We start from the raw sequence: 66,354 nt of genomic DNA on the forward strand, positions 1-66,354 counted from the left end.
CCAGTCTACCATTGTGTACAGTGCTGTCACCTGCTGGGTTTTTTTTTCAAAAATGTCCTCCGACAAGAAAGCCTCATTTTTGCTGTTCGAAGTTATTTAAGCTTTTACACATTACAAAACGCTCAGCTGTGTCTCTAATCAAACCTCTGTAACTTTGCTTCATTTCAGCAGCATCAGGTAATCTTCAGATGTTGATTCATGGTTTTCTTCAATTTTGGTTCTACTGCAGAATATTTTTAAAGTTATCTGCTATAAAAAGCCAGAACAGGAAAATCTCCTTCATGTTGTTCTGTTTTATCCTCAGTTACTTTGACACAAAGGCATCTGTGATGTTTACACCTCTGATGAAATCGCATAAGTGTCAGCTTTCTTTTTATACACAGACATAAAAATATGGATCTGTACTGATAAATGATCAGAATTATAATATTTCTGTCTAAGTCAAAATGGAATCAGTCATAGGAATCAGCACCTCATATCACACCCAAAATATAAATGACAACAGTGATAATAAAGGTCCTGTTTTTTAACCTGAACATGATTTTAAAACATATGCAACCTAACCTGACCTAAACTTTTCTTCACCGGATGCTCCTGCAGATAACTGTGTCAACCATAAACAAGTAAAATATAAGAATAGTAATATAGCAATCGTTTTTAATGTCCAGCATAGGATGAATAAGCATAACAGATCTTCCTCAAAGAAGACCTTTTCTCATTAACTGACATGGTAAACTAACAAAATAAAGACCAGCAGGTGAGCATATATTTAATTAGCAAGTAAAATCAATTTTGTCTTTTCACACAACAATTTTTCCATAAAAAAATAAATAAAAAAATCATTCCAATAACATTTTACTCCTTCACTTATACACAGACCTACTCGAAGGATTATTTGGGATTAGACAGTTGCTCTGTGTACACCTCAGAGCAGTGGAGGGTCACATGTCAAACCCCACCAGGGACCATATATGGGAATCAGAACACAAGCTATGATCAAAAACTTAGCAAGTAGGGAGAGAAAAACAACTCCCTTTAAACAAGAAGAAACCAAGTATGGGCGTAGAACAGCCTTAGGTTACTTTTTGGATTTTACATGCAATAAAGGAAAAATCATAAGTGAGAAATATCTCTTGCTAGTACCTGTCAGTACTCTTGTATCAGTGGGAGGCTTTTAACTCCTGGGACATCCAGAGAGTAACTGTAACTGTAACACATAGTATCTGCAGTTAAGTGTGTGCACGTCATACCAAGGACCTGGATAAAATGATTTCTTGGCTACTATTACTTGGACAGAGGAAATATTCACAGGGAACAGCTACAGAACCCAGGAGAGTGTGGGGGTTTTACACTGAGAAAACATGGTTTAATTGATCCGAATGTGCTGCTTCAGTAAATTCTTTGTAAATGAAGGTCATTGTTATTTAAGGACATTTCGCCTATTAACAAGACAAATATGACTTATAGGGTCTGATGTATAATGAAACTGAACAGAACTGCACTGGCATTTTAAGCACCGCAGAAGACTGTAGACTACAAGCTACATTTAGTTCTTCACACACATGCACTTAAGTACTTTATCTACCTTGCATTCACACTTATGGTAAATTTAGAACTGACAAGTAACCTAAGAGCCATGTCTCTGGACTGTGGGAGCAGGCTGAAGAAGAACCCCAAAGAAAATCTTTCCTAGATGGGTATCACATGTTCACAAAAACCACTTATACAGAGTTTTACATAATTTCCTTAGAGATTATTAAAGTGTTCTGATTCTGATGATTTATAAAGCACATGATGCCTTTAATGTTACTATGTCCCACACAGGCAGCACAGCACTAGGATGCCAAAGCACACCAGAGACACCCAGGCAGGGGTGTGTGAAACAGGGCTGTACGATGATGAGTGGGTGTGCCCCACTGTAAAATCTAATTAGTTCCCAGAACTTAAAAAAAAATTGTAAAAAGGTGTTAATGTACAAGATGACTATGACTGCTGTTAAAATTGGGGCAGTGGAGGGAGCGACACAAAATGAACCAGGTGAGTTGTAGAAAAAGGCAAATGTGAAGTCATCGAAGAAAAGATCGATGGCTACGTGAGGAAAACTATAACAAAAGAAACTGTTGCAAAGCTTGATTAGTTATGCAAGAAACAGATATAAAAAACCCACGTTGATTAACTGATCAGGGACTGGTTGGGAAAAATAATAAAGACAAGAAGAAAACTAAGGAATAAACAAGACACACACACACACACACACACACAGTGTTGGGATCCCAGTCAACAGCTGTCCACCCTCTCTTCTGGCTCCTTCCGGCAGGCATGTTTTTGACTCATTAGTCTGACTCCCTTCTGATTCCAGGCAAACACAAAAGAGGACAGAAGAGTAAATCATCACTGTGTGTGCAATGACTCAGCAGGGATAATTAACATTGCACAAAAAATATTAATAATTATTTGACAGCAATACAGCCTCACTGCATTGTTGTCTTTTCTTTACATAAATAAAGATATTTCCACCATAAACTGATGCAGAAAAGGTGCCAAATGTTGATATTTATAATCTCCTAAAACATCTCTACAGCCAGGGCGACTCTGGAGGTCATCTACTCATCATAGAGGTTGGTGGGTTTTTGTTTTGTTTCTTGTTTATTTCTGTAATATATTTTAATCTGCATATTTCCTGCGGTAAGTGGCAGTCTTTATTTTCTTTGCAGTGTTGTTTGAATACACAGCATTTGGTGTCACGCTGCCTGGCCATATAGGCTTATGTCACATTAATAAAACTCACAATCCTGGATGTAATATTTGTAGCAACTTGATATGTAGTGTTTGGATTATGTACTTATTAAAGTGATAATAGCCTCCAAAAAATTAATTAACAAGCAAACAATAGGAGCAAAAGGCACAGCAGAATACCAGATCGAATCCAGCGTTTGTCAAAGAGAGCTGAGATAGAGAGCTTGCAAAGAAAGCCCACCTGGCTAAATGAATAGGCAATGTTGTCAGGGTTTAGAGGAGTCAGTCGGCTGTGAGGCTGCCATATAATACAGCAGCTGTCAGCGCTGACAAGTCTCAGAAACACACACCTCTAATCTCAACACCCCACCCTTCCCCCCGATTTCTTCTCCCCCTCAACCATAAAAAATGACACACTCCGCAAATATTAAACATCTTCCAAGGCCTATTCCAACATCATCTTTTCTTTAACACAGTCCCCCTCCTGCTCCATCCTTCCTGCTCCCTCTCCCTCTCCCCCTCCACATCTCTCTCTCTCCCATCTTGTCTTGTCCTTGTCTCCTCAGAAGCCCTGGCAGCCGGATCATCTCCGTCTCTTAGTGTCAATTAAAAGTGAAATATCTGCATTTGTCAACATATCATTTGTGCTGGGCCCGTGATGCACTGCTGATTTGTCGGCCGATTCCTGACACTGGGGAGGGAATGCCGAGGCGGCAATCTCCCTCATTAGACCTGGAGCTGGCACCATGATGGCTGACACTGCCGGGAGGCTTCGCTCCCCACCGACATGATACTAACCCAAGAACAGGCCTCGTCTGTCAGTCTTGTCACTTGCCAGCCAGCCATCCAGTCAGGGAGAGCGAGGGGCAGATGGGTAGAGGAGGAGGTGAGCGAGGGTGGGAAGAAGCTCCATGCACACTTCTGTGGGGGCCAGGCAAGGAGAGAGCTTATAATGAAGTTTATTTGTTTAGCACAATGTCAATAAATGTCATATTGTTTGAAAGATGTGTTCACAAGGGTTGACAAATTGTAAACAGTTCTAATAACCTCGTAACATCCACCAGGTCACCAGTGACCTGTTTAGCATTAGGGTTGGGTTTTCTTTTAGCTCCTCACTAAGATTAAGGTAATGTAAGGTATGATATTTGCATTTTATAGCTGAAGGTTTGTTTGTTTTTTATCAGAATTAAGTTTAACACATGAAACATATTTTAGATACGCACAGAAAACAGTAATCAGTTGATTTTTGAGCACGTAAACAGGGTAAAAGGGAATCCAGATTATTATTTCCTCTTAAATGTTCTTTTTAAGTACCACCAGTGCTGTTTAAATTAAATGAAGTCATTTAATCTTTGTCCTTAGATAGAAGGAGGTGTTGGATTGATTGTCACACATCCAACAACATATCCATAAAGTCAGACCTGCTCGGGAGCAGGTTTATAACCTTTAATCCACATACAAAGAACAGGTCCTGGAAGTCTAAAGCTCCACAGCAAATGCTCTTGCACTTCAAATTTAAAATGAATTTTTTCCTCCTGGATGCAAGAATCTCTTCAGTAAATTTTAGCATCATATGCCCATTTTTGCTTAGCAACATGCTGCAGCTCACAATCTTTATACAACCTGATCCAGCTCATTACCAACATTTAATGCAATAACCTCAAGAAGTTCACCTGCCTCCACCTCCCTAGATCCAAACTACCATCTGTTTGATGGAAACAGGCCCAATACACCTGGTTCTGACTCTGTATCCTACTGGACCAAAGAAAATTGGTCCACAGGTCCTGTGTTCATACCTGCGATGGACAGAGCTGTTTTCAGTAAAGCTAGGTGGACCTGCACAATTATAAGCAGCTGTCTTTAATCAGTCCTACTTCTGCTGTTTTTGGACTGTGTGAACTGTTGTGTGGCTCATCCTGTGAAAGTCACAAAGGACACTAAAGGGGAAAAAACACAATAAAAATAAAACCGAATCAATTGGGTGGCAATGACCTACTTAAACAGGGTCTAAGCAAGTCGTTAGACCAAATATATTATAACTATACTTTTTCTTCTGTCAGGAAATACCATGACAGGACTGGACCAAACCCCCAGACCTCAAACAACAAGCCAAAAATAGATGTATTTTTATTCTTATTTCTTGTTTAATCAAGAAGCACAGTCAAAAACATCTCAGACAGCAAATGTGCATGCGACACTAGGTCTAATGATGCCTCCTGCTCATCCCAGGTTAAACCATCTATTTAGCCAAATTGCACATTTTGTAAAAGTTGCAAGAAAAGGCAGAAAGTGAAGACAGAATTAAGAAAACACATCCTGGTTAGTCAGTTAGTACATTTAAATAGAAAAGAGAAGCTTGGAAGCAGGTTAGCAGAACAATTAGGAATTGGGCAAAAAGAATAAAAGAGCAGTCAGGAGGTAAGACGATACACATGCGTGAGGCAAACTGACAAGGAACAAAGGCAAGACAGCAGGTGAAATATACAGCAGCTAATTGGAGAATAGAACGGGTGAGGTTTGTCTGTGCATATATGAATCAGGTAATTGGGAGCAAGTCAGAGGACATCTGCTGGGTGGAGCAAGTGTGACAAGCTGCAGAGCAAGAAAAAACGATATCAAGAGAAACTGCTAAAGCAAACAAATATTTTATGACTTTTTTACCACCTTTCTCTAGTGTTCTGACAGTTTGTTGGTTTTTAAATATTATTTTTGTCCTAATTTCATATATCTGCCTCTGATATTTGCACCAACTCAACATAATGGATACCTAATAAGTTTGTGGTGCTTAATTCATTTTTTAAAAAGTCTCCATGTTGTGGTGACAGAAAAAATTGATACATCAACTTTCTAATGGCTTATATTTCAGTGAAAGAATAGCTTTGCAAGCTGCCTGCTGAAGTGACTGAGACATACGTGATACCTTAGTTTTTACTTTGGATTGTCACAGCCGAGCTAGACTTTAATTCTGGAATTCCTGGCTCCTCGGCCCCCACGCTGCAGGAGCAGGGAGGAGGAGGATGCTTGCCCTGCTTAACTTGCCATCATTATGAGGAAAAGTACTGACCAAGCTAACAGCTACCCTAGGTAGGAGTCACTCAGAGACACAAAGGAATGCACTATTATAGCTTCAAAGAGTAGGGGGGAGAGGAATGGGGGAGGAAAATGTGAGAAGGCTGAGCAGCGCATAGTGGGAAAAGAAGATGTTTTTTTTTTTTAAAAAGGAGTAGGACTGTGGACGTGGTTCAGTAGTCATATTTAATATATATTTTTAAATATACCATATTTAATAGTAATGTATTTTTACCACGATATAATTCATTTCAATTCAATTTATTTATACAGCATCAAATTGCAAAAACAGCCGCCTGAAGGTGCTTTATACTGTAAGGTAGAGCCTACAATAATACCTCCAGAGAACAATCATATGACCCCCTATGAGCAGCACTTTGACGACAGTGGGAACAAAACCTCTCTTTAAACAGGAAGAAACCTCCAGCAGAACCAGGCTCAGGGAGGGGCGGGGCCATGGGTCCATATTCCTGCAGACCGCCGTGTTACTGGGAGATTCAGTGTTGCAGCATTTTTTTTATGTCCCCTTCCCTGGATCTGTGCCTCCATGCAAACCTATCTCCAAGGTCCACACACAGTTCTTTGGGTTTCATGGCTTGGTTCGTGCTCTGACATGAACTGTCAACTATGGGACCTTATAATAAGTGTGTGCCTTTCATATAAGTTCAATCAACTGAAGTTACCACGGGTGGAGTCCAATCAGTTTGTAGAAACATCTGACAGATCATCTGAGCTCAATTCTGAGTGTCATGGCAAAAGCTGTGAATAAATATGTACATGTTCTGTTTTTGCCCTGCGACAGACTGGCGACCTGTCCAGGGTGTACCCCGCCTCTCGTCCTATGATAGCTGGGATAGGCTCCAGCGCCCCCCGCAACCCTGAAAAGGATGTTCTGTTTTTGTTTTTTACCTTCAAAGTGTATTCACTTGGTCATTATTTCGAGGTGAGAAATGTATGTAATTCAATATTGAATAATGCTGTAACACGACAAAATGTTGACTCAGTGAAGTGCTGTAAGCACTCTCCAGATGCTCTGTACTGAGAATGTGTTTAGCATTTAGATGAAATGCACCTGAAGCCTGACATGGTGGATCTTCAAATGTAAAATACACATCACTGACGTCACAGAGAAAAAAAGATCATCCATGTTATACATTTTGTGTTTTATTTTTACTTTAACACTGATTAAGACACATTTCAAAATAACCTGATCCCATATCCAGCCTCGTTTCTCTTATATACATAAACAAACACTGTAACCAGAAACATTGATGGGAAATATACATTTAGCTTCACACACACGAGCTTTGTAAGACCGTTACAGTCTCAGTGTGCTGACCCATTCATTTCACTCATAAACCAAATAACATTTCTAAACAACAAAACCAAACTGTCAGTGCTCTCTGAACAGACTGTAATCTTTTGGAGTCGGGTGCCTCGTGCACAGATCTAACATGGCACAGTTTCAGTAAAAACACCACCAGTGTAAAAATAATTATTATCATCATTCTGTACGTAGTTGAGATATTTACCTACCCTGTGCATATTCTGTTAAAAGACATTGTGTAATACTGTATGTATACTTTAATCAACATGTGATTAAAGTATTATATGTCATCTCTAAGATGCAAAACACCTAAACAGCTACAAATAACACAGGATCCTATGAAGGCACGTACCTCTACATTCACTTTAAAGGGGCCAATTAAGGATTTCAGGCTGTTATGAAACACTATGGGAGCCCTGCAGAAATATAAACAAGCCTGACTAATAATTACAACACAGTATGATTATTTCCACAGAAAACTTCATGAATAACCACATTTATCTCACCAGCATAGTCCAGCCAACACTTACATATTAAAGGGCATCCAGGTTGCAAGACTTGCAAATAAAGCCTCTGAATTTACAGTAAATAGTGCAGGAATATTTTTATTCTGTTAAATTTGCCTTGATGATTGGGATGTTTGCTTGGGGTGTCTATTTCTGCATTTACGATTAAACTCTGTGCATACAGAGGACACAAGGTAAACTGTAACTTAAACTCTAATGTTTTAAATCTTCAAAAAATATACAGATAATGAGCAGAATTATGTGGATATAACACTGCTTAAGATAATAAGAAAAACTCTGAGCATTAATGTGTAGGTGTAAAAGCTTCCCTCCCCGTAGTCCTCATTGTCCAGCTGATGTTTATCAACAGCATTTCATATTCAGGTCGAAGTTTTGGCTTCCACTTCCTTCCAAATGTGCTGTATGGGCGTGAGTTCTTCCACAAATCAATTAAGAACATTTATGTTTGGAATTAACATACAATGACATGTAAAACAGAGATTTATAAGCACATAACTGAACTGAAATGTTCCTTTAGCAAAAGAAAAGACCAAACCAAGAACAAGTGTAAGAGTTGTCGGAGCACCAAAACATCTGAACTATAACACAGTCTGCCAGCACGTTTCTCTTCTACACATCCTATGCAAAATAAAACTAAGCTATGATATATAACCATCACTTGGGTTGGTTCATCGTGTTTATTGTAACCTCACAATCGGAATAACCTTCCTTAAGAACTGTCTCGAGTAGAACAGCAGCTTTGCTCCTCAGTGGAAATCCGGCACCTCACTAACCCAATAAAACAGAAACGGATATGAATATACTTTTGGCCACCGATCTGTATTAGGGCAGATGTAATTGGCTGGATGAAACAAAATCAATGTAAACTTCAAACATGAAACATTCACGATATTCAGCTGTCACTTGTTTGTGTTTTTCCATGATTTTTAAAGTTTTACATGAGTGTATGACCTCTGCACCATCCATTAACTGTAAAGGTCAGCAGCACTGGTGAATACAGAGTAAAAGGCAAGCGAGCAGGTGAACAGGACTACAAATGCACAGACTTTCCAACTTTCAAATTTTCCTGTAAATGTTAACTTGAATGAGGAATTCTTTACATTACTCTCAAAGTCAAATTCAGTCTGATCAGTATTTATGAAACAATATAAAACAACAGGCTGAAATTAAGCGAAATGATTGGTCGTTGGCCACAGTGGATAAACACTGGAAGGTATAAACATGTAATAATGGTATGTGTGTGTTTCCTTTGTGTATTCACGTCCACAAATACAGGTGTGACCTCCTCGGACTACAGCAGTAACATTTCTACAACAAAACGCTCTGACACGAAAAATACATCAAAATAAACAAACATAAAAACAAATTCAGTGGTTTCAACTTTTGCAGCAAAGTAAACACAGCAAACAACAATGACATTATAATTACTCAATAATAAAGAATGGTGTGGTTGACTGTGTGGAGTCATACAGTGCACATTGACAATATAATACAGCAGTTAGTTTTTTTTCTCCTACTTAGGCCACAGCGACGTCTCGCCACAGCGACGTCTCGCCAAACGCTCCGTTTAGAGTTCTGATCTCATTTTCCATCACACAAACTTTCCAGAGATTCTCATTCCCAACGCGTAACAGACCGACAATCTGTCACGGACCGAGGTGTCTCAATGTAGCGTGAAATGAGACGCTCCGGATTCTTGAATCCAACAGAATGACGCTCGCGGCGCTAACACACGCTTAGAGCAGAGGATCTAACCCAGGGGTGGGCAATCTCAGTCCACGAGGGCCGGTGTCCCTGCAGGTTCTAGATGTGTCCTCGAACCAACACAGCTGGTTTAAATGGCTAAATTATTTCCTCAACATGTCCTGAAGTTCTCCAGAGGCCTGGTAACGAACTAATCATGTGATTCAGGTGTGTTGACCCAGGGTGAGATCTAAAACCTGCAGGACACCGGCCCTCGTGGACTGAGATTGCCCACCCCTGCTCTAAGTCTAACCCTATCAGACAGTGTTTTCTAAAGTGATTCATGGTCAGAATGTAAAACACATTGACATGTAGAGATTCATTCCAAACGGCTCTCATGCCTCTGAACATGCCGAGGATTTGTCACGTAGCGTCGGTATGTTACGTGTTGGAACTTTCTGTACTGTTTTATTCACACAAACCCGAGCCAGATGTGCTCCGTGAGTAATACTGCATTGTACTTTAACCTCTTAACATCCACCAGGTCACCAGCAACACAACTAAGGTGAGGGTTAGAGTTATGTTTGGGTTTTGTTTTCTGAAAAACTACGACGAAGTCTGATCAAATCCTTTGGCATTGCAGTTTTTGTTTGTTTGTTTGTTAATAGCGTTTTCATTATTTTTAAATTGGAAAAGTTGCATAAAAAGGTGAGCATATATATCAACTTAGCCAATACCCAACGCCTGACTGTAGTTGAGTCGCTCGTAACCTGACTGATTTTAAAACGTTAACAATGCTCTTTTCCAGTGGGACATCGTTTATATTAGGCAAGTGGAATCCCTGGCAGCATTCTTGAATTAGAAATTTAACATCAAGGTAATTTAATTCAAAATGCATTCTTTCAGACAAAAAAGCTTCACTGTGGAAGGAAAGAAAGGAAAACCCAATATGGCAAAAGAGATGACGGATATAAAAATGACGTCTGGCTCCAGAAAAATCTAAAACTTCAGTGTGTAACTACAACTACCACAAATAGTGGGGAACAAAGTAGTGCGCAACATGCACGCATCAGCCACAGCGTGAAAACCTAACGTTGGCTCTCTCAGTTAAAACATGGGGTCTGTCACTGGGACGAGCAGCAGACATTTTGGTCCGTTTAGCTTCTGATCACATCCCATAAAAGCTCAGACTCGATCTGGACCTGAGCACTTTGGAGTTCAGCTCCACGTGTTGGGCTCCGTGGTGCTCTCGCTCTACTCCCGAGCCCTTGTTGTGGTGCAGTTTTTTTCGTCTTTCCTTTTTATTTATGCAAAACAGATTTAGTGTGAAAAGCAACGCCCAACGAGAGCTAAACATCGAATGACCAAACTCTTTCTACCAGCACAGTCTGAGTTTGCCTCTGTCAGCATCCACGTTGAAGTCTTCACCTATAAGTTGTGAATGTCACAAGTTTTTCTAGAGAGAAAATGTGATACTGATTATTTTGTTACCTCTTTCCTTGTGTAAAGGATAACACTGAGGACTATTTGATCTCTCGCCCTTAATATGCATCCTTTGGATGTAAGTCTGTGAGGAAAGGCTTCAAGCCTTAGATAAGCCTCTCTTCTGGAGGCACTTTGAGGACGCTGCCCATTTCCAGTCTGGCCCCAGCTACCTCCTGTGAGCTGGGGCTGTATGTGCCCTCTGATTGACGCTTCTTTCGTGCTGTCATGATGAGAAAAAACACCACCAGGATGGCCAGTAAGACACATAGAGTGGTCAAAGGAATGGCCACTGCCAACCATGGAACTCGCTCTGTTTGTTCCTCTTTCTGCAAGAGAACAGCACAGACCAGCTTAGTTTGAAGTGTGGATAAAGACTGAAGCACAATTTCAAGCACTGCTCTGGAGGTTTAATCATTTTCTCTTGTAGCTAAAGGAAACCTGACTCAAATAAAGGCATTTCAAACTGCAAACCCATTGAGGAGAACTAAGCACATTAACTTACAACTAGTTTTGGTGAATGGAGTTGTGTGTCACTTACATTGCTATCGCAAAGCGTGCCAGTGTATCCTGACACACACACACACTGGAAGTGGTTGAGTCTGTCCAGACAGGTGGCACCATTGAGACAAGGGCTGGACTCACACTCATCTATTTCTGTCTCACACCTGAAACACATCAACAAGGTTTTAGCACAATACTGACTGACAGAGCAGCAGCTCACATGTGCCCTTCTGACCTTTCTACTTAGATGTGGTTCAGATGTACTTTTAAAAGTACAGGGTGTGGAAGAGGAGAGTGTGCAGTGTCGTACTCCTACCTGTCTCCAGCATATCCTGGCTTGCAGGTACAGTTGCCCCCAGAGTCACCTCCAATACAAACTCCTCCATTAAGACACTCAGTGTTCGCATTGCATGCCACAGGAGGAAAACGCCATCTATTAGACACACAAACACATTTTCTCAAGGAGGCTTTCGACAGCAGAGCTTCAGCTAATGATTATTTTTAGTAGCTGAAGCTCATCAGCTCTTCCGGTTATTGGATATTTTGTTCCGTAAAACACAGGACTGGAAAAACAGACTGGAAGAACAAGTCTTTCAAAAGCTGGAACCATCAAATGTTTGGCATTTCTGTTTGTTTCAGATGACACTGGCAGATTATTCATGTTGATCACCTAGTTTACTAATTGTTAATTTTTTATAGAGTGTTTAATTCTAGTAAAAAATAATAGTTTTCAGGGCACATGTATATTGAAAAAAGGATAAAACACAACGTTAAATGGTAAGTGTTACCTGAAGCGAGCTTCAGTTATAACATGAGGCCAAATTTATGCAGCAACGAGAAAAAAAATCACACAGCTGTGGGTGAAAATGAAGAATAGCTGTGAAGAGAAGCAACTTCTTTACAGTTGACAGAGAAAGTCCAGGCGCAAAAAGGAATGTAAACGATGGCCAGCAGGGCAGAGCACTTACACTGATGGTAGCTAACTCTAGCTTGTGTGCTAATGCAATTGGTAGATAACAGATGTAGCAATGTACTGAATGGCTAATAAAAGCTGATTCATCAAAACATCTTGGGTTTATCTTGCTTGCCTTTACTTGATAGGTGCTTTAGACAGTAAGGTTCTAAAAAAAAAAAGAAACAATGCCCGCTTTGTGCTACTTAAAGTACAGCGAGCTAGCTGCTTTACTATCTTAATATTTTCAGACATGAAATATTGGTTCATACATTAGACCAGCGGTTCCCAAAGTGGGGGGCGCAGAGCCATTGTAGGGGGGGGGGGGGGGGGGGGGGGGGGGGGGCAAAGTATGACTAAAAAGAAAAGACTGCTTGGACAATGCTAGCATAATGGACACGTTATTGACGGGGCTCCCACACAAACATGAGATTTTCTTATAAAACAAAGGGGGGCCTAGCAAAAAAAGTTTGGGAACCACTGCATTATACAATAAATGCTATAACAAACAAAAGCAACTGACAAACCGATCTGAAATAAATCTCTGCATAACGTTCAGGCAGCCTGTAATCATCCTTTGAAAGAATAATTTTAAATTCTTTAAGAATATAAATAAAAAAGTAACAACTGCAGGAGAAATTTCAATATAGAACCAGGCAAAGTTTTACCTGGTGCAGTTTTGCACATTTAACCCTGAGATGCACACGCGGGGTCGTTTTTGACCCCACGTGTTTTGATTCTTCAAAATCTTTAAAATGAAAAGTTGTAATATATTCATATTCCAGGTATTCTTCATAAAACATGTTTGGGACATGAGGCCATTTGCATTTGTATTTACTTTTTCATTATTTTTTAAAAATTGCAGTTCTTGTATCACTACCCCACTCTTCCACAAGTGGCGTCAAAAATGAGCCCAAGCAGTTCCTATGAAATCTTCTATGAGCTTTTCATTTTTAGCAACTCCGACCGTCCCACTTACACTTCTGATGTCAGCAGTCTCACCACCGAGATCATTTTTACACAGCAACATATACAGTATGTAAGTATTATCTCCATTTATGAACTTGTTTTTCATTGTACCGTCCATGTGTTTTTGGGAGTCCTCTGCATAACCCATTGTAAAAGGAAACTATGTCAATTTGAAGATATTTGCCATTTCTTGCGCTTTGATGACAAGAGGACCAGAGCCAACCGACTGAAACAGACCACATGGCAGCTTCCTGCTACATATGGGACCTGTTCCTGATCAACTGCAGGTAGGAATTCATCCCCAGTGATTGTGTCACAGTGGATGAACAACTTGTGCCTTTCAGAGGTATGACCCAGCTTCTACAGTAAACCGAGTAAGCCCACCAAGTATGGCATAAAAACCTTCTGGGTTTGTGATGCACGCATCCCATATGCAATTGATGGGATTGTGTACCAAGGCAGACAACCAGGGGATGACACCCAGAAGAATCTGGGGGAAAACACTGACAGTCAGTTGTGCAGTGGATTCAGACACACAGGCCACAACATCACCACTGACAACTTCTTCACCATCTTGCAGAGCATCTCCTTGAGAAGGTTCTGACTATTGTGGAAACTTTGCGACAGAACAAGCCAGACATTCTTCCAGTCATGAAGGCTTCCAGGTCCAGAGATGTCCACAACCTACATCACTGATGCAACGGGAAGGTGTGGAGTGAAAAAAGAACAGCTGCAATCCAGCCACAGGAAAGAAGCACACAGGGCCAGCAGAAGAAGAAGAGGTGCCAGTTGTGTCCAAGAAACAAAGATCGCAAAGCCACTGATTGCTGTTTGAAATGCAATACCCCTGTGTGCAATGATCACAGCCAGAAGCAAGTAGTTTGTGACAGCTGCACGCAGTGAGAGGAGATAAGATGTTTTTGTTGTGTTATGGTCTCCGGACCTCTTTTCGTCCTCCAGACATAGGGACAAACATGTTTTGACACCTGATTGATTGACTGATTGTTCAGTGCTAAAATGTAAATGAAAAGTAAACAATGTACATGTCAAAAATGAAATTTCTCTTTTGTTTGAACAAAATATATAATCTTAATCAAAATTAGAGAAATGTCTTTCTCGTGGCTCAAGAGTTGGGAGTTCGCCTTGTAATCGGAAGGTTGCCGGTTCGAGCCCTGGCTTGGACAGTCTCTGTCGTTGTGTCCTTGGGCAAGACACTTCACCCGTTGCCTACTAGTGGTGGTCAGAGGGCCCGGTGGCGCCAGTGTCCGGCAGCCTCGCCTCTGTCAGTGCGCCCCAGGGTGGCTGTGGCTACAATGTAGCTCCATCACCAGTGTGTGAATGTGTAAAGCGCTTCGGGGTCCTTAGGGACTAGTAAAGCGCTATATAAATACAGGCCATTTACCATTGCAAAAGCGCTTTGATTTTGTGGAGGGGGTAGTGATACAAAAACTGCAATTTCTTAAAATTAATGAAAAAATAATTAAAAATGCAGTTTTATGAGGAATACCTGGAATAAGAAAATGTTACAACTCTTCATTTTAAAGATTTTGAAGAAAAACAACCCAGTTTATTGCAAAAACGCTTTGTTTTTATTTGGGGTCATTTTTGACCCCACTCGTGGAAGAATGTGGGTATTGGTAGGTTGTGCATCCAAGGGTTAAAAGAATGCGCTGTAGAGAAGCTGAAGGCTATACTCACTGGCAACGCTTTCCAATGTAGCCAGGAGGACACGAACAGGTGTGAGTTTCCTGTGTTTCCACACAGTCTCCTCCATTCTCACACTTGAACTCCAGACAGTTATCCACCTCTGCCCCACAGTCTTTCCCTTTGTATCCAGGCTCACATTCACACTGGAAGTCTGCCAGGAGGTCTTTACATGTCCCGTAGACACAAGGCGTTGAAGAACACTCATTTATCTCTGTTTCACACAGCTCCCCCTCCCATCCAGGTGTGCAGCTGCAGTTAAACTCATTAAACTGGTCCTGACACACACCCTGGTTGAGACAGGGCTGCGAATCACAAATAGGTGCACCTCGGCACCCAATGCTTGGCTCGTGGCCACCCACTCTGGTGAATCGGCTCATCTGAGGTGGATCTGCTACCTTTATGAGCGGTAGGTAGACCCCACCCAGCCTCACCTCTCCTAAACATCCTGTGTATTTTTCTGCCAGCCAGATTTTGGTGTCATTGAGAAAGTTGAGGTTGCCAGTTGTTCCAAAGCTGACACCAGCTCTCTGTCCATCTACGGTGAGGCGCCAGCGCGACTCTGACTGTGTTGGGTCAACCATGGTGAGCTGAATGTGATGCCATGCCCCATCAGCGATTGTCCTGTCGCTCGTGAAGGCCTGCAGCTCTGCACCATCCCCACTGTCCAGTTTGACCAGCAGGCTGGAGTTGAGCAGGCCCAGGCAGAAGACCTCGGTTGTGTTGACAGAACGCAGCAAGATCCCGTTCTCATCCCGTGTTCGTACGTTCATGGTGATGTTGGTTATGGAGCTCAGCAGGGAGCTTTGGGCAACGTACTGGAGAGAATTGTCCTGGAAAATGGCTTCAGTTAAACCTGTGAGGGGAAAACGTCATGAGAGTTACTGGCACTAACAAACAGGAATATTAGGAAACAATTTTTGAAAAAATAAATGCTGCTGGTTCAGAGACATCACGTTAATTTTCACCTCCACCAAGGAGGTTATTGTTTGATTTGTCTGTTGGTCTTTCCTGAAGGATATGGCTGAAAGTTTGATCAGAGTTGAGACTTCGCCCACCTTAGACGTCTTTTAGAGTCGAATCTTGACTCAGGAAGTATTGAATAACACTGTAAGACTGAAATAAGAAAACTTGGAAGACAGTGGCATCATGCTAAGAAAATAACTAATCCAGGCCCAGATATCCTTCTGGATCAAGGGACCTGCTTTATTCAGCAAGTCTTCTGTGGCAAACACTTTGTAAAAATGGGAGGAAAGAATTACTTTTAGAATTAGATGAGCACTAAAAATGATTCCTGCTAATTGATTAAGTCTCAATCAGTCACACACACTCTTAAAGTGCTTTTATCTAACTTTCACAGACTCGGGGTTCAAGTATTTTGTCCAAAGAGACTTGGACACATGGACTGGAGGATCCGGGGATCAATCCACTGACCTTCTGACTGATGTACCATCTGCTCTACCTAGTCTATCATATTTGATACATCAGATTTTTAGTCTTCTACATCAGCAGTGTGATTTCTTGCTTTCCCTCCAAAAAACCTAAATAAATTGCAAAATTCATTTTTAAGCACAAAAAGAACCAGAAATATCAAAGATTATATAAATTCATATCCAGATTATTTTGATTTTTTAAAGAGCTAAATGATTAGCTGTAGCACCAACAAAGTAAAGAGTAACACTTGATAACTAAACAATATAGTTCTGTAGAACCATTGTCATGTTGCTCTCTGTGCCACTTCAATGCTGCTACACAGTAAAAGCCATCTTTCAGGTCCAGATGACCTACAGTGTGACAGATTGGGTGTGATACAACCATTCCAACCTGCACCTCTGGCTAACCAGCATGCCTGTCGCCATGACCTAGCAAAGAAGCGCCTGAAAAGTGTTTCAGTAAGGCCTTCTAGCTATCCGCTGGGCTCTCCTTGTGTAATGACTCGAAAAACATCTGGCTGTCACTCGAGACACTATTTTGAGGGAATTGAGCCAACCCCATTCAGTGTTTTGGACCCATCGAAAAGGTCTTGGCAGATTTGGGAGGCTATGCCTAACCGTTATTATGGTGCATGGTAAGTGATATGTTTAAAAGTTGGGTAGGACGTTCTGTGACAAACCACTGGTTTGTATTTATGGGAGGGGGTGTTACGGCCCTAGCTGGGCCTCCTGAAACTGCCCTTGTGTGGGCGTGGTGTTTTTCTCCGCCTCCTCCTCTCTTGCCACGCCTACCCCCTCTGTTTCTCTCACTCTCCTCTCTCCCCAGGACACAGCTGCTCTTAGTTAGCCTCGTTTGCCACCTGAATCCAGTCAGCAATCACCTCTGAGGCTATTTAAGCTGGGGATGAGCTGTGAGCAGCGTGGTTTTTTCTCTGGTGTTCTCACATTGGGTGTTGAAGTTGTTGGGAGAGATCCTATAGTGTGGAAGCAGTGTGCAGTGTAACTGCTTCACGTGAGTAGTGTGGGCTTGTGGGCCTCGGCAGCAGTAAAGCTAGCTGCTGCTAGTGACAGGGTGAGCTTGTGGGCCCCTGGAAGTGCCTCCTCGTGGTGTGTTTTTGTTTGGTTGTTGTGTTCTTTGTTGTTGCAACCTTTTTTCCTTTTTCCAAGTGTTATTGGTAAAACGGCGTTGCCGGCTCTTTATGTTAAGATTATCTAAAATAAAGACTATTTTATTTACTAAAAGCCTCTGTCTGTTTTCCTTTCATTCTGTTCTGGACTCATTTCTTACTGGTCCCCTCACTCGCATGCCTAGACCCCTTCGGGGGGAACGTAACAAAGCCATAAAAAACTACTTCAATATGATGCAAAATAATGTTTATGCACCTGCTACAGAGCTGTTAAGGTCACCGAGTCTCTCTGTCAATCTCATGAGAGGTCCTCCTAAAAATCTAATGTTAAAAACTTTAATACAAGATTCCTGATTTAAAAGAAAAAGAGCAGAAACAAATAAACCTGAATCTCTCTGGTTTGAAAAAACACAGTGCCAATCACTGCTCAGGGATTACTCACACTCATAACCATCCTGCAGCTCCATGCAGCGCACTCCCTCGGGGCAGGGCTTTTCGACGCACCACAAGCGAGTCTCGCATAGCTGACCCCGGTAGTTGGTGGAGCAGTTGCATCTGAAGTCATTCCAGGTTACCTGACACTGTCCACCATTGAAACACGGTTCATCCTGTGCACAGACAAACACAGATGGATGGATTAGACCATCGCTTGTAAAATCTCTCACCTGATGCGACCGCATAGGTTAAGGCTACTAAGAGGATTGAGCGCTAACTTACAGATCAGCAGGATTCTCAACCAGATGAATGATAATAGGGTTATCACAACCAAGCTATTAGACAGTCCTGCAATTGCCATGAGATACAAGAGCCATATATTTTCCCATAAATCAACTTTGCAGCGTATATTAATCTCTCTCATTTCATTTTCATTTTGTCTGTAGTCAAATAGAAATGTTTCCAAACAGGAAACCTCACTGTGAGGGGACTGTACTTACCAATCCATCACCATAATAAATGATTATAAATAAAACTGTAAATCATGAGAAATTAAACAGGGATGCACCGCATCCTTTACCTTGCACGTATCATCACTTTGGCATCCTGGCAGCAGGTTATCCTCGGTGCTTGCCTGGTAAACCTCCATCCCCTCTGGATAACCTTCAGCAACCAGATGCTTGTGATCCAGTCGAATGTCCTGCAGACAGCCCTTGAAGTTTCCACCCCAGGCATTCGTGCTCTTGCCTGCAGGGAGCCCTCCAACATATGCCACATCCCCGGCTTCTACACTCACATTTCCTAAGGCACGATTATTGCCCGCTTTGGGAAAAACCACATGGCCACAATGTACCTTTACAATCACCAAATTATTTTTCCCATCAGTAACTGATCTCGCTTCTGAGAGAAGCGTGGTGTGAGGACTGTAGAGAGCAACAGTGCCTTCTTTCAGGTAGATAGTCAGGTAGGCGTCTCCTTCTCGATGGAACTGCAGGAGCATGCCACTGTGTTTGAGAGAGCGCATAAAAAACGAAACGCTAAAGTTGTCACCGTGAGTTTCTGATATGTTGAACATAGAATAGCTGGTGCTGTTTTCATGTCCAAAGGTCCAGGAAGGGTACTCTGAAGTAGGGGGAAGAAGGACAGAGCTTTAGTATTTTATCTCATGAACTATTAGATTTTATTATATTTATTATGCAAATGTGTTAGTTTTTATTTTCATATTAAGATTTTAAGTACTAAACAAATGACGAGCACTGTGACATGTATGAATCAGGCTGACTGCAGAGGTTGGTTAGTGAGCTCTTCAGTAGCATCAGTAGCATTTACTATTACATTCTTTCTTTATGATATTATAATTTCATTATGATTATTTGTGTGATATATCATATAAGATCCTAGAGCAAATAGTAATTTCTTTCATTCAAAAACTAAATGTAATTGGCTAAATTAGTTTAAATTAATGCCAAGTTGTGCAGAAACCACAACTGCACTCTAAGGTCAAATAAAAAGGTGTTACTCAGTTTTTAACTGATGCATTTTGGGTCATTTTCTGCTTTTTTATTACTTTACTTTTATTACTTTTTCTATTATTTTATTACTTTACATTCTGTAATCAGTATTTTTGAAACAATTTCATTCAATTTTCTTTTATTTCTATAGTGTAATTTCACAACAACAACAATCCCCTCAAACAGAACCTACTTTGAACAATGAGAAACCATTTTCAAGACTTGCCCTGGGCTTGAACATTATTAACAGATTTTGACCGATGTTATTATTTAAAAGGAAGCCATAGTCTGATAAAACATTTTTGCTTAGTTTCACTGAGCTGTTGAAAGGTGCTTTGCCTTTATCAATCATTAGTTTGAATTTTCCCTCTTACAATTCTAGTTTTGGTGGAAATTACTCTTAGCTGGTAAGAGGTGATTTTGCTTAATATAACCCTGGAGTCACTTTTCAGTGCTTCTGGTTTGACTGGAATATCTGCTTCTTATAACATATGGCTGTTGACGCAGATGCAGCTAGCATTAAAGCTGTTACTTGTAACCTCTTAACATCCACTAGATCAAACCATGTTTACAGATGGTGTTGTGTTAAGGTTGCATTTTAAGAAGATGTAACATTTGAATCAAGTCTCTTTTTGTGACCTCGCAGTTCATAGTTATACCCAACAGGTAAAATTTCCAAATAAAGGGAGAGCTGTGAATCTAACCATAACTAGGACACCTGGGATTTTGTGTGTTGGGTTACTAAACCTAAGAAGTTTTTCCCTGTTCTGTTAATTTGTCCAGAAAACCCTTTTTTTCAGTCGAAGCAGAGGTGAGATGTTTACTCCTACCTTTTCCACAGTTTTCTCCATAGTACGGTCGATGGCACTGACAGCTGGCACCGACCCACATATCCACACACTGTCCACGCTGCATGCATGGGTCCTCACCACACCAGTCTGGTTTGGTACATCCCAGTTCCAAGCCCGAATTCTCCTCCCTGATGAGATCTTGAGGCAGCAGCAGCTTATAGTCAACTTGAAAGTCTTCCATGCAGCCGATGAATGCCTTTCCACTGGACAAGTTGCCCACATATTTCTGTGGTGCCCCTCCTATATACAGCTGTTGGAAGGAGCTGGATTGGAGGAAGATCAGATGGTTTCGACCCTCATTCTTTACTTGGCATCCTTCCTCACAGCCGGGTCCTTTTACAGCCAGAACCAATCTCTCATCCATGGTCACGGTTACCGTGTGCCATTCTCCATCATTGACTGGGCCTGGGTAATTGGCCCACAGTAGCTTCCCTGATTTTACCTTTGCTTGGAGGGAGCCTTTGACAAGCTCGAGAGAGACAAAGTTCTCCACGGTGCCCCGGTAGTAGAGCACCATGTCAGGAAGAGTACTCCTGAATCGAAGCTGCATGTGTAGAACATTTGGCTTTGTCTTGTTCTTGAAAACAGGCAACTGCATATGGACGTAACCCTCTGAGTTGAAGGAGAAGGTGGTGGAGGTATTGCAGTGATCTCCTGTCCAGCCAGCAGGACACACACAGGTGTAGCCGTGTTCACCGTTCTTGATCAAAACAGGGACGCAGCCTGCTCCATGCTGGCACTGGTGCTGCCGGCAGCCGACGAGCCTGACGTCGCAGTCTGGCCCCCCCCAGGGCTCATGGACGGGCTCCAGCACAGGGCAGTGACACCTGTAGGAATTGGCAGCATCTTCGCAGGTGGCGCCGTTCTTGCAAGGGTTACTGTCACACTCGTTGATGTCTACCTCACAGTGTACACCTGCACGAGGAAACACTGACATTTAGTGTCACTGCAACTTACTCCAGCAACACTCGTCCAACTTTGCCATGCTAAAATACATTCACATGGATCATATTTTCACTACAACATCTCTTAGATATCAAGTCAGTGAAGCACACATGTAGATGAAGACAAGGGATGAGCTTTCTGCGATTAACAGATGAGGAAATGACCTGAGGAAATAGCTGTTAATTTCACAATTAGACAACAACAGGATCTTCAGTCTCCCTAACACAATTAACTTAGTGACTGTCTTGTTGACTGCACCAACTGAACCTTTAAATATTGCATTTGTTAGCTGTGTATGACACACCCTCTGTGTGATCGGTGGTCAGCGCCTTGTCAAACTCTGTTCAACGTTAACTCTCAACAGCAGCAGTCAACTTGCATTAACCTAGTCCTCTGAAACACTCTAAACCCGAGGTGTCCTAAAGCTGCTCCTTCAGGCTGCCAATGCGCCACTCTCATAAAAACCTTGCAACTCTATGCAAATCTCTTCTATGCAATCAAAGAGTGCTGCATCATACCTGTTACCCACCAGGGCCCACAGCAGCAGCACAGCAGCAGCACCAGCCTCTTTTCTTCCATGACCCACTGAGGCACTGGACGACACACAGCTCACACTGGATGAGTGAAGTGACATAACCAAGTCTTCTCTCTCTCTAACATACGCACACACATAAACCAGAGGTGCCTCCTCTTCTCTACTCTGTACCAGGCAGACAGGCAGAAGTGATTACACCAGCCCTGCCCACCTTTCCTTCTGCCTTTTTTCTCCCTCCTCCATCAGTCTGTGAATTCCTCCCTCCCTTCTTCCTCCTCCTCCTTCCTCACTCACACCCTATACTCCTACTCCTATCTGCAGCTCAGTCCTATCAAAGCGATTAGCTCCCAGCCTCCAGCTGGCTCCTGTCAGTGTATGACAACAGGAATGCTGAGCTGCAGTCCCCTCCTTGCTCCATGAGCTGGTTTGTAGTTACTCACCAGTGCCAAGTACTTCCTGGAAAGAGCCAGCAGGAGGTGCTGCATGTTCAGTGTTTAAGGTGTGTGGGCCAGGTTTGAAAAGCACCGGACTATATAATAATATATACAATATATATCTATATTTCATTTTGTTTAGACCCTCTGCTCTTGTATGAATTAAATCCACAGCGAAATCATTAGTAGCAATGAACTGCACGTGCTTCTGACTGAAAGCTGGATTGATGACACTCACAGCATAATGAAGAGCTGATCGAATAATCACCCGCTGCAGACACTATAGTTTTGAACACTGCACCAGTAAAAACAGGAGCGGTGGTCAAATTACTGTGATATGTAAAAATTATTTTATTTGTAAATTTTTGTCATGTAACAGATATTTGATTTTTACATTTCTAAGCTTTATTAAATATATAAAAATGTCTCTATGTCAACATTTTCTCCTATAATTGCTAAAGATTTGAAAAAAATGATTCATCAGTTAGTCTTGCACCTCTTAACTTGCAACAAAGAACATATGCATGTAGCACGTTTCTACCTAAGCACTCAAAGAGCTTTATACATGTCCTATTCATCCATGTAAGTGCTTTCTAGCCAACATTCACACTCCAATGAACACATCAGGAGCAACTTGGAGTTCAGTATCTTGCCCAAGGAGATCCAATTAGCAGACGCCCTGCTCTACCTTCTGAACCACAGCCAGCCAGGATACTGTCTGAGATACCGGGGGCTTTGACAAAATAGCAGTACTTGACATGCTGGGAACAAGTATAGGATGGACCATTATTTCAGCCACAGTCATTTTCAACCACTACAAAAATAAGAAGTCCTTCAACAGATGATCTAGCATCCCAGTTCAAAAGAAGGAAGAGTCTAAATTCAGGGAAGAACCAAAAGAACATTAAGTGTTGCAAGAAGCATGAAAAACCCGGCACACCAAGGAAAAGTATACGCATAACATGTTTGATATAATCTTCAGATTCTACAAAATAAGAGTTTCCTTGTGCATCATTGTGCTGTTCTAAGTACACCTGCTCCTGGATATAGTGCAGGATGGAAGACACATGACATATGTATCATTTGGATAAGGTCCTTGTTTATTGTCCTTTATTCATTGGACTTTAATTAGGCTACTAAGCAGCTTTGCTGTAATCCCCCCCCCCTCCTGACAAGTTTCTTAGGAGACCCACATTTAATGCCTGACATATGGCACCTTCTATTGGCTCTGTTGTTTTCAGCTATGCTTCTCTATATCATGTGCGCTCTCATCCACTCCTTTCCTCTACTGTCATCATTTTGTTAGCAAATACGCTCTGATTTTCTTGATGAGAGCCTTCGGCTGAACTCATCACTTCCAGAACAGATTTCTGGGCTTCCAGATTAGTGATGTGGGTCAGTTTGTTTTCAGTAGTTTGGAAGCACTTTTGTTTGGCATAGCAGATTCTTAGGTAATCCATCTACACTGACTCCTAATGAAAATGTTCAATTTGAACTGTTTAGTTCAAATTGTCACACAAACGAGGACCTTGAGGTAAAAAAAACAGAAATATTTAAAAGGAAATAAAGAGTTTTTTAAAGAGATACTGTCGTTTCTGCTCCAGCTGACGGTGATTTTTTAGTGCAGGCAAGGCTCAGCACACACTTCACCACTGTGACACCAGATCAGGCTACATCACTGATTCTATATCATCTGTCCTGGTAGATTATATAACAGCCTCTACTTTGTGACACTGAAGGAAGAGAACAGAAAACACAACTTGTTAGGGGGTAAAATTAAATAGCTGATAAGAGGTGTCTCCTACCTGTAAAGCCATCTGGACAGACACACTGATAAGAGTTGACGAGGTCCTGGCAGCTTCCTCCATGCTGACATGGAGCAGACTCACACTCGTCCACATTAACAGAGCAGTCGTCTCCTGCAAGAGGATTATATCAGTGATATTTATATCCACGTCACCTTCACATCAACGAGGCACATGCAGAGAAACTCAAGTGGTTTTTGTCTGGTTTACCAATGAATCCTGGCAGACAATGACAGATGAAGCCAGCGGCCACATCATAACTGAAGTCAGCAGTGCTGAGTTCAGGAAGCTTTCTGTAGTTCACGACATCTGAGCGTTGAAAACACTTTCCACCATTGTGACAGGGATGCTGCTCACACTCATCTATATCCACCTGGCAGTCGTCTCCCTCGTAACCTGCTTGCACATAAACACAAACACATTATATACTTATTCTTATAATAATATTCAGTCTGTCAACATACTTACATGGTGGTAAGAACATCATGCTATATTGCCTCAGTCCTACAATAACTACAAAATAAGAAATATTCAAATATTAAATATATTAAAAAATACTTTCTGAGGAGGATCAAATGTAACCAAAATAAACATTTTACTGAAATATTCAAGCCCCCCAAGACTTTTCTAAAGCTGTTTCTTTAGTTACTCCCCAGAACTACTGTTTCTTTCTTTAGCAGGACATCGTGTCCACTTTAACCTCCTTCCATTAGATATGAGATTGATTGTTTCTGAGCAATCAAAGCAGAAAACGGCGCCAGCATGTCAGTGTTTTAAGTGTGCTGAGCAATGCAAAGTTAGAAATAATCTCTGAATTTGTTGTTCAGAAGCTGATGTGATGCGTCCAACACAACAGCATGTTTACAGTTCGTTGGATAGTTTGACCTTCAAACGATGGGGGCACAGTTTTTTTTTAATAATTCGTGTGATTTTTAAAAGGCTTTAAATTAGTGTAAATAATCAGACTCAGGGACACCTGCTAAACACAGCTTAGCTTTTCTCATCTTCAGCCTGCGTCTGCATCTTTGTACGTCCTCCTACGTTAAAGAATGTCCCTGCTTTTGAATGGTGGCTCTGCTCTTTATGCCCTCAGACTCAAGAGTCCTTAACTGCTTTGTTCAGTGTGATTCATGCATGGGAAACCCCGCAGCTTTTCTTTTTTTCACTTTTTAGCATTTTTGGTGAGTAGTTATATAACACAAGCCCTAAACCATGGTGAGAGGTGGTTTAGACTTTAAGTTGAACCACAGCGTACCTGGCCAACACAGGCACTTGTACTGATTGGTCCCCTCCAAACACGTGGCTCCGTTCTGGCAGGGGTCAGAAGCACATTCAGGAATATCCTCTTCACAGTAGTCGCCTACAAAGCCTGTCCCCTCACAGTCACAGACATAACTAGAAGAGACAAGATAGGCAGTCATACTACACATTAGATTACTGTTGCACTGTTGTAGCTGGTTGACATAGAGTGCATTTTAACCTCCTAGCACCTGCTGTCTGTGTGTGGCATCACATTTTGGGGTGTTTAGACCAAAATACATTTTGCTCTACAAGGGCCTGATATCCACTTACAAGGACTTTACACTGCCACTGTTCGATCCAAGTTTAAAGCCAATGTCCTCAAATGTGGATCTGATTTTTCTCAGAAACAAAAACCAGGTTAAGAAAAATGTTGTAATTCTTTGTTTTTACATTCATCAGGTTCCAATCAACCCAAAAAACAAAGAGAAATTAAAGATGCTGCCATGGAAGAGTTTGGGTCTTAGGAGGTTAAGATGAAAACTTCCCACTGGGCTCCAAGTATCTTGTTATCGCCGCTTGACCTCAACATTGTACACAAAACACAAATATCAGTGAAATTGTAAAAGATTAAATTTTTAAAAGTGCATCCTCACATGTGACAAGCTGAAACAATGAAATGTTATGTTTTGATTTATTTTGATTTTATTTTTTTACAAAAAATATACAAATGGAAACAATGTTTTGCTGTGTAATTCATAATAATTCTACTTGAATAATACTACAAATGCAGACAGATCAAAGAGTTTTAGTATCAAAGCCACTGACTTGATTTCTTATAAATCGACTTTTTTCAGCTGTAAGAAAATTCCTTTTTTTATTACACTGACAAAATAATGGTTGCAGCTGTAAACAAATAATAAACATGTACTTGTGATGCTAAATGCAACTTAAGTACAGGCCAGTAAAGCAGCTTCTCATCAAAAAATCAATTAATTTAAATAATGATTTTTCTACGATTTTGTTTCTAAATGATGTTCACTCATTTGATTCTGACTCAGTGTAAGATTTACATACTGATGCTTATAATGTGAAACTACTACATCCTTTATCTTCTTCACTCGATGCTGTTAAAATACATTTTACTGTCCCAGGCATTCACAGCACCTACAGCTGTGTGAGGACTATGACCGTGACAGACAGTAAGAGGATTAATTCCTGTCCTTGATCAACTTTAATGTCTGCCGTGCAGTCCTGGGCAGACACAACACAGACTGACACAGTGCACCTGTATGTTAGTGTACACTAGTCTCTTCCTAACACCGATTATCTTCTGTTTTTCAGTCCACCTGACTGTTAAATATTCTGCTCATTACCTTTATCCTGCTAAATTATAAGGTTTGATTACAGTGATTATGAGGATTATGAGTCGTGTTGTTGCACTGATGAATTCCTTCTATTTGATGTACTACTACTTATATGTACTACATGATTGTACTACACATGTTTTTATCTTCAGACACAGGTGATGCATTTCAACAGTACAAAATGCTGTCAGTTTGAAAAACAACGAATAATTATTTCACTACAGTAAATATCACTACATATCAAAACAGTTTGATTTGCTAAAGTTTTACTTTGGTTTTTGATGCTTTGAATCTGTTGTATTTCCTTCTTCAAACAGCTCATTTGCACAGTAAACTATGAGGGTTACATTTTTTACATGTAGAAAAATTAGGCATGTCAGGGACACCCCCACCCCCGACTCTAATCATTCAATTCTAGTATGAAGATATGGTTCAAGTTTAAGTTTAGGGAAACAGCCCCGTATGGAAAATATATTTATAGGTCTTATAAAGTTTGTATCTGTCTTGTGTGAAACTTGTATGAAAAGCATATAAGAGTGAAAACAGATATAAGATCCCTTGAAAAATTATATAAATAAAACTTGTATATGGATACTTCCTAAAACAATATATGGAAGTAATGAGAAAGTGGCCACTTTCATGAGTGAAGCATATCAGCCTTACATGAGTCACTATATGAAGAAGGCCACATCTGATGCAAGTCTTTTAAAAGTTTATTCTATTTCTTTTCCATATGGGGCAAATTAATGACATCCAGGGTATATTCAGTATATTGAAAGAAATACTACCTGTTCACTCCGTCTATGCATTTTCCTGTATTTAGACAGGGCCAGCTGGCACATTCATCAATGTCGACTTCGCAGTCTTGCCCCTGGAATCCAGCCACGCACTCACACGAGTACATGGCAACATGATCTCGGCAGGTGGCGCCATTTTGACAGGGACGAACCTCACACTCATCGATCTCCACCTCGCAGTTAATCCCTGCAGAGGACACAGGCGGGATGGCAGAAGGCCAGCGCATGAGATTTGGCGATGCATTGTCATATATGTCCACAATGATCACATTTCACATTTGAAATAATCAGATGTAGGATTAGCAGTTTGAGGATAGACAGCTATCTCGGGGTTACTCACTGGAATTATTTTGCAGAGTTTCAAGAGATCATCTTTAGCTGCCACTGTCATGTGGTACAAACTACATTAAACTAAACAATGCCAGCTACCTGATTCACACTGTGTCACACTGTGATATACACAATGAGATGTTTTGTTCTCTTTACATCATATTCCAAAATATACCCTCCCGATTAAGCTCTTTTTAGCTCTGCAGTCTCAAAACTGCAGCTTCCTGTACCACTGCCTCGTATTTCTACCAGCCCAGCATCCTTTTGTAGGTTATTGAGGAATGTTTACGCATGACTTACCAATTTTAAATATAGCTTATTTTTGTTGAGCGATAAGCTTGGAGCAAATCAATAATCTGAAACCTGAGAATTTCCTGTTGTCCACAGCAACTTGTTCTCCCATCTGACACAATGATTAAACAGTACCTGGTCTATGTTACACCTACATGTTTGCTGGGAGTGACAAAGGTTATTTAAAGATGTATGATTATAATAAGACAAGAATTACAGACTATACACTGCTACTGTTAAATGAGCCAATATAAGTGTAATTAAATCTTATTGGACTTATTTGGGAAAGTATTCTAAACCTAGAACAGCCAGTTAAAGCTGTAAATTTAAAATATGTTCATATGAAGCTCGGTACCTTACAGTTCCTGGACTATGCTGCTCTGCCTGTTGTAAACACGACCTGCTTCAAATACCTGCTCACCTTTATAGCCTGGAGCACAGTCACACCTGTAGTGATCTACCTCATCCCAACACGTGCCATTATTCTGACAGGGTCGGGAGGCACACTCGTCGATGTCCAAATGACAGCGGGAGCCTTGAAATCCTGGCACACAGAAACACTGGTATGCATTCACTCCATCTTTACAGATGGCTCCATTCTGGCAGGGCTCCGACTGGCACTCGTCTACGTTCTCCTCACAGTTTGTCCCCTGGTATCCTGCAGCACACTGGCACAGGTGCCCAGTGTCAGGGATGTCCGTACAGGTGCCACCGTTCTGGCATGTTTCCTCTGAACATTTGGTCACATTATCCTGGCAGTGCTCACCACCAAAACCAATTGGACAGTGGCAAGAATAGCCATTGACTCCATCGACACAGTAGGACTTATTACCCTGGCAGGGGTTACTCTGACATTCATCAACACCCTGGGTGCAATTGAGCCCTGCGAAACCACCCGGGCAGAGGCAGCTGTACTTGCCAGTTCCAGGTTTGCTTGTGCAATTGCTGCAAGTTGCATCGATGCAGGCATCATACAGGTCCTCACAGTTTTTACCTGTGTACCACACTGGTTCTTTGGGGCAAAGGCACACGTAGTCGCCAAAGTGGTCAAAACAAGAGCCGCCGTTGTTGCAAGGAGACGATAAGCACGCATCTTCTGCTGCTGTGCACAGCAGGCCTGGAAATGAAAGACAAACTTCCTGTTAAGAACACATAAAATCATGTTTCTTTACTGTCACTTTGTGATAGAGGTTTCTTCACTAACTCAGCCCTTAGAAGGGCTGTTTAGTCCAATTTGCTTACAACTCAAACATATAAAGTCTCTGTTAGCGTTGCACGTCGTGGCGTTAGTGTTTGTCCCAGCTCATCACTTTAACCCAAACTGCAACATTTACCATCCTCAGTAGTTTTAGTAACTAAACCAAAGTGAGACAAACGAAGCCAAGCGATGAGTGAAGCAGCTCGTTTCACAGTGTTGTGATTTATTGAGGCCCCTGTTATATTAACACAGTCTTTAAAGCACGTATTATAAACACTAGTCAACATAATGGATGTCCACACTACACAGTATTTAGTAAACATTTTGAAACTTTACAAAAACTATAAAGATATTGTTCATATATATTTCTAACAATTAGTAAAAATTAATAGTAGTTTATTTATGTATTTTTTTGTGTGTAATTTCATTTATTTGAATTTATCTGATAAAACTATAGATAATTATGATAAATACCACATGGATCATTTACTGGAGCATGGAAATGTTTGTCAGGTTAACTGATCTTTCTACATTTGCCGCAGGTGTAGCTGCAGGAAGGATTCACCTTTGAGGTGCAAACGAGACTCACCCCGTCTCCAAATGTACGAAGCATCCTGCAGAGATGTTCATTTAACCTCAGCCTGTATACGCAATGACAAGAACAAATGTGGGCACTGCAACAAAATACCCGAGAAGTCATTTTATATGTTGAACCTTGCATTATAATAGGCTCTTCCAAAGTTTCGGTCTAGCTGTAAAATTACTCTTTATCACCCCTAAAGCAGAAGAAACACCTGTATGTCAAGAAAGCCCATTGTGACACCTCCCTCTCCTTCCTCCACTAACAAAGTGTTGGATTTTCACTACTGACATCTACACTCACAAATTTATGGAATTACTGTAAGATGTTTTGAATAAAATCACCCCAATAAAATGGCAGCCACTGTGTCCCACTGCTAACAACCTCCCAGTAACAATCTGTTTATATCTTCCCTGCAACACCTACAGTCCTCATTTCCCACTGTATCCACTTTAACACCCCCAGTTCCTCTCACATGCATTTGCTATCACCTTCTTTATCTGCTCTTACTTCCTCCTCACATGAGTGTCTCACATCTCCATGCACCACCTTTCTGCTTTCCAAACCTGAGAAGTGCTGCATTGTTTGTTTCCTCTGTTTTAATTTCATAGTTGATAATAAGCCTCAGCATGCTCACTTATGACCAATAATCACACTTATGATGACAGGAAACAGGAGGAAAGAGAATGAGACTGAAGATTAATGGCTGTAGTGAAGGAGTAGACCGAATACAACGCTGAGGCCGATAATCCAACGTGGAGACTCTTAAAAAACAAAGAATAATAGTCTTCATGTTATATTATAGACATATTATAGTCTTCATGTTATATTATAGACATATTATAGACATATTATAGTCTTCATGTTATATTATAGACATATTATAGTCTTCATGTTATATTATAGACATATTATAGTCTTCATGTTATATTATAGACATATTATAGTCTTCATGTTATATTATAGACATATTATAGTCTTCATGTTATATTATAGACATATTATAGTCTTCATATTATATTATAGACATATTATAGTCTTCATGTTATATTATAGACATATTATAGTCTTCATGTTATATTATAGACATATTATAGTCTTCATGTTATATTATAGACATATTATAGTCTTCATGTTATATTATAGACATATTATAGTCTTCATGTTATATTATAGACATATTATAGTCTTCATGTTATATTATAGACATATTATAGTCTTCATGTTATATTATAGACATATTATAGTCTTCATATTATATTATAGACATATTATAGTCTTCATGTTATATTATAGACATATTATAGTCTTCATGTTATATTATAGACATATTATAGTCTTCATGTTATATTATAGACATATTATAGTCTTCATGTTATATTATAGACATATTATAGTCTTCATATTATATTATAGACATATTATAGTCTTCATGTTATATTATAGACATATTATAGTCTTCATGTTATATTATAGACATATTATAGTCTTCATGTTATATTATAGACATATTATAGTCTTCATGTTATATTATAGACATATTATAGTCTTCATGTTATATTATAGACATATTATAGTCTTCATGTTATATTATAGACATATTATAGTCTTCATGTTATATTATAGACATATTATAGTCTTCATATTATATTATAGACATATTATAGTCTTCATGTTATATTATAGACATATTATAGTCTTCATGTTATATTATAGACATATTATAGTCTTCATATTATATTATAGACATATTATAGTCTTCATATTATATTATAGACATATTATAGTCTTCATATTATATTATAGACATATTATAGTCTTCATGTTATATTATAGACATATTATAGTCTTCATATTATATTATAGACATATTATAGTCTTCATGTTATATTATAGACATATTATAGTCTTCATGTTATATTATAGACATATTATAGTCTTCATGTTATATTATAGACATATTATAGTCTTCATGTTATATTATAGACATATTATAGTCTTCATGTTATATTATAGACATATTATAGTCTTCATATTATATTATAGACATATTATAGTCTTCATGTTATATTATAGACATATTATAGTCTTCATGTTATATTATAGACATATTATAGTCTTCATGTTATATTATAGACATATTATAGTCTTCATGTTATATTATAGACATATTATAGTCTTCATATTATATTATAGACATATTATAGTCTTCATGTTATATTATAGACATATTATAGTCTTCATATTATATTATAGACATATTATAGTCTTCATATTATATTATAGACATATTATAGTCTTCATGTTATATTATAGACATATTATAGTCTTCATATTTGAGTGTCTAAAGTGAGCCCTGATATAATTACATCTTTTGAGTTTGAAATTAAAACAAAATGTCAATCTAAGAAAAGAATAAAACTTAAATATCTGAAAGTTACTAAATATTTATATATTTCTTATACTGTTTACAGCAAAGTGGTGAGCACTATAGTCTCTCTGCCATCTGGCTGAAGCCTGTCTGTGTGGCGTTTGTTCTCCCCGTGCCTGCATGAGTCCTCTCTGGGTACTCTGGCTTCACCCCACAGTCCAAAGACATATTAGTCAGGAAACACTTGAGCTGAGGACAGTTTACTGTTCAGTGTTCATTATAAGCAGCAATGTGCACTACTAGCCAACTAGATCAGTTAAATGTTTGTGCGCTCTTTAGCAACACAAATGCCTGGTTAAAGGACATTATTCAGAGTTCATAGATAAAACTAGTTAATTGTTGGTCCTAAGCACAGTATGTAGGCTGTATGAATAATACAAAGCACAACACATTTCAGCAGCACCTAAGACATAATTTATTTATTGACAAATGCAATTAAGGAAATCAGATAAAGGAAATCCACCACATCCAATAATTTGTCTAGCAGAGAATCATCTACTATAGATTATTATTAGTAGTAGTAGTATTGTCATTCTTATTATTACAGGTGTTACAGAACACAGAGGTCCTGAGGAGCCACCACAGCAGCTATTAAACTACAGATGCTTTAATATTTTATCTCTAATTCGGATTAGTTAGACAGCCTCCTGTTTAATGAAGTAGATCTAATCAAGTGATTACAACTGATAATGGCCTGCAACTGTGATACAAAATGCATTATGAAAATTACACTACTAAATTTGAATATGAAAGTGTGATATGTATTTGATAAAACATGGACTATATTGGTTTTGTTGTGTCATGATGAGCTGTGTGGCAGGCTAGGTTAGGACGCACAACTCTGAGACTCTCTTGACTTAAAGCAGCAGCTTTGCTAAAAGTAAAATACATGAACTAAACAAAAGGTGAGCTAGAACTACAACCTATACATGACCCGACCAGAACCGACAGCTAATTCGGAGATCGGGACAACAAACAGAGGGAGACTGAAATACACAGGCAGGATAAGGATGACGGACCAACCACAGGAGGAGAACTATGATTATGAAGCGCAAGAAACTAAACGATGTAACAAGAACACCAACCGTACAATAAAAACATAAACCTCCTTTTAAACCCAATTAAACAGTCCAAAACCTGAAGATTAAACGCTAACATAAGCACAAAAACTAACTGAACAAAACCAAGAAATATTAACAAAAACTCAAAAACACATGAACACTGGGTCACCAGATCCAGGACCATGACAGAAATGCAGCGAGTCAGATATTACGTTGTGTAGTCTCTCTTACATCAACATTTTTCTAGTTTTCTTTTTTTAGCCTCCCTCCTTCTCACCCCCTCCAACCTGCCTCCCCAGACTAGTATGGAAAGCTGAACTCCATCAGAACTCTGGGCTTTAACCCGCACTGGCTCTAATTCTCATCAGCACTGTAGAAGTGGGCAAACAGGGACAACTGCTGTCCTCACTCCTTCATCCAAACTCAGTCAACCCCTCACACATTCCAGGGAGATGATAACAGCTCCTCCTACACACACAGCCCATCAGCCCCCGTGCCATTACAGAACACATCATAGATCACGGCCGCACAGGGTCGATCCCTGACACTGACTGGTACCAGCCTCTCGATCCAACAATAACACTAAGCAGAGACGTGGACTGTTAGCAGGTAGAGTGATGTCAAACTGCCGACGCTCTCCAGAGACCTCAGCGTGTCTCTTTAGGGAGTCTTCACTTTAACATAGACCATGACCATTCCCTCTGATGAGAAGAAGGATATTGACTCAGTGTAATGCTCTTTTTTAAATCCCTCTTTTGGATAATAGTCAGATTTTCATTTGATTTGTATTCGCAGATTTCCTAACACTGAACCTAATCCATACTTTAACTCTGAGCTCTAAAACATTGGGCAATGAGCTCAAAAAATACTTTTTTACTAGTAAAATACAAAATAATAATAGTGTGTCCCAGTCAGAATGTCTCTACTTTGTTGTTAAGACTTTGTAGAACCATTATTATATTTTTATATCAGAGAATCAGGGAATAGGGGTACATAGACCTTAACAGCCGAATACTCATGCATGGTTGTTACACACTTTGTTCCACAGGTAAACTCACTTTGTTTTGTTTCTAATTCTAGCAATTCATAGAAGACCTCCTCCTGTTCACCTGGATGTTCTGTAAGGCAGAGGTCTCCCATATGGAAAAGATATGTATAAATCTTATAAAGTTTGTATCTGTCTTGTGTGAAACTTGTATGAAAAGCATATAAGAGTGAAAACAGATATAAGATCCCTTGAAAAATTATATAATGAAACTTGGATGTTTTGGATACTTACTAAAACAATGTATGAAAGTAATGAGAAAGTGGCCACTTTCATGAGTAAATCATGTAAGTTTTTACTATTTCTTTTCCATATGGGCTCCAACCTTTTTTGCGCCACGGACCGGTTTATGCCCGACAATATTTTCAAGGACCGGCCTTTAAGGTGTCGCGGATAAACACAACAAAATAAAACTAGTACTGGTACCAAAAAAAAGAAGATTTATTCATAACACACGTGAAAAGACCCAGGAAAACGGAGTAAACGATAAAAACGATAACAAAATAACACTGAAAACCGATAAAAACCCTGAAAACCAGACATTTCACACCTGAGCCTCAACTCTCGCGGCCCGGTACCAAACGACTCACGGACCGGTACCGGCCCGAGGCCCGGGGGTTGGGGACCGCTGTTGTAAGGCACAAGTAGAATTTGAGCAAAGCAGGTACATGTTCAACACAAGAGGTCCAACGAGGGACTCTTGAGGAATTCCACATGTTGGCTTTTCTCAAATTCATCGTTATCAAGTGACATGAAGTAGTGTCTATCATGTAAACATGACCTGAACCACCTTTTCCGCTCTATCCAGCAGTATCACCTGTGATCATTTAATACCAAAACAGAAGATTTTGTCTCATCACTATGCTGTGGTATGGACAAATCCAGCCTGAAGGACATGAAAAAGGATGTTTTGCATTATAAAGCATGTAGTTGTTGCCTGAAATAGAGAGTTATTAATTATCTGAAGCAAATCTGGGGCTATTCTAAATGTGCATAATTCAAGATAACCTTAAAGACAGAAACTTCAGTTCGAGTGTGATGTACTGTAAGCAGTCAGTAAAGTTCATGTACAGGCATACTTTAGCCATTAGATGTAATATGTTGTAGCAAAATGCATCATTTGAAATAAAGTCTGCTCTGCCTGTGTGTTGTTTCAGACATATACAGCAGAGTAATACTTACGTCATCATCTGTTCAAATATTATAAAGAAAACAAAAAGCATCCTGATGTCTCAAATGCTAATTAGAATAGATTTTTCCAACTTTGTCCCACATAACAAAAAGTTGTCAAAAGAAGCTGAAAATGTGCAGAAAAAATCCTTTAACAACAGTCCTGGAAAGAGGATCTGATTTAAGAACCTTATTTCTATGAGGCACTAGTGCCATCCAGTGCACCAACATGCCCACTATCACAGTGGGGAAAAAATTAACAGTCAAGACGTTTGACCACAACCGAAAGACACCAATACATTTTGTCTAAAACAAAAACAAAGGTAGGTGTTTTTTATTTTATCATTTTATCTACTTTTTGGATGTCTTTTAGACAAATGCTCCATTTGTCAACAGGAAGTGGTGAATTATTTCAATTAGCTTGAACCATCTGCAAAAGAATGGTTTATTTAAAATAAACTGCCAGATGTTTTCTTCCCCTCAATTCAGTTTAATTACATTGAATCGAATAGAAATCCAGCTTCAAAAATCAACTTCGTTTTTCACCCAAAGTTGAATGAATATAACCAATAATGATATTATTACTAATAATAATGATATAATCCCACCACTATTAATGATAAGATGAAGAAAAAGATGAAGAGGGGGAGAAAAAAATAATAATACCAATAGTACTAGTAAAGAAATAAGGGTAAACAAATATATAAAAAAGGGAACAGATAAATAAAGTTATGCATTATTATAAAATAGAGAGAATAATAAGGGGAAACTGGGAAATCCTGGAGCTAAGAAACTGTATCCGTAACCTTGGACTCAAGGGTTGGTTCTGGATGATCCTCATTAAGAGTAGCCATGGTGATTTTGAGTGCATCACCCAAATAAATGTTATTATTGTTTTCTGTTCATTACTGTATATGATTCACATACATATCTTCCCACTTAACAAGACCAGCTGGCTAACACAGTGGATACTTCCCCGGGTGGAAACAGCCCCCACACCCTAACGAGGAAGTTTATTGGAGGAGTGGACATAATGGTCTAGTGGGTAGCTGGAGAATAAATATTAGTGACTTGGCTTTCCTCCCCACAACACCTGCTCCTGGGGATGTCCAGAGTGATGATGGTCAACCAGTAATCAAGGAGAGAGCTGGTAATGTTATACATTTGCCAGTTCTAACCCAATGAAATGTTGGCATTAAAAATAGATTTCTGGAGTTATTTCACTAACTTACTAAAAACAGCAAAACTAGAGCTAAGTGAATCAAATAGGTGACTACACATTTGTGCACAGATGGGTGCATTACAAAGGATGTAGATAGAGGTGTGTTGCTAGAAAATCAAATTCACTCTTGGCAGATGTAAAAGGCAGTCGATATGTGTTTACCCTGAGTCACGGCAACAGCACCACAGAGTCAACAGAGAGTACTGCTGCAGGGCTGAGGAAACAGCAGCGCTGTGAATCATAGATAAAGGGAAGCCCCTGGCTAACGCACAAGTTGAGCTCAGAGGAATTTTATTGAATCACCACAAGAGACTGGGCTCCGCTTTGGGCTCCTAATGCCCCACAGCAGGTGGCTGCTTTACTTTATACAAAAAAAGCACAAATCTTCTCTGACTCAACTAGCCACAGACATGCATTCTTTTGTCTCCTCCGTGAGTTACTGTAGAGGCCATGTCACTTTAAACTCACTATTTGTGTCTAGTCTGGAGGGAAATTTGTTTCTTCGTATAAGCTACACCAACTCCAATTATTTTCCGGGGAGTCAATTTGTCAGCTAGCTGCTCACAGACGTTTTAAAGTATAATACAAGGCTTCTATATACATCTTAGCCCCCATGTTTTTCATATTGTTAGTCACCAGTTTTCTATCCGCATTTCACAAATTCTTTTGGAATTAGACACAGCTCGTGTCCTATAGACGGGAATGGCTCTGACAAATGCACTTGTCTCCATTGTGTTCATCATCTGCAGAAGACAGCACTCAAGAGACCAATGGGTGAGTTTCAGGACATGTTGGTTTTGTATTTTTCCCATTTCCTAAAAATACCAAATTTGTTTTAAAGGTAACAGTAAATATATTTGTGAACAAACTCTATGTTGTTCAGCTTTTTGAGAGGTTTTCAAATGTGCTCATTGTTAAAAACTTTTTCTAAATACTTTTACTTTCATGTGAACTCTTCCAGTTTTCCAGTCTCTGTCATCCTCGTGTTCGTCTCTTCACCATCGCCCTGTCTCCTCTGTCTCTTCTCGCCTGCCTTCTTCTTTAAAATTTGCTGCGTGCCAGACCTCTTGCCATGCTCCTTAATACCCATCACCCCCTCCATTCATAGCCGAGACAAAAAAGCTGTGCAGCAGTGCAGCCGGACGCTCAGCTCGTTACCATAGTGATCTTTAACAATGCCACCCACAGCCAATCCATGCCGCCGTTCTACCACCGTTTAAATGAGCTTCAGACATTTCACACAAATGAAGGTTGCGGGAAAAATAGGTCAGTAGGGTTTCATAAGGTTTTGAACCCCCCCAACAGTACACACCCAGACACACCCTGCACACATTTAGGAGCCATAAGGAGCACACCTACTTAAACCCTGTTATATCTCTTGGTTCTCTGATAGAGTATGGATTCAGGAGGTTGAAGCATACGCTCATTCGAGTTAATCTTGTGATCTCATGAGCACAGTATGATGTAAGTAAAGAAATGATTGTGCTAAACCTCCAGTTAAAAGATATATTTCTCACTTGTAGTTTTTAGCACACACAAAAAACACAAAAGAAAAAACTAAAGACACTTTGTAACTTGGTGCCATTTCCATGTTCATTAAGTACATTTGATCTTTTTCATAGTAACACTTCCCTCTAATAAAAAGGTGGATTCAAATCATAATAGCAGAATATGTCACAGAGCACAACAGAGCGTCCAGATCCCCTCACTGCAGGCGTCCTTTAATTTGGCACCAATATGTATACATTTGTTATACAATATGTAGTATATCTGTAACATCCTTTACCTTTAAATGAAAAACTTACCAAACTACTCTCACAGTGTGTCCTGTTAGTTTCCGTTTTTATACATACACACTGCAGCATAAGTCTAGTGTTATTGTTCTGTTTTGTCCACATATTAAATGCGGGCTTTTTTGTAAAATGCGGGATATTACCTTTCAAATTAAGTCTCATACACCAATTTTTGCACAGCAATGTTTGCTGTTAAAAGGACTTTCCATTTAAATGTTGTAAATGTTCAAATGTTTTATAATAAAATGGCCCCAACCCTAATCTTGGTGGGGTTGGGGTAGAGTTTGGGTGATGTATGTGAGCACATAAACAAACACTTTAGACACGCAAAAAACTGCACCCGTGGATGAACTTAATATGTTTAAAGGTTCTTACTCGGACAACATGTGTATGATACACTTGTTAAAGAGTGCAAAGTTATTTTAATAACAGGAAACAATATGTAGAGCTCCACAATTATAGATCACAACATTTGGATAGAACAGGATTCAATACCCTAAATGTAAATCATATTTGTGATTCATCAGACAACTTTAAATATGTACTTTCTGTTGATGATAGCACTATTTTCCGGTCTGGTGATAAATTAAATCCATCTTTATGTCCTGTTAGGTCAGCAGTGGTCTGCATGTTTATTTACTTAAGCACTGACGCGAATATGTACATGTGTATGTCTGCACAGAGCCATCGTGCTGTTGTAAAATACCTTATTAACTATTTGCGTTGTCGGAAAAGGGCAGCTTTATAAGATTTTCTTCTTCGTGCTACACTTTGGTTCGCTTTGATGTAACTGTGGAGGTTATTGCGATTTTATACATTCAAGACGAAAAAAATCAAAAACTCAAAGTTGGGAGCTCACCCAGTTTGAACATCGTCATGGTGATGAGCAGCGTCCTCTGATATCTGGACCAAACCTTTCCAAACTCCATGGTAGAGCAGGCTGCTAATGTCAGTCTCATGCGATGCTGTCAGTCCACAGGTACTCCATTCAGCAAGATATGCGCTCCAGCTGCTCCAAAGTTAGCTGCTCGGAGCAGGCGCCTCCATGCTGGACCGCTAAGTGTGTATGTGCGTGTGTGTGTTTGAGAGTTTGTGTGTGAGTGTCGCAGGGTCGAAGTTGGAGTAAGCAGAGCGTAATCACCCCAGCAGAGAGTGAAGAGTGGAAAACGTGGAGTGGAGTCATGGATCAGACTGAACGGGTCACTTAACTCCCTGCTCGCTGTCTGCACGAGACAGCTATCAATGATAAAACCTGCACACAAGACAGTCTAAACACAGTGGTGTGGATTCAGCGGCTTGTTTTATGCTGCAAATAATTATTATTATGCTTTTTAAAATAGCATAAAAATTATTTTTCCATCAGTTGATTGGCTGATATGTCGTTTCTCTTCCATTAAAATTTCAACTTGAAGAACTTGGTGAGAATAATTGCAGAAAGGGTATTTTGGGTTTGAATAGGACAAACCAAAAATGAACAAAGACTTTTATGAGGTAAATGCAAAGTCTGGAGCACGAGAAGTCCAGAAATTAATATAGTTCAGAAAAGTATAAGAATCAAGAAGAATATTCAATTCAATTCAATTTTATTTGTACAGCGCCAAATCACAACAACAGTTGCCTCAAGGCGTTTTATATTGTCAGGTAGACCACCACAATCATATGACCCCCTATGAGCAGCACTTTGGTGACAGTGGGAAGGAAAAACTCCCTTTTAACAGGAAGAAACCTCCAGCAGAACCAGGCTCGGGGAGGGGCGGGGCCATCTGCTGTGATTGGTTGGGGTGAGAGAAGGAAGACAGGATAAAGACATGCTGTGGAAGAGAGACAGAGGTTAATAACAAGTATGATTCAATACAGAGAGGTCTGTTAACACAAAATGAGTGAAGAAGAAATACTCAGTGCATCATGGGAATCCCCCAGCAGCTGGCACCTACTGCAGCATAAATAAGGGAGGATCCAGGGTCATCTGACGCAGCTCTAACTATATGCTTTAGCAAAAAGGAAAGTTTGAAAGTAGAGATAATGTCATCATAATATCAAAAGATGTCTGGAGAAAAGACAAAAGAAAAACTGGGTTATAACTACACTGAGGACAGGTGATCAGCAAGTGAAAACAATTAGCAGAGCTCGCAGATTAAAATCTAATAAATTAACACTAATTTTGGCCTCATTATTCTGAGGATTCCAAATGCAGATTCCCAAACCAACAAATCACTGGCCATGTCACTTTTCTATAGTCAGAGGTTTGTGTAAACAATGAAAATCACAGCTGTAGCAATATTTTAATCAAACAATGATGCACCACATCGTGCCCTAGACTGACATGAGCACTGACATAGGCACTGTGGGGATGTATACCAGCTTTCTATTCTTCTTCTATTGGCTGCTCACTTTTCTGCTTATAGCACCAAATCACAACAACAGTTATTTCAATTATCTGTCACAGATCATCTGCCTCAGTCTCACCCCATTCCTCACACCACCCTCTTCATATCCTCCTTCATGAACTTCCCTCATGATGTCTGTGTTTTCCTCCTTCCTGGCAGCCCCACATTGAATGTCCTTTGTCCAATATTTCCACCATCCCTCCTTCTGAAACATCTCAGCCTTACCTCTCTCCCTGAGCTGTCTCTCTGTGGGATTTTCTGATAATTAAGAATAAATGAAGAATACCTGGGTGCACTCAGATGATTCTCTTTGAGCAGATCGTCACAGGTCAACTGTGATCAGTGAAAATATAGCAGAAATATTAGCTGAATCCACACATCGGGTGTGAGTCAGACTCTTGACGCAGTGTTACAAGTTCTTTCTTATTTCTCAGGTGTCAAACAGTAGTGTTTCATCACATGTAAGGTGTACTTTTCTATAAAACTAAGACTGACCTCAGACATTTAATGTTCTTGGTACATTTGAGCTTAAATTTTCATTGTGCACATGGTTGTTAACATAAACTAAAAAGATGGATCAAGCCATCCAATGGATATCACCCACTATTAGTTACAGCCCATAGTGCCTCGAGCTGAACATTTTTACTGTTATCATATTTATGTTTTAAACCACGGAAGAGGGAATTCCTCTCTCTGAGAAACTTAGTAATAGTGCAAGCTCACTGGCTGCGATTTATCGTCCACGACAAAGCCCTCCCCTGCTTTGTCATCATTTATGATCCAATGACTTTGTGACTAATGATACAATAACTAACAAAATAAAAAAAATGTTATTTTGTATTCACTGTGACTTTAAGTTAGTTATTGAAACCTGCATCTCATCAGTAACTGCTGACTGAGGTCATAAATAATGGGAGCTGTGTGCACTTCTGTACTAACAGTTAGCAAAAGTAAAAGCAGCAGTGAAACAAAGTAGCTAAGAAGAACAGGCTGATTACGGACACAGACCTTGAAAACTCAGTCAAAATGTTTGTAATGCTTCTCACTTCCTTCTCGGATGAACACGGTGCCAACATGTACAACTTGTCTGGCACATCAACAAATAGGGAACAAGGTGAAAATGATCACTTTATGTATTATTTTTTGGACAGAATATCCAGAACACTATTTGTCAGATTTGTTCTTTCGCATTATTTTATAATTTTTTATTGTTTGTTATTTTATACAAGAAATGACAGATTCCATCTGAATAATGTTTGTGGCACGTTGAACACACCAGTGGAAATTCTGTTAATGGATAAAGTCAAACTCAGATTATCAGTTGTGGACATTTAAGTCTTGTGATTTATGTGTTCTTCTGCTTGAAGAACAAAGAACTACAGTGTGTTGTTATTATTAACAGGTAAACAGAAGATGCACCAAGCACAGTGCTGTGAAAAACTAAATTGCCTCATTCTGACTTGTTATTTTGTCTATACTTGTCATTAACATGTCCGTGATATTTCGTATCTTTGAAATAAAAAAAGTAAATATAAAATTCTGTTTTTTTTAATGATGATTTCATTTATTAAGGAAAAAAATATCCAAACTTAACTGGTTCTATAGAATTCGTAGTTTCAACAAATACTGCAAGTTGTTCAGGTCCTAAAGGGACAATCGTACTATCAACATCATGTCTGACTGTTGGTATGTTTTTATGGAATCAGGTGTTAGTTTTACTATAACAGGATGCAAATCCTCCAGAAAGTTCAACTTTTGTTTCATATCTTTGTGTTCTTTTTGGTCAGCAGTGTTGTTTTCCTTTGAACTCTTCCCCAGAAGCTATTTTTGCCTAATCTCTTTCTTAATATCAACTCATGAACATTAAGCTTCAGTGAGGCAGGTGAGGCCTTCGGTTCTGGGTTCTTTTGTGACCTCCTGGTCGGGTCGATGCTCGATTACAGTACTTTTGGTACGCTGCTGGGAAAATTCCCCACTGTTACAAGTTTTCTTCATTTGTGGATAATGACTATCACTGTGGTTCACCACAGCCCCAAAGCCTTATATTGTCTTTGTAACGCTTTCCAGGCTGATAGACGTCAGTGACTTTGTTTCTCATCTGTTCTTTTGGGGATTGAATCTGATTGAGATGCTTTGGCGTGACCTTAAACAGACCATTCATGCTTAAAAACCCTCCAACGCAGCATAATGAAAACAATTCTACAAAGAAGAGTGGTCCAGATTCCTCCACAGTGATATGAAAGACTTGATAGATTGCCAGCTTTCACAAATGCTTGAGCGCACTTCCTGCTGTTAAGGGTGACACAACTAATATTAGGCTCTATTTTTTTACATAGGGCCAGTTTTCCCCTATTAAATCAAATATTCTTAAAATAGATTTGTTGCAGTCCCATCAGTGTAAAACAGACTTGGGCACAGACCAGTGTCAATAATGGAATTAGTGATTTTCTGCATAAACAACTGAATTCTTTTCAGTATTTGTCTCAACGTGTACACAAAACATTCCTGATGTGTATGACACTGCAAAAACAGAAAAAGCTGCTGTGTTGACTTGCCAATGTTGAAAGAGAGCTACATTCATGACACTGAGAACGTTGCCTTTATCTCAACATGCCCTGAAACCCATTAATTTTGCTCTGTAGGATGCTTTATATTAGAATTTGATGATTTAGTCTTTCATGCTGACCAAAAATATCAAAAATGGACAAGCATACATGGTAGAGTTTGTAACTCCTGCATTGAAAGTGTAAATAAATATGTCTTTAAATATGTCTTTCCTGCACAGATTAATATGTTTCTTGCATATTTGCATAGAAAAATACGTGTGAATGACCATTTCATCGACTGACACTTTACTAGGAGCAGAGCCTGAGTCCAGTCCAGATTATTATTAGGGTATTTCTGGGATCAAGAGGATTGTTGCTCCCATTCCTCTCAACATCCACCCCCACCATGACACTGGAGGTGGAGGGAGCTTATCCAGCACCTATCTGGTTGGTGGAGGGCTATGTGACAGCTAGACGAATGCCTTACCCCTTCCAAATCCACCACCCCCGCACACATGACCCACTCCCACGTATACTACCAACCCCCAACTGGAACCCCGTGCGGCCCCTGAGCCTAATGTCAGGCTTAACTCCAGCCTTTTCAACAATAAGTAAAAATTTTAATTAAACACTTGGCAAAGGAGGGAGGGTGGGCGTGTGGAGGAGAGAGAAAGGAGGAGTTAAGAAGACAGGCTCGCTCTAGCATCTCCAACAAGCAACACCCACAGTTTTACATTCCTCTGTGACTGGATGCTGCTTTCTTTTAAGGTGCCACACAATAGACACAGACAGCACACTCACATAGAGTCTCAGTTAGGCCACACAGAGAGCAAGCACAGAAGGCTGACAGCATAAAGTTTTCTTTTGCTTGATTTTTCTTCGTCTTGCAGTCATAAAAAGAATCAGAATGCTTTTTAGGAAATTATGTGGGTTACAGTTGCTCCAAGACAGAAACAGTAACACACTAAATGCTTTAAACTAATTTTTAAATAGTTTAACTTAGATAATTAGTTGTTGTTGTTTTTTTATTTGTTGTTTTATTTTATTTTCAATTGTTACACACGGGACAGACATGACTAGGGGAAAGGAAAGGGAGAGGAACGGTGATAAAGGGCACAAAAAAAATACATATCAATCACCTGGATCACCTGTTGAGGAAAAAAAAAGAAGAGAAAACAAGCAAAAACAGAGCAACATAATAAACAACATCATCGTGATGATCTATGTGAATATAACAGTAAATATTAAATATTAAACATTATTGTGCAGCACGTAATATCGACAGAACACAGTGTGCTTTGAGGTAGGAGCCAAAAAGGGTGTAGTTTGTGTGTGTGAGCACCCGTGTGTACACCTGTGAGCATGAGCGCGCTTGTATTTAAAAGGTTCCTTCAGGTAATGATCTGCTAGAGGGTGTGGGGGGGCCACAGCCCCGTCCTCCAGGGCATGAAGCAGGTATGGAGGAGATCAAGACTCCAGACATCCAGAGGCCCCCAGAACACAAGAGACCAAGGAAGACCAACAGAGGGGCAGCCGCGCCACTGTCCCAGAAAGAGCTGAGGAGAGTCCCAGATGAGGGCTCACTCAGCAGCCGCGGAGCAGAAGCCAGGGGGAGTTGCAGTGACGCGCCCGGGAGGTCCGCCGGCGGCCAGCTGTGCCAGAGTGACCGAGCCCCAGGCCCAGAGGCCGAGGGCACCCCACCCCCCGAAGTGGCCCGACTGAGTAAGTATGTAAGGAAGTAAAATTTATTTATATAGCACATTTCACAGATAAAAATCACAAAGTGCTTCACAATAAAACCAGAAATACAAATAAAATAATATAAAATAGTGAAAAAATCAATTAAAAGCTCGTTTGTGTAAAAATGTGTTCAGCTGCTTTTTAAAGGAGTCAGTGGAGTCCAGACAGCGTAAACACAATGGCAGGAGTTCCACAGCCTTGGTGCCTGAAAAGCCCGATCACCACGTGTTTTGAACCTCGTACGTAGGACCACCAGTAACCTCTGACCTGACGACCTAAGTGCTCGGGATGAAGCATGAGGTTTCAGCAGGTCAGACTGTGGCGCTTCACCGTGGAGAGCTCTAAACATTACAACTAAAATTTTAAAATGAACCCTAAAATTTACTGGCAACCAATGAAGAGAAGCCAAAACTGGAGTAATGTGTGACCTTGTTAGTGCCTGCCACAGGTGCCAGGCCCTGACAAGCAGTCACTGGGAGTGAGCTGGTGCATACATGAGCACCCAGCCCCGGACACCAAGAACCACCAACGCACCGATGTCTGAGAGCGTCAGAGTGGGAGGGGGGAGATAGGCCTCCATACCTTGGAGGGCCTGAGATGTCCTTAGAGAGGTGCGATCCTCTATGCTGTTGCATGCTGGGGGAGCAGGCTGAGGGTCGCAGATGCCAACAGACTTAATAAACTAATCCGTAAGGCCAGCAATGTTGTGGGGATGGAGCTGGACTCCCTCAAGGTGGTGTCGGAGAGGCGGATGCTGTCCAAGATAAAGACAATGTTGGATAACACCTCCCACCCACTCCATGACATGTTGGTCAGTCACAGGAGCTCGTTCAGTGAGAGACTGAGATTACCGAAAAGCACCACTGAACGACACAGGAAATCATTCCTGCCTGTGGCCATCTCCCTGTACAACGCATCCACTTAACACACTGTTTGCTGCTACAGCTACACATGTTTCTTTTCCAAATATTTATTTATGAGTGACTTATGTATGTATGTATGTATATATATGTATATATTGTACTATTCTTAGTTAGCGTATTGTCTGTCTTGTCTTAATGTTGGTTTAAAATGGAGCACTGTAACAAAAAATAATTTCCCCCAGGGATCAATAAAGTATTCTGATTCTGATTCTGATTCTGATTCTGATGTCCTTAGAGAGGTGGCGTCTGATACCCGACCTGACATATAGACACAGACAAACAGGCACACACAGATACAAACATCCATTCCCACCCAACCCGCCCGGGGGTTGGGGATCGCTGCTCTATACCCCAGGTCTAGGTACCCTTGCCCCTAGAGGGGGAAACTGCACCCAGACCCAGGAGGTGTTACCCTTTTCCCTGGGGTGGAGGAAAGCAGACCGCTCCTGACTCCAGAGTAGCAGGGAGGCCCCACATTCCAGACCCCAATCGGACGGCCAACTCCTCCTCCCAGCCCCCCCCACCCTAATTAGTTTAAAAAAATAAATAAATAAAATATGTGAAATTTATTCTTCAGAAAAGAAAGAGAAACTCTTTAGATGGTCTGTACCGCCACATATCTGTCAGATAATTCCAACAAATAATTACTAATAATGAGATTCTATAGAAAAGATTATATTCAGTTTGCCTCGACCTCAGCCTGTGCTCTTCAGTGCTACAGAAGGTGCAGTTTGTTTTAAGCAAAGCAAAACTGTAGCTTTGACCGCCTGCTCTCACAGCAGTTCATGAAAGAGTCTTGTAAAGTTTTTTGCACATTTTTTTTCATGGACATTGAACTGTTACTTTTTTCATGTCAGTGAATAGAAATTTTAATAGGATCTGAAACGTAGTGTCAGTAGCAGGTATTTTTGCTAGAGAACGCAGGGCGATGAAACTGTGGCAAACTAAGACGTTTCAATGGAAACACCAAATAGGTGAAAGTTCTGTAAATAAAGCTAGGATTTTGGTGGCCCTGAATGAGATTTCATGTAGCCCAAAAACACGTTCACTAATGTGTTCAGGGCTGTTTTTATGGCTTTGCAGCAAAGTCCCAATGTTAATCCATCCAAGACTTTCTGTCTTTAATCAACTTTTATGTCTTGTAGTTTATTCCTTCAGTTTGCAATAAATCATAATGGGTTGTGTGGACCCATAATTCCAAGACCAGCCCTGGGTTGATGGCTTCTTGTACTGGGATTTCTTCCACTACACTTCCATATGCGTCACGGTCTGTGGAGACAGGCCGTGTGGTGGTGTGTGTGATGGACCCAGGTGCGTACACAAGTGAGTAGACGGGAGTGAACTTAACAGAAAGCGAGCCTTTATTATGGCTGAAGACAAAGTGTACAAACACAGCAGGGATAGCGCGACTAAACTAGACTATAACTAAACTGGGAAAACTAGTACTGTGACAAACTAAGAAGACTCAGAGACTATGGTGATAACTGCAAAGACTGACCATGAAACCATTGAGGCGAGAACACAGACGACGCGACACAGACTGCATGAAACACAGAGACTAAATACACATGAGGGATGATCAGGGGAAGTGGCCACACATGGGAGCACAGCTGACACACATGAACCTAAAAACAGGACAGGAGAAGTGAAACTGAATACACTGACATTGAATACAGACTTTCAAAGTAAAACAGGAAACATGGAGATTAGACATGACCACGCAGACATGACTCATGACAGGTAGACGCACGAACCAGGGAGACTGAGTACAGGGGAAGATGACAGAAATGACAACATGAACTTGGCAACATAAGACACACAGACATAAACACATGAAGGGCAAGGGAGACCTAACACAAGGGTGATATAATTACAAATGAGCTAGAATAACTTAATGAACCTAAACAAACAATAAACATCAAAATAGACTAACTCAAAACACTGGGTCGCACGACCCAGGACCATGACATATGTCTTCCTTGTCTTGGGATTGACCCTTCAGACCTACATTATCATAGAGTTTATGAAAGGGAAAACTGGCCAGTCTATATGAGAAAAGGTGATTTTCTGAGGAAAACTAACACCACAAGAGATACCGCATGGCTACAGTCTGGACAGTAGAGCTGGAGATCGCACATCAGCAGTCCATTAACTCCCTAAAAGTCATGAGCTCAAACTATTGGTAGGCTTGGATAGCTTTTCTCCTTGACCAAATGATGTCACTTACAAAGCATGTAATATATAATATATAAAAACAAAGAAGCAATCAGGAAGGGAAAATACTTTTTGCAGCATCATATTTCTGCTCTGTAAGTGATATTGCATTACAATAATATTTTTAAATGTTTGAGATTGTGTTTGTAAGACAGTTTGTTTGTTGGACAGATAAATCGGGTTTCATCCATGCCAGACACAAACCATGACAGGGGGGCTGTCATGTCTACAAGCAAATACTTTACAGATTACAACAAGACAATGTGTCCACACAGCTTACCTCCAGCACCATATGGAGCAATGATCTGCTGGAAGCTGCAGTAAATGCTCTGTGGGTAAACAACCATGCTTGCAACCACAACACAATCAAAGACAATAATACATTTGGGAAATTACAGCTGCAGCACTCACACCTCCTTTACACCTGCATTGTATGGTAATGCAGAGGAACTGTCAGTGAATGCAACAGGTAGACGGAGTTCACAGACTAACACCACAAACATCTAAGGCTGTCAAGATAAACTGAATGTCATCTAACAAAGGAGGTTGTTAGTCTGTAAACCTGCACAGGAATGAACTGCCAAGTTGTAAACCAGGAAAAACTCCACACCTTAAAACTTTCCTTTTTGCTAAAGCATATAGTTAGGGCTGGACCAGGTGACCCTGAATCCTCTCTTAGTTATGCTGCAATAGACGTAGGCTGCCGGGGATTCCCATTCAAGCTACCTTTATCTCCACCACCAGCATGTAGGCTCTGGGGGGACCTGCTGTAATCCCATCACAGTGCCATCAGAGTCTAACCTCTGTATAGTCTGTTCATCAAGAAGTCATATTCTTCTTTCTTCTGACCTCTTCTTATTGAAATACATACAGTAAGGGGTATGGGGTATGATCCAATAGTTTTTATGTTTATATTAAATTTGTTTTTGTTATTATTTTATTTTGACATCTCTACATTGTTGTTGATTTGTTTTAAGGGGAAACATTAAGTGGGAATCTGTGAAATCCCTCTCTCCAAGGAACTGTTGATCCCTTCGTTTCCTGCATTCTGTTTAATTTGTTTGTACACAAATGAATTTGTGAATAATTTTGAATCAGATTAAAAAAAGAAAAGAAAAAGAAAACTAGTGAGATATCAGAACATTTTCATTTATTAAGTTGCCTACAGATGTTTGAATGAGTAATCGGTGGACTGGTTTCACGTTGGCACTGTCAAATCAGGCAGTGAGCAAAGGCTCCCTGTGCAAATTCACCTGTTAAGAGAGACTGTGATAACTACAACACTACAGCCTGCCTTTTACTACCATGACTACTACTACTACTCGGAGGAATTAGTGGGACTCTCAGTAAGAAGATTCTGGTCTGTTCAAGCATCTTAAACAGCAGTGGCACTAGATACATGACCAAATCTCCAAGCTTTCTCATTCAGGGAGAGAATGTTGTTCCCTCGCTCACCAAAACAAATCTCTGTTGTGATTTCACTAATTGCTCTGACCTCTAATACCTGATTAACAGAATAAAGTGATTTGCACACCAACTGGAGCTTTTCTCTACCTGTCTTTGCAAGGTCTTTGTTCTCTTCTGGCTCTGATTAACATGTCATTAGGTTGAAAGCCTCAACATTCTGCAATGTAATATGTTTACAGTAAGATATGCAGGTGTGTGTAGCTGTCCTGGGTTCACTGAATGTCTGCGCTAAACAAAACCAGCTATCCTCTCCTGTAATGATCTCTTTCCTGTATGGCTGACGGAGCATGTTAGTCTGTTGCCCTGTACTCGGGCCTCCTGTCTTTTAGAATCTTGATGAGTAGCTAATAAGACCCCAGCAACCCCGTGGGACCCCCAGCCTATGAAACCTTTCAGCACCATGGCCTGAGGTATGCCCAGTCAAATGCTCAAGTAATGAAAGGGATCTGAATAAAGCTGGGAGAGATCAAAGCAAACGTCCTCCTGTAATATTTGGAAGGTAAATAGAAAAGTCAAACATTACATTCCTTTAGCTTTTAAGATTGTGTCTGTCTGTCAGCTTAACTCTGACATTACTACCAGGAATACAGGGGGGGAGTAACTAACCCAGTAACCCAACCTAACCAGCTGTTTAACATTACAAAAGCATTACAATATACCATGAATGCCATTATGTTCTATGAGTGATGTTGGCATTGATAGTAAGGAGGCTTTGTTACTACTATGCAGAATTTATTTTGGAGTATTATCCATGTGAATCAAGTGCCCAGTGCTGAAGTTCTTCTCATGGCCACATGGGTTTGACAGCAAATGCAAATCAGTCCCAGTAGATCCCCGTGCCCGAGAAAAGTAACTGGAAACAATGTTGACCAGCTGGTGCCTACGGTGGCTACATCTTTTATATAATCTGACCACTTAGTGAGCAAATCATATGGAAAGTTGAAATCTACCTACCAAGGAATCCTTGCTATTGTAATCTAAACATTAAATTATCTTCAAACAATATGTGTTTTGCAATTAAATTTAATTTATATAGTGCAACTTCAAAACAGCCCTAACGACAGCCTTCTTTAACCCTCTGGGAGACCTAGCGCCATTTCTCATCCACAGCGTTTTTTAATATTAGGCCATTTTCACTGTGTTGAATAGAATATAGCCAAACCTTCCAACCCTTTTTTTTTCTTTAGAATTGCCGTCTCCGTTTACTCGATTAGCTTAAGGTGGCTAAGCTAAAAACCGACATCCACATGAGGCGCTAGAGCCATAAATCGCCCCATTGAAACCCATTATAAACGCTATTTTTCACTGCAGGATTTATACCATAAGCATCTCGGCGATGGCTTAAGTTTCATTTCCGTTTTGGAGAAGGGGCCTTAGAGTTGTAATTTTTTTATTTGTCCACCGGGTGGCGCCCTTGCTCCACATTTGACCCCGGGCTGGAAAACAGCGGGCTGCTTAGACAGACCTGCGGGAAATGAAGCCTCATTTCCGGCGTGCAGCAGCGGCTTCGCCCGCTGATCGGACCATTTTTGGTCCCCTAGGACCATTTGAGGGTGCATTTTTTTTTTTAGTCAACAGGAAATGACGTATTTGTTGTCACGTGGTATCGGACGTGTGTGCTGGAAAAAGGAGTCCCTGGTGATCGTGCCCCGGTCATCGTCGCGACGTACCCCGGGAAGATGTACTTATTTCGGCCTAGAGGAGGAGCATTTGCCGCCTGGAGACCATTTTCTGGTCCTGAAAAAAAAAAGGCGATCGAAATGACTGTTGGTGCCAATCTTTAGTCCATCTAAAGGCCTAATTATAATAACAATTGAATATTACCTCAAATGTTTTTTTTGGAAAATATTCAAGTTTTATGTTTTTTGGGGCAAAAAAAGCAGTGCGCTCATGTGACGAAACCGGGATATAAAGGGTTAAAATCCGCGAAATGTAATTAAAACTTGACATGAATATTTCAAGGAGAAGTAGGTCTAAAAGATTGGCTAATTTAAAGTGGAATAAAATATTAATGTATCATCTTTTTATAGCACTTTTTATGGCGTGGTCGATTTTTGGCTCTAGGACCTCATAAGGGGTATTTATTGTAGGTCTCTCCAAGACCCTACAATATTAGACAGAGCACCCCAGTGAGTCAAGGATGATGGAGATGAAGACATCCAGCAGAATCAGGCAAAGGGAGGGCAGCCACATACTGCAACTGGTTGGAGGTAGAGAGGAAAAGGAACAAAATAGCAGAGATCAAACTTGCAATACTGCAATGCTGTGGGGGCATATGCTACAGTTGTAGTCTTTTTCTGACTGTTGTGTTTGTAAGAGAATAGTAGAATTGTCACAATGCATGTCTCATACTGATCCTGGTTCCAGACAGCTTTGATATCTGTATTACAGATTTAACCAGCAGAATGGGAATTCATTATATTCTGACTTACTGGCTGGCATTATTCCCACTATAGGGTCCTGTGTGATGGCTTGCCCAGGCTTTTCCAACTCTTGGCAGGCAGCAGCCTCATTTTGTTTCCCCCATATTCCCAGAGGCTAGTCATTTTCTTACATAGACTCCCAGGTTTGATTTTATGAAATATAAACAATCTGCGAGTACAACATTTAAAAAGAAAATATATATATATACCGCCACATCTGCAGGTAGAATTAAATAAAGAGCCTAACAGCAGGAGATTCCAACTCTAAATTGGGAACTGTGATCTTCAAAAGGGTGGCATGGTTTCCAAAATCCTTGGTCTACTACAACAAACCTGTGCTGAAGATGTTGTCCAGAGGATATCCCTGAACCAAAGAACCCCCAGCTCTTTCCTGTCATTGATGCATCTCCTGCTGACACTTCAGACTGGCATCAAAATTAAGAGTTCTTCCATCCCATCCTCTACCTCTCCAACACATTTCAAAAATTCACCCTAGGCTTTGTGTAATCCTTCTAACAGCCAGGTAGGCATGTGCAAAAATAACTGTGGAGAAGAAAGGATGACGTATTATTTATTATATCAATACTGATTTCACTACACAAAAACAAAGACAGTAAGTAATAACGAAAGTGAAGTTAGAAATTTTACCGTAAATGTAGCATGAATGTGGCAGAAAAACATAACATTAATTAATCATTTAAGATCTTCTTTGTGTTCAGAGACTGTTACAGAGGTTTCATTACCCCTCTCACAGAACGAAGACATTAAACAGCACAAAGACATCACCCTGTCCCGCGGTGGACTCGGGAAAAATCTTACATGAACTCCCAGATACAGCAGACGCTGACATAAGGGCCTTTCTATGACTGATCCACTAGATGGCGCTCTGAATGCAGGGGAACACCTGGCTGTGACTGCTAAAGCTAACCACTGGGTGTTGCTGATGCACTGCTTCTACTTCGGTTTCATTTCATTTCTGTCATGCACTCTGGTTTTCTCTACAGCATCGAACATCTGCTTCACACAAACTGATGTTTTGCTGGACACGGAGAACAAAGAGTCACACGTGAAGAATTTGAAGCTGCACACATTTCACAGTAAAGATTTTTTTTTAATAAATTACTGACTTTTGAAAAATACATGGTCCTCCAGGTCTTTAGTAAGAGCCTTATAGTCATCCAGTCTCACCTGTAGTTGATTCAATGACATGATTCAGTAAAACTGGGGCAGCAGAGCTGCAATTCAGTCTAATTTGATGGCAAAAACATCGGCAACAGCAGTGAGTGTTTATTCTAGTCACCACCAATAGAGTGAGTAAAGACGCTGAATTCCTCTGTTCTGTTAAAAGATAAGATTTGTAGTCCAGGGTCTCTGTGAGCAATGTATAAGATTTTACTGGTCAGTTCCCAGTTGTGTTTCGTTGTTCAGCCGTGTGGCTGAACTGAAGCTCTGCAAAAGAGCTGTTGAAGCTGATCTAGAGATGAGATGATAGTACAGGAGGCCGAGCTGGAGGTGTCAAGATTTTTATTGGGAGTGACCAAAATTCCAAAAGCAACCCTAAGATACACACACTTTGACACTTTTGCAGGCGACGATTCATCTAAGGAAAGAGTGTTAAAAATTCCATCTATCAAAAATCATCCAAATCAAAGAGATACTGTAAGACAGTCACAGTAATATCCCATGTTTAATAAATACACACTTGAGAAGTTCTGGCCCATTTATTGACAGTAATTTGAGTCAGTACCATGGCAGTAAAAACATTATAATTGAATCAGTCGCTTATCATGGATTCATGAAAGCTAAAGAAAGGAAGTATTTACATGCAGGTGGAGCATGAAAAAGTCACCTTGTTTATGATTCTGTAACACTCTGAAGTATTGTGACATGCAGAGGATAGAGATATTAAGCTGGAGCAATGAGGTTCCTGTCATGCACGCACACAGACACAGACAGCCTCATAAAAGTATCGGTAGTACATATTATACTTATACATATTTTTACCTTAAAAAGGCTAATATATGGTTCTGAATGTAAGCGTAGTGATTTTATTGACTGGTGGGAGGTAAATGTGTGCTTTGGCAGTTAGTTGAAAAGAAATTAGGAGTAATTTTTCAATAGCTCAAAAGTTCTTAAAGGTTAAATAGCTTTAAATGGTAAAAACAAATTACTGGCATTTTATTTATAGGTTAAACTCAAATTTTATGAAAACAGAAAGCAAAACTGTTTCATCTTATCACCATGTTTGTTGGACATAGAAAAAATTCTTGTAGGAAAAGATGTCATTGAAATTATAGACGCAGTGGTACAAAGCTGGGGCGATTCTAGGACCAGAGCTTTGGGGGTGCTGAGCACCCAGAGAGCTGCTCAGCCAGGCAAGATAAACTTTACTCATCACGATGAGACGTCTTCCCTGTCTCTGTCAGTCCCTGCATCCTTAAATATCTCCAGTTGTCCCGAGTTTCCTCTGACTGTCTACTTGGTAACCTGTTCCTCCCTGTCCTCGTCATCTGTTGTCTTCGTCTCTGTTATCAGTCATCATAACTTTACCCTCTCTGTGCAAATCTGGACGTTTCTTTATTAAATCATAAGATTCTTAAATTCATCAAGTCTCTCTGTGCCTGGGTCCTCGTCACAAAACATGACATCACTGTTTTGTATATTTTAACACAATTTAATCCCACATTTGTGAAAGAAAAACACCTTTTTTTTGAAAAGTCTGTAACAAAACCATCAAATCTGATAAAGGTTATTTAAATGCTGCAAAAGAAGAATGGATTGGAATAAAAAAAATATATATCCTAACCTTAATTACTGGGGAGAATAATGAGTGATGCTCATAGTGAGTAAAAAGTAAACTGAGTGCATTTTTTGGACAGAAATTCACTTTTAATGTGTATGTGTAATATAATAGATACATTAAAAATACACTCTGAAAATAGGAGAGTCCAATAAAATTATAAACATGGAGGCAACTTTGCCTATGGTACAATGTATACAATGTATGAAAAGATCTTTACTCAGATGCTACTATGGCTCTGGAGGGTTTTTTCCTTTATTTTAACCTGTGTCGCCTCACCTTGAAGTTGACAAATCTGTCCATCACTTTTTGGTGGTCAACTCTCTCAAACATCTCTTTCTCAACTGACATCACCAGTGTTGGGCAAGTTACTGTGAAAAAGTAATTAATTATAGTTACTTGTTACTTCTTCAAAACAGTAACTGTTACAGGAAAAATGATTCTATGTTTCTTTACCTTCTTTTAAATGTACAAAGATGCCTTTTGTCTGCCCTTTGCCTATGGTTAGATTAGTTTAGAATTATCTTTTTAGACTTTCTCAGCAAAGACATACTGTTTTGGGACATATTGTTTTAGATTGTTTTATCTCTCACAGCCTTCTCCCAGCTCTCTGCTGACGAGACTAGCGCCACATATGGAGTTGTTTATTTTATTTGTTTTGTATTTTCTTATCCTGTTCTCACTGTCTTTCCTATAAAAATTACCAAGCCACTGTGCATGGTGTGAGTTGTTCTTAGCAGCTCACCCGTGTACACGTTTGATAAAGAAAGTAACTTTGTCTCATTGTGTCTTTATTTCTCCTGGGTCTTTTACAGAGTTTTCCCCCAACATTTCTTGGTCCTTCGAGCCGGATCACCTCCATCGTGTCCCATCTCCGTGACCAGTCCACGTTGCTCGCCTGTCGACAGCTCACATACTAGGTGTGTGATAAAAGACCAAGAGCGTTAAATTCGAGTCTTGGCCAACGTTCTTAGAAAGCGACCCACGGTGGTGGGGCCCGATCGAGGTGGACCAGACCCGGCGACACTGACCAGGTAGATACAGACACACTGACACAATCTTGCGTAAAAGCGCATTTTGAATTCAGGGAATTTAAAATAGCGGAAGTAGCTCGTCGACTGGTAGCTTTGGAAGCTCGTCGACTGGTAGCGTAGCTCGTCGACTGGTAGCTCTGGGAGCTCGTCGACTGGTAGCTTTGGAGCTCTGGGTAGCTCCCCCAGCTGGGTCTAGACTGGGTCTAGGGAGTAAGTAGCTCTGGGAGCTCCCCTTATTATAAGGGTTCCGGTCGCGCGCGTCGAAGCTGTGAATGTGAATGTGTGTGTGTGTATTGTTTTAATTAATGGAGCAAGCTGAATTTTCACGGTCCAATAAGAGACTGAGCTGCTCCTACTGTGTTTTTCTTTTACTGCTATTCACTGACGTGCTGGTGAGTTGAGAGAACGGTCGAGTTCCGTCTCGTAAAGTTCACACCGCTTTTGGAAATAGTCCGAAAGTAGAAGGGCGTGTGAGCAACCACTCTCGTCTCTAATACCAGCGAAGGTGATAGCAGCTGTATTGTGTATATATTACTTAAACAAAAAATAAGTAAATACATAAATAAGATGGGTAATCACGCAAGTGAAATTAAAACTCACTCCTGCTGACGAGCAGTGGTGAGAAAAGAAAAGTCCAGACGCCGGACAAAAACAGTGTCTGTAAACTGAGAGATTTAAGAAAACAAAATATAAACAGTCAGAAGAACAGAACTCAACTGCCAGTTTAGTAAAACCAGAAGACGAGACACTGTGCAGTTCCCACAATCCTTTTAGTAAACCATCACTCACTCCTGCAGCCGCATCTGCAGCAACACCCATATCAGGAAGAACTTAATAATCCCTTATTAAGTGAAAACTAGAGATCACAGTAGTTTGAAGTAGTTTAAAAGGGTTGAAAACAGACCCCACTGAGTAGATATAAATATAAAAAGTACGAAATAAAGATGAACAAAGGGAAAATTACAGTAGAAATTATCTTTAGAGTATTTGAAATTAATAATAGCAAGGATAACAACCTGTAAAGTGATATTAACAATGAAACACAGTTGGCATGATGACCATGCCCAGCATGTATAAAATGAATATAAAGCAAATAATTCACACGAAAATATTTTAATAAAATAAATAAGGTATATTAAGGCTGTGTCACTGTTCAGCCAAGGACAGTGTGTGAAAAGGTAACTGTCTCCACCTTGGGAAAAGGATGATTCTGCAGGTCATCTGAAGCCCTTGATGGATACAAAATAAAATATAAATAATATATTATAATAGAACTGCCTGGTCCGCCATGCAACAGAGAGAACAAATGTGACCGCAGATTGGATGAATTCTAAATTATCTGTTTGCTGAATAAGATGATCCTAACTAACAAATTGGCTCAGGAGTAGTATAGTGGTACACACTGATAAAATATTATAATATGCTATTGCTGTTATATAAGACAAAGAGGATAATATTAACAATGACATAATATTAATATGAAGAGGCACCTTAATCGGTTATGATGTGAGGTGGATAATTGTTAAGCAGTAGTCTGCATCAAGCTTAAGGTTTGCTGAAACTCAGTGTAATGACATGTGAGATGAAGACAATACGGAGAATAACTAAACTAATGAAGTGCATAGAGGCACTTAACCAGTTTGAAACCTATCATCCTAGAATGACACATTGCTGAGATAGAGCACACCTATAATAACAACCAATAAGCAAAACCCTGTAGACAACAGCTACAACTACAGGATTGAGAAGCTGAATTAAATATGTAGACACTGCTAAGCTGATGAGCATGTTCCACATTTTCTTTTCTTTTTATTTATTTGTTTCTTTTAGAGCAGAAGCTGCTGTAACACACCCAAAGAAAGACTCTAGGTCTGACCAACCGTCTCAGTCGTGGGCAAAAAGATGTCAGTCAATAAAATTCTAAAAGATAATTTATTGAAAAAAAAATATATATATATATATCAAGAGATAAAAGATAAAACAGTCCAGTGTCCCACTTAAGAATTGTATAAAAACACACAGTCCCAAGGCCAGAGCCAGCTATGCCACACAGCCAAGTTGCACTCCACATGTTGCCTTTAACAGGGTTAGAAGTTGTCCTTGGAGACCCACCACCCTGCAAGCATATAGTCAGTGGTCACTCAAGCCTCTGCAACTCTGCTGCCTTTAGGCTGTGGCATATAATAGGCCCTGGACTGCACAGAGAGACAAAACGACACACTTAATATAAAATTCATAGCGCAAAACCAATCCATCCCAATCATATCTGATTTCATCACATTACATACCTGCACAGAGAGACAAAACAAAACAGCAGTGGTTGTAGTGTGGGCTATAAGTAGACCAGTGTATCAGTGCAATCAAGTACACCTGCCTCTAATTAGTCCAACCCCATTCCAGCCATTGGCTCACCAAAAATGTGACAACCACAAAACCACTCCCAACCCAGTGCAACTTCACACAATAATATGGAGCTGAATTAACACAGGCACATTAGTCTACCATGTTACAAGCTGCATGCTATTTTAAGCCAACATATGCAGACTTCTGCCTTGTTCGGGTGGCAGCATTTTTCTTTTTCTTTTGTGTCCTGACACGTTTATGTTTTTTGTTTTTGTTTGATTATTTTGTTGGTTTTGGAAACGAAATTAAACGAACTTGTGACAATACTTGAGAATCACAGTGACACATAGTGATTAGGCATATGATTGAAAAATGCCTAGGTTTAGAGCTGTGAGCTATGAGCTGTGAGCAATGCAAAGTTAAATATATATATGTATAAATGGGAAACAACCCTAACTTGAAAGTTTGAAATGTGTGAGATCCATGAATTGTTTGAAAAACTAGAAATTATTCAAAACTGCCTTAAGTGAAAATGTAGTGTTGCATCTATTCTCCCAAACCAAGACAAACAAAAAAGGAGAAGAAGCATTCTGTAACTTAGAAATGAGGCTGACTGTTGACAATAGACTAAAACACTAATCCACAGGTGGCTATCAGGAACAGAGAGGCGTGCAAAGTCACAAACACCAAGGCTGCAGACAGCCACGCAGAAACAGCAGATAACATAGAGACAACGCCTGCTAGAACCATGGAGAGGAAGGTCACTTCCCACGAGATTGTAGGAGTAGAGGACAAATTAGTTGTAAAGTCAGCTTCAGGCCACACAACTGTACAACAATTAACTGCCCTTTTAGAACTAGTACACACAGCAAGTGGCCGCAGGTGCTTTATTAAATGCATATATGACCCGTTGTGTCCAGTAAATTTGCTAGGTAGAGACGCTCTGACAAAACTTAAGATAGCAGTCATGCCATTCTTTTCTGGTATTACACCTGAGTGCCAGAAACCGACCGAGTATCACAACATTCTGAGATTTAAACAAACTCCAGGCCCAGATCCACCTTATGATCAGCAAGTGTGGAAGCTAGGAGAACAGCATTTGACTTTACAGCACAGGCCGAAATTGTGTAGGTTACGCAGTAACCACAGATAGTAAAATAATAGAAGCAAAACCATTTTCTTCTTCATGTTCTGCACAGAGCGCTGAGCTGATAGCTGTGATACGCGAAAGCTAAATACACAAAGACAAACTAATAAACATACATACAGACAGCCAGTATGTTTTCTCTGCTGTGCATCATTTCGCAAAGCTCTGGCAAAACAGAGGAATGATTACATCAACCGGTAAACCAGTCCAGCATGCAAGCCTCTTACAACGCCTGCTGACTGTAATAGATTTACCACAACAACTCGCATTGTGTAAATGTGCAGCACACAAAACTGATGGCTCTTTTATTACTACAGGCAACAATTTTGCTGACAGAGCCGCAAAACAGGCGGCACAAAAAACAAACATGACATTGATGGCAGTAAACACACATCAGATTCCACTGGATGTGTTGCAAAGTGAACAAAAAGCAGCGAGCACAGCAGAGCAGGCAAAATGGCTAAAACACGGTGCAGTTCTGACAAACGATTTAATGATGTGTTATGGCAAGCCAGTGTTGCCAAAATCGCTCCACAAAATGGCGGCATTAGTGACTCATGGCTGTACGCATTTGTCAACGGGGGGACTGACCAGTATTGTCAACTCTCATTTCTACACTGTAAATTCTACACTGTAAATTTTGAAACCTCAGCAAAACAATTTGTCAGAACGTGCATGACGTGTCAAAAATATAATGCTCAGGGTAACCTGCGACCACAAAGAGGCCGTTTTCCAACTCCGCCTCATCCTTTTCACACAATTCATATGGATTTTATTGAGCTAAATGAATGCCAAGGGTAAAAATACGCCCTAGTGGTTATAGACGTGTTCTCAAAGTGGCCGGAAATCTATCCAGTGAAAAGGGCAGATGCAATTTCAGTAGCAAAGTGCCTGTGCAATCACTTCATACCCACATATGGCATCCCAGCTTTGATACGATCAGACAACGGCACTCATTTTGTAAATGATGTCATCACTAAGGTCTCTGAAGCACTCGGTTTCAGCATAAAACACCACTGTGCTTATCACCCTCAGAGCGCAGGCCTTGTAGAGAGAACTAACGGCACTATAAAACAAAGGCTCAGGAAATGCATGGCAGAAACAGGAAGGCCGTGGCCTGAATGTTTGGGTTTAGTGAAAATGTGGATGCGCTTAACACAAGGCTCCCATAAACTAACTCCATTTGAAATCATTCATGGCAGGCCGTTTCCACTGCCTATTACCAGTCAACCAATAGACAAAGCAATCAGAGAAAACACATTAGCAGAGTGGATGTCTAAGCTGTTAGAAAACAAAGAGATCGTTGTACATAATCAACAACCTGATGATGTTTCTCCAGTGTCTTGCAGACTAAAGCCCGGTGACTGGGTTCTGATCAAGGTGCTCCAAAGGAGAAACTGGAGCACACCCAGGTGGGAGGGGCCATACCAAGTCCTCCTCACTACACCGACCGCTTGCAAAATTGCGGAACGACCATCCTGGGTCCATCAGAGTCACTGCAGGCGAGTCAGTGAAGCCATCTAAACACAGCTGACGGCAGGCTTGCCTACTTGTTGTGATCTCGCCCGGTGGAGGGGTCAGCTTTCCTGGCCGGGGGGTCTACTCGCGACAGGAGGGTGTGTTCCGTCGTCATGAGGTGGTGGCTCTTATCAACTGCAGCGGCCCTGACCATGGCCGGGCTCCTCACCTTTGCTTCCATGAGGGACAACAAGTCACGCTATATGGAGAAAAGGCAGACACTGTATGACAAAGGAAAGTACACCAAGTTTCCCCATGGATACGCCACTAACTTCTGGTGGCAGTTTATGAACACTACAGCTCACTTGAATAACAAAACTGACTGCTATGCATGTACCCATATGCCCCTATCCTCACAGACGTCTGGCCTGTGGCCGTACAGCATACCTGAAGATCGCAGTTGGTGTCTGTTGGGCCTGGCAACACATCCAGGCTACGGTACTCTTTGGTCCAAAGCCAACTACAGCATCCCAGCAAAAGCAACCTGGAGGTCATCATCACTCACAAATGTGAACTGTTCCGGACAGACCTACCTACTGACCTGGCCCCAAGTCTCAGACCCACTGCCTGATGTAATTCTACTGAACAAACTGAACGCATCACAACTGCCAGTATGTGTGATGAACAATGGCTCGCGGGCAGTGGGGGAGCTGCCTACTCACCTATGTAAGTCCATATACACTTTCTGCCCACCAAGGAACGAGAGGAAGTGTATGGCCTGTTCAATCAACGCCACCTGTGCCAGTAACACGACGCTGATGGGCCTAAACTGTCGCTCTGACTACAGCTACCGAATGCCACTACAAACAAAGACTCAGTACCAGACAGGATGTGCACGGACGGCACCCAGCAGCAGAGGAACCAGAGTTTTGGCTGACTGGTACTTCCTATGTGGCAACAAGGCTTATCTGTCACTCCCTGAAGGTTGGGGAGGTCTGTGCGCCCTGGTGGAATTATCAGATCACGTCTTCTTCATGCAAAGTGTTGCACATCACCCAAGCAGCCGGCAGAGACGTGAAGTGGACATCGCCTCCCCCAATTCTTTCGGCATTACCGTGGACACTGGAGTGCCGGGAGAGTTTCGCATCTGGGGAGGAGGAGTGAAATTCTTACAGAGCTTGATCCCCGGCATTGGAGTTGCCGAGGTGCGGGATCATGTGGAAATCAACCGATATGCTCTGCTACGACACATCAACTTGACTAAGACCCTGGGAACTGCCTTAGCAGGAGAACAGCAGGCCATCAGAACGATGGTGCTGCAGAACAGACTGACACTAGACCTGCTAACAGCATCACAAGGAGGAGTTTGCAAGCTGATCGGGGAAACATGTTGCACTTTTATCCCTGATGGATACGAAACTGGAGGAGACATTTATGAAGCTTTGCAGAATTTGACCGCTCTGCAAAAATATGTCACTGACCACACACCTGGAGCAGCTACAGCACAAAGCTGGCTTGACTGGCTGTTCAGCGGTTCATGGCTGGCTGCTGTAGCAAAGCCATTTTTCCTTCTAGGTCTCATCATGATAGCACTGCTCATATTAGTGTTGTGTGTGTTGCCATGCCTAAGAGTAATGATTTCAAAGATGATAACAACTACAATGACTGCTTACATTGCCGTGCCTCAAGAAGAACAACATCCCGTTGCAATTCTGTTAGAAGAGAACTTGTACTAGCTGCTAATAAATGACGTGGTGATTAAAAATGACTTGTCAAGTGATCATGCACTGATTAAAACATTAGTAGGTTATGCAAGTTTTCATGCTTTTATTTTTTTTTAAGTCTTGACTTTTAAACATAAAGTTTTTCATTTTAAATATAAAGTTTTCATGCTATTATTTTTTGAAGTCTTCAGTTTTAAACATAAAGTTTTCATTTTAAATATGAAGTTTTCATTATTTTACATATAAAGTTTTCAATTTAAGGTTTGCATCATTTTAAATATAAGGTTTTCATCCTTGTATTTTTTGAAGTTTTCATTTTAGTTTTCATCCTTTTATTTTTTGTAGTTTTAGTTTTATTATTTTCTCTTGTTTATTCCACTTGTTATTTCATTTACTATGATTTTCATTTACTATGTTTTTCTTTTTATTTTGTTTTATTCTTTAGACCAAATGACTGCCATTTCTGCTATGATGACATTTTGAAGATTTTGGAAATTAAAAATTGCCTAACATACTTAATAAATGATTTTCATAGACAATTGTTGTATACATTTAAAATAAGTTAAACAGGGGGGAATGTTACAGGAAAAATGATTCTATGTTTCTTTACCTTCTTTTAAATGTACAAAGATGCCTTTTGTCTGCCCTTTGCCTATGGTTAGATTAGTTTAGAATTATCTTTTTAGACTTTCTCAGCAAAGACATACTGTTTTGGGACATATTGTTTTAGATTGTTTTATCTCTCACAGCCTTCTCCCAGCTCTCTGCTGACGAGACTAGCGCCACATATGGAGTTGTTTATTTTATTTGTTTTGTATTTTCTTATCCTGTTCTCACTGTCTTTCCTATAAAAATTACCAAGCCACTGTGCATGGTGTGAGTTGTTCTTAGCAGCTCACCCGTGTACACGTTTGATAAAGAAAGTAACTTTGTCTCATTGTGTCTTTATTTCTCCTGGGTCTTTTACAGAGTTTTCCCCCAACAGTAACTGAGTTAGTAACTGAGTCACAAGATTCTAAAAGTAATAATTACTTGAAAAGTAACTATTGCATTACTTTAAAAAAAATGTTTAACCCTCTGGGGACCATGGTATAATTGACGATTTTAACCACTATGTTTCCTCCTTCACCTTTAAAAACTGTTTACTTGCCTTGTTTGGTATCATTCTTTTCAGCACAATATACTGTATTAACAGAATTGATCTAAAATCAGACAAAAACATAAAACCCGAGTAGAAAAAGTTATATTTTTTACTGTAACAACCACAAACATGTTTATTGAATCATATTTCATAACTTTAAATGCAAGTATAAATTGTCAGTTTTAAAATCATATGCACAAGTTTTGCAAACAACAAAGTTATTTGCAGCCTTTTACCTTTTACCCTTTTTTATAACCATTTCAAACTATTTATATAACCATCAGCTGTTCTGCATCCAATAAGATGCCACACAAATTATTTGTGCCACTCCCCAAAAAAATGTCTGTCCACTATAAAGGAGAACATCACAGCCTGATACCTGCAGGCCTGACAGCAGCAGGTGTATCCCTGCTCCTGCTCTCTACCTGGAGACTGCAGTCACCTAATTGTTCTGACACACAACACAAAACTATCCACAACACTACACACTAACTACACAAGACAACACATTAACTACACACTCGAAACACGCTAAACGTCACAAATCTCTCACATCTCAAAACTCGCTCTCTCTTTTTCTGCTGTCTCTCTCTCTCTCTCTCTCTCACCGTTGCTCCTAAAACTTCCCCCTCTTCCTAAACATCCACATGTCATGTTGCCATGTCATTTTTTGATTGGTCGACATGGTGCATTTTTCCACCAACACGAACGAGCTGTTTTGTTTTGGTTGTTTATTTTTTGCTCATAAGCAGAGAGTGCTCGCTGCGCTGTCCTTAGACAGTAAACGTGACGAAACTATTCAGGAAAAACACGCGTATATATTGTTTATCATGACTCTGATTTTACGTGGCCTATCAACACAATTTATAAACTGGTATATATCACCTTGTTGCTTTGTCATCTTGAAGTGATCATGTGATTGGCTTACCACGACTACTTTATTCTTCCTCAGTCAAACAGCAGCACTCATGCGATTGTTTTGCCCCCTTAGCTCCAGGTGTTTTACCAGATAGTGATTGTCGGGCAGAAAGTGACTGCCATCCGTGGGAGCACGCGCAGCTACTTAAAGCTGTAGCGCCCAGATTACTTACGCAGACAGCTACTTCCGTGCAACTGATATAAGATGCGGTAAGCTGAAGACAGCTTGAGCCGTCTGTCTGTTGGAAAATAGTACCGCGACCGCACCGCATTTTCTTGTTAGTAACTGTAGCACTCTCATGTGATGCGACGAACCAATGATCACTGTGGATGTTAGTCCGCTGTAACACTTTAATGCGTACTCCAGCACATGACAAAACATAATGGCAGTACCAGAAGAACAAAACTCCCCCCACCATACTATTCCGGTTGGACTAGCCCCCACAGTTATGGCAGGTCTGCATAAACAAATATTGCTTGGTGATCATTTAACCAATGATCTACAGCAGGGGTGTCAAACTCAAATACAAAGTGGGCCAAAATTCAAAACTGGAACAAAGTTGCGGGCTAACGTTAATATTTATTGAAATATATTTATTCCTCCAGATATAAGAATGAATCTTTTCTTATAGACTCAAACACGTTTTACTGAAAAATATGGAACAAGCAAAGCTTAATACTAAACTATATATATATTAGCTGAATAATACCAGTAGGCCAGCTCTGATAGTAATTTGGTATGGCTTCGCGGGCCAAATGCAAGTAGGCTGCGGGCCAAATTTGGCCCGCGGGCCAGAGTTTGACACCTATGATCTACAGGGAGGGCCATTTATATGGATACACCATAATAAAATGGGAATGATTGGTGATATTAAAGTGCTGTTTGTGGCACATTAGTATATGTGAGGGGGCAAACTCCTCCAGATGGGTGGTGACCATTTAGAAGTCGGCCATCTTGGATACAACTTCTGTTTTTTCAATAGGAAGAGGGCCATGTGACACATCAAACTTATTGGTAATGTCACAAGAAAAACAATGGTGTGCTTGGTTTCAACGTAACTTTATTCTTTCATGAGTTATTTACAAGTTTCTCTTTGTTCACAGCCATTGACATGTCGAAGAGGTTAACACGTGAGGAGCGGATCGAAATTGTGTTGATATCTGGTGAACGCAGTAACTGGGTCATTGCAGCAGATTTCAATGCAAGACATCCTACGAGACCACCCATCTCCCATGCTACAGTCAGCAAACTGCTTGCTAAGTTTCGTGAAACTGGTTCAGTGTTGGATTTGCCTAAATGTGGACGCAAGAAAACTGTCACTAATGAAGAAACATCAGTGGCTGTCCTAGCTTCATTCAGCAAGAGCCCACAGCGTAGCACTCGCCGCACGTCACTGGAGAGTGGCATTAGTCGAACATCCCTTCGGCGGATATTAGCTACTCACAAATGGCACCCTTACAAACTCCAGCTACTGCAGCATCTCAACGAGGATGACCCAGATCGGCCACAGAATTTGCAGAATGGGCAAAAAAAAA

General features: G+C 40.4%; 2 protein-coding genes across 2 annotated transcripts; one reads left to right on the top strand and one right to left on the bottom strand.

The window, feature by feature from the left end:
- Nucleotides 1–10,931: 10,931 nt before the first annotated feature.
- On the bottom strand, nt 10,932–39,512 carry LOC146620664 (protein crumbs homolog 1-like). Its single transcript, XM_085367775.1, has 13 exons — nt 39,413–39,512; nt 28,475–29,170; nt 27,424–27,619; nt 25,285–25,424; nt 24,240–24,425; nt 24,030–24,143; nt 20,290–21,225; nt 18,529–19,070; nt 17,956–18,121; nt 14,948–15,809; nt 11,645–11,761; nt 11,366–11,492; nt 10,932–11,153 (listed from the first exon to the last, which is right to left on the bottom strand). The coding sequence occupies exons 1-13, from the start codon at nt 39,510–39,512 to the stop codon at nt 10,932–10,934; spliced, it is 4,404 nt and encodes a 1,467-aa protein (XP_085223901.1).
- A 16,490-nt stretch (nt 39,513–56,002) lies between these two features.
- On the top strand, nt 56,003–62,771 carry LOC146620665 (uncharacterized). The gene is made up of 2 exons (XM_085367776.1): nt 56,003–56,087; nt 60,917–62,771. Exon 2 carries the CDS (start codon nt 61,209–61,211, stop codon nt 62,769–62,771), a length of 1,563 nt encoding a protein of 520 aa, XP_085223902.1. The 5' UTR covers nt 56,003–56,087; nt 60,917–61,208.
- The last annotated feature ends 3,583 nt before the right edge of the window (nt 62,772–66,354 follow it).

Source organism: Diplotaxodon limnothrissa, linkage group LG12, assembly GCF_057381915.1.
Source record: "Diplotaxodon limnothrissa isolate DT_005_m linkage group LG12, D_limnothrissa_male_GT1.1, whole genome shotgun sequence".
NCBI classification, from domain to species: Eukaryota; Metazoa; Chordata; class Actinopteri; order Cichliformes; family Cichlidae; genus Diplotaxodon; species Diplotaxodon limnothrissa.

What these genes read in the sequence shown, in the direction of transcription:
- LOC146620664 (XM_085367775.1), bottom strand. Translation starts at nt 39,512, where the DNA reads ATGAGACTGACATTAGCAGCCTGCTCTACCATGGAGTTTGGAAAGGTT. An exon ending in CTGTCCAGATGGCTTTACAG is followed by an intron (nt 21,226 to 24,029) that starts GTAGGAGACACC and finishes TTCCTCGTGCAG; the next exon opens with GTGTACACTGTGAGGTAGAC. An exon ending in CCAGGATATGCTGGAGACAG is followed by an intron (nt 11,493 to 11,644) that starts GTAGGAGTACGA and finishes GATGTGTTTCAG; the next exon opens with GTGTGAGACAGAAATAGATG.
- LOC146620665 (XM_085367776.1), top strand. Translation starts at nt 61,209, where the DNA reads ATGAGGTGGTGGCTCTTATCAACTGCAGCGGCCCTGACCATGGCCGGG.